The sequence below is a fragment of the Engraulis encrasicolus genome, chromosome 13, assembly GCF_034702125.1.
Source record: "Engraulis encrasicolus isolate BLACKSEA-1 chromosome 13, IST_EnEncr_1.0, whole genome shotgun sequence".
In the NCBI taxonomy this organism is placed as follows: domain Eukaryota; kingdom Metazoa; phylum Chordata; class Actinopteri; order Clupeiformes; family Engraulidae; genus Engraulis; species Engraulis encrasicolus.
The window spans coordinates 54997714-55050213 of record NC_085869.1 but is presented as its reverse complement, the minus strand read 5'-3'; the positions used below and the strand labels follow the sequence as shown (position 1 = coordinate 55050213).

The 52500-nt window shown below is 43.9% G+C and overlaps 1 protein-coding gene and 2 long non-coding RNA genes across 4 annotated transcripts; 1 reads left to right on the top strand and 2 right to left on the bottom strand.

The window, feature by feature from the left end:
- Positions 1 to 11620: 11620 nt before the first annotated feature.
- Positions 11621 to 22728, bottom strand: LOC134461887 (uncharacterized). The gene is made up of 7 exons (XR_010037444.1): positions 22325 to 22728; positions 13792 to 13852; positions 13491 to 13595; positions 12963 to 13041; positions 12749 to 12858; positions 12389 to 12493; positions 11621 to 11789 (listed from the first exon to the last, which is right to left on the bottom strand). It is a non-coding gene; the product is annotated as an uncharacterized LOC134461887 (long non-coding RNA).
- LOC134461407 (uncharacterized) lies at positions 16967 to 20059 on the top strand. 2 transcript variants are annotated; one of them, XR_010037276.1, is made up of 6 exons: positions 16967 to 17123; positions 17635 to 17717; positions 18132 to 18230; positions 18784 to 18886; positions 18982 to 19077; positions 19883 to 20059. It is a non-coding gene; the product is annotated as an uncharacterized LOC134461407 (long non-coding RNA). The 2 variants fall into 2 exon arrangements; XR_010037275.1 differs by lacking the exon at positions 18982 to 19077 and having other exon boundaries at positions 16969 to 17123.
- Positions 22729 to 34779: 12051 nt separating the features above from the next.
- ackr3a (atypical chemokine receptor 3a) lies at positions 34780 to 41437 on the bottom strand. The gene is made up of 2 exons (XM_063214728.1): positions 41296 to 41437; positions 34780 to 36307 (listed from the first exon to the last, which is right to left on the bottom strand). The coding sequence occupies exon 2, from the start codon at positions 36237 to 36239 to the stop codon at positions 35055 to 35057; it is 1185 nt and encodes a 394-aa protein (XP_063070798.1). The 5' UTR covers positions 36240 to 36307; positions 41296 to 41437; the 3' UTR covers positions 34780 to 35054.
- Positions 41438 to 52500: the final 11063 nt, after the last annotated feature.

Sequence of the window (52500 nt, the reverse complement as noted above, 5' to 3'; positions counted from 1 at the left end):
GGGGAGCGAGAGGCAGGGAAGGATCGGCAAATGACCCGGGCCGGAATCGAACCTGGGTCGCTGGCGTAGTAACCCAGTGCCATACCGTTAGGCCACGGCAGGGCCAAACTGCATTTTTTTTACCATGCAGATTCTGACCTGTCCTGAGAATGCCTTACGGTAGGGACACATAGACGCAAATTTGGCCAAGCGAAGCAAACTTCGCCATTCATTCCAATGAGGGAGGCGAAGAGAAGCGAAAGCAATCGAACAGGAGCGAAAATTATTAAACCAAGTTTAATATTATGCAAATGAGGAGCGAATTTCAATCAAATCAAAGCCAATCAAATCAACAACATAGCTGTTCCATTCCATTTGATTTGCCGCGACGACCTGATGATGGTTGAGCTGTGAGAACGGAACACTGAATTTCGCCTCTCTTCGCCTCGCTCGTTTCGCCTGCTATGTGTCCCTAGCGTTAAGAAATTGATCCACTTCCTTTTTTTGTAATCCCCATTAAGTAACAAACAAAGTAACTACATAAAGTGAGAAACCAATGAAGACGAAAATGAAACATAACCTCCATCACTTTTTGTGTAATCCCACTAACCAGCAAAAAAACAAACTAGCCTACTGTAAATAACAAAGCCATGAATGCAGATGAAAACATGACCTCATTGGCAGAGGTAATAATAAACACACAAGGAAGCAATTATTGAGCTTAAAGAAAAACCCAAAAAAACAATTCAGGCGCATCAAGGAAGAGGCTGTCATCATCCTGTGGAAGGATTAAAGATGGAAGAACTCACTGTGAGGAAGCTGAGACACAGGGTGGATTTCATCATAATATTAAGAAGTGCAGCTCGAATAGTTTAAGTCCGTCAAGATGGTTCTTGTTTTTACTCATGGCAGACAGGCAGGAAAGACTGGAAATTGCATGGGGGTCGGGTGTTCTGCAACCACCACAGCACTATTACGGTATTGAACTTGAAAGGGGTTGAAATTCAGTTGCTCCTCGATCCCAAATTTAGATTGGACGTCATCTAATAGAACAAAAAAACTGAGGACAACACCTCTCCTCAAGATGTGGTGATATGTGAGCATGTGGTAATTCTGACTGTCCAAAGGATGTAGAGTTTAATAACATCCGCTTCACTCACTTTCATGCTGACAATATGTTCATATGTTAGGGTCAGACCCAGCAAACCTTAACCTCCTCCTTTTTACCTACTCTGTTCTATTTGATACAATTGCCACCACTGACTTGTATTTCCCACGGGAGTTTATTATTCATTTATTTCATTTATTTTATGACGAACTAAGTGATTGTCCACCAAATCGCAGCCGACTTTACGGGGGTGATTAAAGGCTTGATGACATGTGAGTTCTGCTGAGCGTTGCCGTGTGAACCGCACGAGCTCTGACATCAGCGTCTAATGTCTGTACTGTACTGTACTGTACTGTAGGCCCATGATGCGTGCAGGCCACCCGCTCCACACAAGCACGGCCAAGGATGTGTCACAAGTAATACACTAAACCTAACAGCCCCTCGCCACATTCTGCATGGGCTGTCTCTCGACAAAAAAAGACACACCAGGGAAATGGAGTTTCTGTGTGAGGTTCCAAGCTGAACTGTGCTGGAGGCACAGGCAAAGAGAGAAGGGGGGGGGGGAGAGAGAGAGAGGGAGGCATGTTTGACATTCATGTCTCCACACTGCCTATTGTCTTCTCTTGCGTTGTTTCCTGATTGCTTCATTTAATAGCATCCAAACGGTCCAAACCAGTTCCACTTGAATGGATGAATGGTACTCCCCCCTTCACTAAAGGCATCCCTTTACACATCATCGTTTTTTCATTCTTTCTGCTGAATCTGAATCCAGATATCTTTTCTCGAAGGCACAGCTCTGGTTCATTAGGAGGACCCATCTGATATTGAGGTCGTAAATCAGTTCAACTCCGCCAGAAACATCCGGGTCTGTCCTGCCTGATACATCCGCAGCATGAGTCAACTTCTAAAAGTGGAATGTTTGGACAATGAAAGTTGTGAAGAATTATGGGCTTCATAGAATCAAAGATTTTCTGAGTTGTCCCTATACTGTAGAACGTCTTGGATAGAATCTAATATGAAATTTTAGAATCTTACATTGTTATAGAGTTGAAGAAATTAATTAATAGAATGTTCAGACACCTGTCCTGTTCTGGCAGATGCCTTTGCAATATTAACCCATTTACACAGAGTCTCTGTCATAACCTTAATGTGACAAAAACGGTAATGCTCAAGTCTTGATTTGTCACGTGAGGCACTCTGTAATGTCATGGCAATGCTGCTATGATGTAGTTGAGAGTTTTCAGCAAAGAGGGAACGGGCCCAGCGGTGCACCCATCTGCACATGTGCGTCTTCCTCACAGTCATTTATACACACATATGCTGTATATTTGTCATGATTATGGATGGCAGCAATGACTGTGGCATGCATGGATTTTTTTTGGCTCGGTTAATTTCAAGCTTCCTCCATCAGCACCGCTGGAGTTCAGCTGCAGTTCAGGCTGCAGTGTATTAGTGCACGTCTGTCTTAATTGAGACTTATCTAGTCGCGATAATGGCGTGACCGAGCCGGTGTGTGCGAGCCAGTGTGGGCATGCCAACACCACTAGAAAGAAAACTCAAAACAAAGGTGAAAATATGTGCAGGCTGGTAGGCAGGCGGGCAGGGAAGAGAAGGAAGAGATAACCAAGACAAATGGTTCAGCAGTGGGGCCTGGCCAAGCTGAAGTACAACGGTGGACCCTGTTCAGGTCTTGAATGCAATTGAACATTTCAGACAACATTGTCATCTATTCATTCATGCAGCATGCGCCCATGTTTTCATGCACGCTGAAAACAAAATTCAATAAACTATTGAATGTGGGCTGATGATTCAATAGACTTGCACAAGTGTTTTCTGTGCCTAGAAATGGTTTCCTGATTAAAACCCTGCAAATGCCCAAGTCAAAATAGCTTTGCACAAAAGTATGCGGCTTGTGTCCTTTTCTTTTTACCTTCTAAGTTACATAGCCTACTAAATCTTTCACCTGTGTAGTAGGCCTATTGTAGATGAGCCGTGATTTCTGCTCGACTCCATTACCTTCAACTGCGACAGTGAAAGGAAAGAAACCAAAAAGGACATTAGAGCTCACCGCCATTTAAGCGCTCTATACGTGTGCTGAATGATGGGAGAAAACCACGGCAGTCAAAAGAAGAGACCGACCGATCCGGTCTCCATTTCAAGAAACTTTCCCATTGTGTTCCCACTGCCGCCGACGACACTGCCTGCCGACCGAGTGTCATAATATAATAGCCTGTGCTTTTCTCTCGTTTTTTTTCGGCAGGCAATCACTGACCTATAAATCAACCGTTGACACAATGGAAATCTGATCCCCCAACCCCCTTCCCTCCATGCACCACCCCACTCCACCCCACCCCACCCGACGCACCATCAGTGTTGCTGGTGAGACTGAAGCCCATGGTGGCAACTGTACCTGGGGTGAGAGCAGGGCCGGATTAAGATGCCCTGGGGCCCCTAGGCTACAGGTTGCTGTGGGCCCTCCCCGGAGGACAAATTTCGTGACAAATTTACAAAGGCAGTGTCATAATTACGAGTTAGGAATTAAGTCTAACATGTCTACCAACTTTACTTAATTAACACAACAGATGCCTTTTATTGGATCTTCTCACAATTCTGCAATTTTTCACTTTTGGCCAGTCAGGGTCCCCCTCCCTGACAGGTGGGGGGGCCCCTCGGCTGCAACCATATCTCGCCTGTGCGTTAATACGTCCCTGGGTGAGAGAGAGACGGCCGGCTGGTGTCCTGTTGATATGGCCTGTCTGTCGAGCTGAGCTACAAAAGCCGCCATACAAAGCGCTACCGTAGCGCCCTAGGGGATTGGGTTAAGGCTATGTTAGTAGCTGGCTACTGGTAGCTCATCTCGACAGAATAGTCGTGTCGGGACATTCAAGCAAGATCGCCAAAAAAAAGAGAGAAAGGGTGGAGGCCCGGCAGGGGAGTTTCACCTCAAGAGGGTTTGTGTTTGTGCGCTCCGCTCCGCTCCTTCTCCTCTCTTTCCCCCCCTCCCTCCTCCCTTCTTCCCTTCCACCCTCCTTCTCTTCCCTCTCCTCCACAAAACTGGCATTTGTTTTTATTGACGCCACAGTACACAGTATGACATTTCACCCTCTCCTTTCTCTGCTGCTCTCTCTCCTCCTTTTGAGGAGGTTTCACTCCCCTGGGCTTACTAGGACAAGACTCATTCTATAAATAGTCAGTTTCTGTCAATTAGCCACACTGTTGGTCTTTCCTTTCTGAGATTAGAGTAAAATGTATACCTAGGTATATACAATACATTTTTCCTTTTAACTAAATGTAAGGGAGCTGTAAAAGAAAAAAAACAGAAAAGTTCCAGCCACACCTTTGACAGAATGTTTCAAATGAGTCATTAGATCCATGGGGGCCACACCCAATACAAGGGGTACATTTATATACGTACATACTCTCCTGCACCAAAGCTTTACCATAGGTCATTGATATTAAGAGCATGTGTTGAAATGTTCGAGTTGTTTTTGCTTCTGACTATTCATTGGAAATATACAGTAGGGCGGGACATGCCTACACAAATAATACAAAACACTTGAATTAAAGTTCAAGTATCTTATTTGTGTAGGCATGTCCCGCCATGCTGTAGGCCTATACAGACAGTATACAGTACATACAGGCTTGCAGACATACACACTATATGTTGTGCATGAAGAAGGCCTATATATACTGTACATATAGGACAAATGTAAACGTATCCATACATATACTGTGCACATACATTATTCATCTACACATATGGTACAGTGTCGACAGCCAGACAAGGAGAGAAAAAGCAACCTGTCTCACTTGTGGAGCTTTGAAATACAGAGCAGTGTTATCACACACATCCATTACACATGTGGAATGTCTGCACAGCGAAAAGGGGGCGTGGGGGTGGGGCTGTGATGAATCATCTGATAAGGCTTTGTCATGATAGCCTCCTGTATGAAATACCGTGAGAGCATTGTCTTTCTATCTACTGAGAAGAGTTTTCCATTGCTAGCTGCAGCCGTTAGCATTAATCACTCCACCACAAATCACACTGGAGCACCACTTACTGTACTGTACCTTCTTCTTCCCCCTCTTAACGAGCACCCCTTGAACTCTCTCACTCCTTACATGTTTCTGAATGTATTTGTTTTGATTGTCAAGTGAACATTGATTTGACACACTTGTACTGTGCTGTAATCTAGCAGGGCTAACAGTACTCTTGAAAAACGAACACTGCTGAAATGAAAGAATGCTGAAATGTCAACATGCCTTGTCATGTGAACTGTACCATACCGTCCTTGTCTTTTTCCCCCTCCTCCAGGAGAACGGTAATTGAATTTCTTCGTTCCTCAGCCATGATTGCGAATATCCCTTCGATGATTTGAACCAGGGAGAGGCCCGTTCAAGTCACTGGCTGTCACTATACGTTCTCTCACGGTATGTAGAGATGGACAGATTCTAGGCTTCAACTTCAGACAATTGTTAGATTGCCTGCAACTTACAGTACAACACATCATTTTTGTGATTAAATGTCACCACGCCTGACAATGTGTGTGTGTGTGTGTGTGTGTGTGTGTGTGTGTGTGTGTGTGTGTGTGTGTGTGTGTGCGTGTGTGCGTGTGTGTGTGTGTGTACATGCGTGCGTGCGTGCATCGATGCATGTGTGTGTGTACGTGTGTGTGTACGTCCGTGCGTGCGTGCATGTGTGTGTGCATGTGTGTGTGCATGTGTGTGTGCATGTGTGTGTGCATGTGTGTGTGTGTGATAGATCTTTCCAGTTTAATGCAAGTTCCAGCATCTTTTTTTAAACAGAGAATGCAAACTGCATTATTTAAATTGAATTTACGCTTATCAGACATCTCTGGACAAAAGCCCCCAGAGGAAAAAAAAGCAAGGCAGCTCCTCAGGAACTAAGTTAAGCATAAAAGGGCCTCATTTGGATAACCCCTCAACTAAATCACAGAATACAAAATGAGATCATCCTCTCCCATCTGTTCTTGGCCGCGGTGTGTGATTACACTTACAGAGTATCTTCATTTCCATCGAGTGAGTTAATGTATATGAAGTGTCTGGATAAGCGTGCACAGGGCTGGGTCAACCTTTTATCCCAATTACATTTGGGTTCGAGGCTAATCTAAAACTAATCTTGTGTCAGCACTTAACCTCATTCTCCTTTGTTAGCGTTGATTTTTTTTCTAAAAGCCCCTCTTAACATTTGCAACATTTTCCGCATGTTGGCTATGCCGAGATACTGTAGAGCCCAAAGCCCTATAGGCCTTATTTCACAGTGACGAAGCTATTTTAAGGGAGCGAATGGGTTAGCCGGTCACAGAGTTATGAATAGGATTGTATGCTTAACAATATAACGCTGTTGACAATAAAGGATACTGCTGCACTTAAGGAGATACTCGTTAACTGTGCCGTACGGTTAACTCCCACTCTTCAACGCTGATTAACACAAAGGGGTCTGGCACGAGTGACCTGCTGCGCTCAATCAGGGATAAGATCTCTCTATGTTGTCCTCTATACTTTTATTTATGATATGCTGCTTATGGTGGATAATTGAATTTAGTTTTCACAGCCTTGCAGTGTTGTACATCTAAATGTGTGTGTGTGTTTTTAAAAAAATATATATGTTTAGGGCTTTTTTTGTCAGGACAGTGGAGGAGAGACAGGGAATATGTGGGGAGAGAGAGATAGGGAAGTATCGGCAAATGACCCAGGCCGGGCTCCTTTAACAACATCTCACTGTACTTTGTATTGTGCTACTATCACCATCCCTTCTTGAACTCTGCATAACCCACCGCATCCAGACCACCCCCCCCCATCCCACACCCACCCACTCACCCACTTTATTTTAATTTAAGGGCAGTCATTGGTAAGCGGTTAGGGCGTCAGACTTGTATCCCAAAGGTTGACGGTTCGACTCCCGACTCGCCAGGTTGGTGGGGGGAGTAATTAACCAGTGCTCTCCCCCATCCTCCCCCATGACTGAGGTACCCTGAGAATGGTACCGTCCCGTCGCACTGCTCCCTTGGGTGCTGTGGAGTGCTGTGTCACAATGGCAATGTGAGTTGGAGTTTCTCAGTTGGGCTTTCTTTTCTTCTCTTTTAATTTCCCTGTTCCAGTCTTACAAAGTATACCACAGCATGTCAACAGTATGTACTTCCACTGTGTAGGGCTCGGGTTAGGGTTAGGTATGCAACTTCAGAATATTACATGTGGGTACACGTAGATACACTAAAAGGGCAAACGTACAGCCAAGTGTTTCACTTCTAAAACCACTCTACTGGCCCTTCCACTCCTGGCCTGCCACTGCCCACCATCTACTCAGCCTGCCCCAAACAAGACCCGCCTCCCATACGGACCTGGCCCTAATTAACGAACAAGGACATCTGGACCTCAGAGGAGCAGCAAACAGGGTAGTAGTAACTAACAGGCTAGATACTGCCTAGGGGCCCCCTGATTGACCAAGAGTGAAAAATTGCAGAATTGTGAAGATGCAATATTGAAAAAAAAACATCTGTTGTGTTGGACGCAGTTAGTAGACATGTTGTCCTTAACTCAGTCAGACAGAAGTCTGTAGCTTAGGGGCCCCAGGTTATTTTAATCCGGCCCTGGCAGGAGGGCCCATGTTGTAACAGAGAGAGAGAGAGAGAGACGGGGGGAGAAAGAGAGAGAGAGAGAGACGGGGGGAGAAAGAGCTCCTCCGTGATGCACGAGTTTAATTAGTCGACTGCCTTTGAAGCGGAATGGTGGGTTGTCTCGCAGTAAATGTTGTCCTCTTCATCAGCGTAAGACTTGGCCATCATTATCATTCGATACACTTGTCTGCCCCAAAAAAGGACTTATAAGAGCAACTCAGCAGAGGAGTGCTTTTAGGAGACAGTGAAACTGGTCAGCTGTTCTGGGCCCAGTGAGAGGTTGTGGATGAATTCGGTGCTAATTACCGGTACATTGTATGAACTGAGACTATGGGGGGGCTTTCAGAAGACTTTATCCTGGGCCCGACAAGCTGTTAGTGACCCTGCTGCTGAGAGCTGTGATGAATATGGCAGCAGTGTAAGGAGAAGAAGGAAGGCCAGGAACATGCTGTGTGCCTTAAATTACGCATGCAACCGCGTGCCAATGGAGTGCACATACAGTACTTGTTTCGGGACGACCGGAGGACTTCGCACGATTCTGGAGGTATCATCTAGGGGACAGATAGCCAACGGGGTTTTGATGAATGTTTCCATCATTGTTTGACTCTACCACAACCTCAACATGGAAGTGCAGAAGATTGTCAATATTGTACCGTATGCACACATCTGTTTACCTTGTGACAGATGTTTTCCTGCGCGCAAAATTGACACAAAACATGCATGCAGCAAGCATGCTCCGGAACCAAATAGTTCATGTCTCCGATATTCTCAGTTTGCATGCAAAAGCAAAATCAGAGTTTTAAAATCCCCATGTTTGAATTGTTAGAATCATTTTAAGATGATACATTTCTGTTTGTGTGCAAATGAAAGCCCCATGTCTGCGTAAATGGAATCCCTTTACAGCTACAGGGTCAATGCTACCAAAAGAGGAGATAGAAGCCCAGAGGAATGTGGGAATTTCGAGTTGTTGTTTCTGTACCAGCACAGTATAAAGCCTTTAAAGTCAGAGGGATTATATCCCTGCACACAGTGCTGCTAGAGCCATCGCTACTGGTACAGTTAACCTGACCTGTCAAACAAGGCTGAAACAACATGATACGCTTGTATGTAGGCCTATAGTGTTTGTATGTATGTATGTTTGTATGTATGTTTGTAATTATATATTTATACATCAATGTATTTATTTTTTGTTTTTAGTCTGTTACAACACATTGAGCTGCATTTCTTGTATGATTTGTGCTGTACAAATTAAGTTATTATTATTATTATTATTATTATTATTATTATTATTATTATTATTATTATTATTATTGTCATTGTTATTAGGAAGGAAGGAATGTGTATTCCTCTTAAAGTTTAACTAGGACAATAAAAAAAGGCATGAGTGACATTTACAGTAGGTCAAAATTGAGACATGTACTCTACACTGTATCTCATGAGAGCTATTTGTGAGTTCAGAGACATACGGCAGGAATAACGAGTGTATTCGGCAATAAAAGCAAATCTAAGCCATTTTTAGTTGTTTTGGTGCGTCTGTAAAGTTGTTGAAATGCCCCTTACAGCTTTTTGACCCAATAGTGGCAGCGCACAATGGAGCCAATAGAGCACATGTGTCTCTCGTGTGGCATTTCCCTCATCTGCACAGTCACAGCACGAAAAGGGGGATTTGTGACAATGAACTCGTCCCTAATCGTCCACGGACTTGCCTAACTTTCGTCTGATTTTGAGCGCTTGAGAGAATCAAAACTAACAATTTTGATGACACCTAAATCGCCCGGAAGCGAATCGCGAGCCGCGAACAGGTCTCACAGCAGGGTGTTAATGGCCCAACGATTACCACATGAAAGGCAATGACAGCCAGCCCGGAAGCGATGGTGCAAATCATAGGAGATTTCAGGAAGGCGACTCGGAAGCGTCCAATCACGTTCGAGGAATGAATCCCCGGTCCAACCAGAGGCTTTGTTGTGATTTGTTTAATGGCGGCCATCGCTTCATCGCAGTCGGGAAAAAAAAAACTACGCCGAAAAAGACAAATATAAGACCTTTCTATGCAATTATTGCACTATTAAACAGATTAAAGTTAGACACCGTTTAATGTAACCGGTTGGAATTTAAATCTGCGTTGTGTTGTAGTTGGAATAAAGATGACTCCGAGACAGGTGAAGATTGATACAATGTTTTAGTGATGGTTCTGTTGGATTACCACACAGTACAATTATCACCCTGGGGCTTGGGGCTGCACTCCCACTCCTCTTCCCACAGCATACAGAGTCAGGGGTTTACAATAAACACATTTAACAGTAACTAAATATAGTTTTTAAAAAAAAACTTATTAGAGAGAAAAGATATTAAATCGCTGGGTTATGGATTACAGGGGCTACTACCATAGCCTGTCTTCCCATTGACCCTAGTGTGCCCTGCTAGCTAGCTTAGCAAAACTCCGCTAGCATAAACAAGAAATTAGCTAAGCTGCAGGGTCACAATACCATTTCAAGACGCAAAAATACCTAAACAATCGAAAATAAACACACACACGTGTTACTTATTTGCTTGTGATAATTGCTTTTAGTTATTAATAATCCCGTTGGAAGTTTGTAGTCGTCGTGCTCGCTGTGGTTGAAACAGGACACCAACAAAGCCTGGGATTGGACCAGGGTTTTCCGCGAACATTCAGCGAACGTGATTGGACAATATTCATGCGCCTTCCTGAAATCTCCTACGATTTGCACCATCGCAGCCCGGAACGCGGACTAGCCTTGCTCTTATTGGACGAAAAAGACACGTGACTCAAAGTAAAAGAGCTGCGCTATTGGTTAGCAGCTACGACCTTCTATTGGTCACGTTGGATTAATTTATGCAGACCGTATACAGTAGGTCCGTATAATTATGCAAAAATTATTATTAATAATATACCTAGGTTGATTTTACTTTGTATATTCACATCATTATATTCACATCATTATAGGCTGCACTGTGATGGGGCTTTAGCATGCATGATGTGAATTTATTGATAAAATGAAAATGAATGAAATGAAAATGATTTTATTAAAAACGCTTTTAATATCACACCAAACAATGTACACACACTTTGACAAGAACCATGCAACTACACACATACCCTGCAGACAATATACTATATATGCAGTGATGTACACAGCACTCATGTCACAAATGTACAACTAGGAAACATTTCAAGTTAAGTTTGGGCAGGCTGTCATCATGCTTTAGCGTACGTATCGCACGCTAGTGCATGGTGCGACGCATTTTGAATTCAATGCTCCTCAACGCAACGGTAAAGCGCTTTCATGCACTTTTGACTAGTGATGAGGTTTGCGCAGTTTTCCCGCCGTGTCGGCGATTTTGTTTTGTCACAGCGCATTTCTGTTACTAAACGCAAATATGTTTTGCTGTGCCCTAACCAAAACCACCCCTAAACCTAACCTGTCAGTGAAGTAAAGTTTCTGCTGCTTTACTTTTGCCAAGAACAGCGAGATTAGGCGAATTTCTACCTAAATTGTGCCTAAACCAAAACCATCCCTAAACCTAACCTGTCAGAGGGCGTTGTGGAGCACGACTTAACTTGAAAATGCGTATTGGACACACGCGATAGTGAGTTCAAATCAGCGTGTCAGATACGCTTAGCCTATGCATGATGTTTGGGAAGGGCACAATTCATAAAACTCAGAAACATACAATGCTTTTTCAAAAAAGGGTTCTATGTTCCCTGCTGCATCCAAGTAGACTGCTGCCAAATTTCTAAGAGCAGGTTGTTGTTACATCTGACAGGTTAGGTTTAAGGATAGTTTTAGTCAGGGCACATACAAAAATGGATTTTAGTAAAAGTTGTCAATTCATAGTAAATATGTGGTAAATATGAAAGTAAGAGGAAAAATACTACAGGTACTGCCTTTTAATACAGACTATACAGGTATGTACAACATTATAAACATTGCTGTTGATTTCATGTTCTTCAGACGCCAATCATGCCAGCAGGGTCTACTGAAGGTCTCTGGTCACTGCGTCCTCGTCATACTGCAACAGGCACTCAGTCTCACTTCTGGGAGCTGTAGAAACAACAAATAAATTAATACTTCACCATGCACCTCATATTGACATAGCAAATATATCAATAAGCAAGTCATATTGAGCCCAACAGGGATAATCTCCTATTTCAGTCTTCTATGGTCTCATGCACTATGTCTCCCTGCCAGGATATGTAGGATGTAAGAAAATAAATCAAAACATAGCAATGCACAGCATTGAGAACTTATCTATAAAGTAGCACAAGTCATATTGCCAATGTAGGCCAGGGGTGGGGAACCTATGTCTTGAGGGCCGTTTGCGACCCTTGAGGCCGTTTTATCTGGTCCCCGATATAATTTTAATGTTATTCAGCTTCCACATAAAATATGACATATTTTGTAAAGGAACCTTAGAAAATACATTTGCAATACAATTAAGTTATATTCAGGGAAGCTGAAGAAGGTGGTGTTTGTTTAAATGTGGCTGCCTTCAATATAGGTCTAAAGTGAAGGGGAAAATCCTGGTTTGTGTTCATAGTACGGCCCTTGGAGAACTTTTACGGCCCCTCGGGTGAATTTGAATTGGCCCTTCGAATGAGAAAGGTTCCCCACCACTGACGTAGCCTATAGGTTAAGCTTACCCTCTTTCACTCTTCTGTGGTGAGACTGTGCCCATTTTGGGTTGACCTCCACACGCGTCTGTAGCACAGCACACAGGATTGCAGGACACAGCATCCTGCAGGACACTACAGAAAAAAAACAACAAAAAAAACAAGGGGAATGAATAAATTACCTGACCAGTTATTAAACAAATGAAAATTGATGTGCCAGAGCTGTGGTAAAAGTAACCTTGGGTCCAAATCATCTAGGCCTAGGGTGTGTGTGTGTGTGTGTGTGTGTGTGTGTGTGTGTGTGTGTGTGTGTGTGGTAAATCCAGTGTTCACATTATTCAGATATGAGAATTAATTAATTCATTCATTTTAACTGACATTAGTACATACCCATATCAGTGCCATTTCACCCTGCCAAGACACTGGACCTGGGTCTATTGGAGCTCTCTGCTCAGGGTGTCCTCGTTATACTGCAGCAGGCACTGTTGTTTCTATAGTTCCTAGAAGCGAGACAAATAAATAAATACTTTGCCATGCACCTCATATTGACATAGCAAATATGTCAATAAGCAAGACCTATTGAGCCCAACAGGGATAATCTTACACTATATCAGTTTTCTGTGGTCTCTTGTAAGATTGGCCCATCACCATTCTGCAGGACACTACCGTCTCCCTGCCAGGATCTGTAGGATGTAAGAAAATAAATCAAAACATAGCAATGCACAGCATTGATTACTTATCTATAAAGTAGCACAAGTCATATTGACAATGTAGGCCAGGGGTGGGGAACCTATGTCTCTAGGGCCGTTTGCGACCCTTGAGGCAGTTTTATCTGGCCCCCCGATATAATTTTAATGCTATTCAGCTTCACATGAAATATGACATATTTTGTAAAGGAATCTTAGAAAATACATTTGCAATACAATTAAGTTATATTCAGGGAACCTGAAGAAGGTGGCATTTGTTTAAATGTGGCTGCCTTCAATATAGGCCTAAAGTGAAAGGGAAAATCCTGGTTTGTGTTCATAGTACGGCCCTTGGAGGACTTTTACGGCCCCTCGGATGAATTTGAAGCGGCCCTTCGAATGAGAAACGTTCCCCGACCCTGACGTAGGCTATAGGTTAAGCTTACCCTCTTTCACTCTTCTGTGGTGAGACTGTGCCCATTTTGGGTTGACCTCCACACGCGTCTGTAGCACAGCACACAGGATTGCAGGACACAGCATCCTGCAGGACACTTCAAAAAACAAGGGGAACGAATAAATGACCTGTCCAGTTCTATAAAAAAGAATACCCTGAAAAAGAACACCCTGTTGTTTCTACAGCTCCTAGAAGCGAGACAAATAAATTAAATATTTTGCCATGCACCTCATATTGACATAGCAAATGTATCAATGAGCAAGTCATATTGGTCACAAAGAAGTTAATCTTACATTCTTTCAGTCTTCTATGGCGAGTTAGGCCTTTGTCTTCGCCATATTATGAGACAGCAGCCTGTGAAAACATGGTAAATAGAATAACCCATTAACCTTGGGTCCTAATATAATACATGGACATAAACTAGCCTACATTATTTAGACAAGGTCAGTAGACCTCCACGTGAAACAATAAGAAAAAGTGACCATACATAATTTCAATTTCTTGAAGAGGCCATCTACACTTATTTGTGCAACAAGTGCTGTTTTGAGGACCCATACTTGTAAAGGACAGGTTGCCTGTTGCAAATGGCAGGGTATTTCACATTGATTTCGGGGTGGCGTGCTCAACTTGACCACTCTGGTCGACATTGAGCTCGCGCTGATACATTGGGCTCGCGTTACTGAGAGCTGCCGCCAGAACTACTCACGGTTAGCTTTCATAATATAGAACGCAACAAGGAAGAATCGGTCGGTTTGGTGAAAGGGCAATGCGTTTCAAGGGATGTTAGCTACTCGATACATAGTAGTGACGCTACGACCAAGCTACTAGAGAATGTAATTAAACTAGTCGCTTCGCTACTGCCCAGCACTGAAAACCAACATACCCAGACGGCACACCACCAGTCTTTCCAACGTCGCCTAGATGCATTTTTGCCGCTGTAAAATACATTGGCAAGGCGTCTAAGCGTTAGTTCATCAGCGAAATGCCGAGTAGAGTCTGTCTGCGTCCTGCAAGACAGGGGCGTGTCTTGAGAAGGCGTGTCTCGAGCGGTCTGAAGGCGTGTCTCGAGCGGTCTGAAAAATGGATTACACCACAGCCCTTTGAAGCCCGTTGGAGCCATTGAAACCCATTCAAAACTTCATTTTTTCGATCTGACACAGAATATTTTTAATTTAGACCTAAAGACACACCATGGGTCCTGTTTAAAAGTTGAGAACCTCAGCTTTCCATAACTGAAAGCGGTATTTTCCTAGCAGCTACCAATCCGAAGGTAGCCTACTTTAAGTGCGGAATTACTTTTCTAAAGATAGCGTTTTGTTTCCTTGGAAACGGACGCGGTTTATGTGTTACGCACACGCTATTTGACTCGGTTTTGCACTATTATGGATGCATTTCTAATCTTGACATGTTAATGGACAATCTATGCGAATTTCATAATGTGTTTTTATGTGATATGGGAGTAAATGTGTTTACATCCCGTCTGGGATTTGTTGAAATAGCTGGCCCGCTAGTTAGCTAGCAAGTGCTAGCTCTACACTACATCATGTGTCAAAAGTGGGAAGATTTGCCGACACTCAAGGCTGTGGATATAATGAACTGGTCTGTGAATGTTTTCAAAATGTTTTGCTTTGACAAATTGCTGATATTAAACATCCAAATCCTGGTGTTTCTTTGTGTATGTTTGGGCCATTGAGACAGATCGATTGTAATATCTATTTACTTGCTAGCTAACTAGCGGACTAGCTAACAAATCCCAGACGGGCGTACTGTTAACACATTTTACTCCCATGTTCCATAAAAACGCATTTTGAAACTCGCACAGATTGTTCATTAGAATGTCAAGATTAGAAATGCATCCATAATAATGCAAAACCGAGTCAAATGACATACATTGTTTTATCGCTTCGTCAGTCTGTCTGGCTTCATCTCTGTTCCGTTTCCAAGGAAACAAAACGCTATCTTTAGAAAAGTAACCCCGCACTTAAAGTAGGCTACCTTCGGATTGGTAGATGCTGTCGGTACCTTACCTGTCTTACCTTACCTGTTCCTTCTGCCTTATCTGTCGCTTTGGGGTCCTAGCTGCGTTGCCCTGGTAACAACTGTAAACAAACGGCTGCAGTTAACTGCTCCGCTCCCTGACAGGATTTTTCATTCATTCGTGCCAATGAAACAGGAGGCCTCGATTCGTGCAGAAGATAAGGTACGTAACTGAGATATATATGTAAGAAAACTATTTAACCTCATAGACTAACCTTGTATACGGTACATTCTAACAATATATTTCTAAAGTTTTTAGTCATTCCCGTTCATTTGAAGCGTAATTCCCCCCTTAAGGTCAGATTAGACTTCAGCAACTGCGAGCGTGAAAAGTCGCGTGGGAGTGGCCACGAACCAATTTTGTATTCATGCATCTGCGAGCTCTGCGAGGTCCGAGGTCTCGTTGCCAGCCACATTTGAAATTGCGCGATTAGGCTACTTTCACTACATTGTAAGCACTGCGGTCATTATTAAGCAATGTTGCTTTCTATCCCGGTTAGCTAGGTATTTTCACACAAATTGCAAAGGCAATGCAGTGGTATCATTATTTGACATACCCAGTCTGTTTTCACGAGCAGAAAATGCAAGCATGTAAAGACAGTTGGTTCTGCCGATGTGTGTTTACATTCGGTGGAGGAACGGTAGTAAAACCGCAGGCATTGTGCCACGAGTGTTCAACTGATGCATTGTTTGTTACTTAGCTTAGCTTCGTGTATTTACACACATTTACACACAAGGCATTAATAAAGTTTTTAACAGAATACAGCTCTGCTCTCGCAAATTACTGGCATTGCGCTGCCACAAGAACAGAACAAGGAAGTAGCGAGACGACCAATCATAGTGCCTTTTTGTCTGCGTACTCCGCGTCCGTCCGACGGATAGTTAGAATTTTTTCGAGGCGCTAGACGACGGGCGCAGAGCCTCTGAGAGGGGGGCGTGGACTCGCATAGACAGAAAACGGACGGACGCAGATTCTATGCGAGCGAAGCATAAATCTAGCTTTACTGTGGCTAGTTTGGATGAGATGACTTGACCCTAGCTAGCATAACATAAATGGCAGCTAGCTCTACACTATTTCGGGCATTCGCTAACAATCAGTGTTCAGATAACTAGCGCAAACGTGCCGAGATATCTTGTTTATTATCAAAAAAACGCTTGTGTTGTGCCATGGCTTATATGGTGATGACGTTTGAGATTGTAAATTTACGGGCCACAGATGTGTCTATGGTAAGGCCGACCTGACGAGATAGCTGCCTACTGAGGTTTGATTGGATATGGACATTGTTTATTTCAGAAGGAAAATGTTTGGAGTGGAATTGTTTGGAAGACAATCTTGGGACAATTTTGCTCTTTGGGTCTTTGTGCCAACCATGCCAGCTATCGTAGGGTGCTCTGGGAACTTCTTAGATCTGTTAACTGTATCACTTACTGAAATAAGCATTTTGTTTACATAAAATCCCTTGTCATTTCACCACTAGGTTTGAAACCCAGACAGCACGAAGCATCTTGCCGACGTCAAAATCAGATCAACAGACAGGGACATCAGCCTTCTCTTGGGAATAGGCCAGATATGCCATAACAAGAAATGGTAAGTCTATCACTACATAAGATCCATAACAAAATACTCCTAGTTAAATCTTAAATGTGACCTGGTGGCATTATTGCGTGAATGCTTATGTTGCACACTCAATGAATAAGGTCCTCAAGTGTGTTGAGTTTTGCTGAGTTCGTTGTTTATTTACATTTTCCTCAGCATAACTGTACAGCTGACACTGCTGCCTTCTGTATCATAACAAAGCCTGTCACTTCCACGTTTCGTTCTTTATGTGACCGAAGTCACTGGCTACTGCACCATAGAGGGTCTCTGCACTCATTGCTGGTCCTATGATGTCATCTATTGGCGAGAACGTGCAACAGCATAATTAAACTAAAAGACAACTTCTGACAGGACAACAAAAAGACAGGGAGTGAGAATAAGGGAATAACAAAAAGACAAAAATGGGGGGGTCCACTACACTTGCATACCTGATTGTGATGCTGTCACTCATTTTCTAGTCTATATCTTGGACTGAAAAAGGATTACATTATTATGTTTTCAGGTGTTTTGCCCCTGCGGTTGTGAAGAGGATGCTGTGGAGGTGGCAGCATGAACGTGTCACACAGACATTGGCTAAACTACTCGGTAGGTACAACGAAATAAAAGAAACCACCCCCTCAACCCTGTTTATGCTGCACTGTACCTATTATAACCAGTTTTTATATAGACCATTATTTGAAATACTATGAGAGCCTTTCTGTTAGGATACTGTACAGCAGGGATGGGCAACTGGAGGCTCGGGCGCCACATGCAGCCCAACTTCTCACTTTTTAAAAAAAGAAAAAGGACAGTTTTTAACCCCCTATAAATCAATAGTGTAAGCATTCAGGTATAAATAAAGAAAAAGTGAAGTATCCTGTACATTCTCTCAAGTGCGTGGTGATGTGGCCCACTGATTGTGGTAATTAAAAATGTTGGCCCACCTTATAATGAAAGTTGCCCACCCCTGCTGTACAGCCTACAGTGATACTGAGACTTATTCCTGTCTTTATTTGCCAGGCTTCTACACTTGCCCTCAGAGTTCACATATGGTGACGTGCACAGGTGTCCAGTCAGGTTCAGACTGATGCTGGTAACAAGAGGAGAACATGCTAATTGGTAACTGAGATCCCTGCTTAACAAAAATCCACACAGCACAACAAGTAAGCCTAGTTTGTGGTATCAAATGTAAAATGGAAGTTTCATCAAAAAGTTGTAGAACACATCTGAATAAATTGCAGGCCATCAAAGTTGTGAATGGGCAGGGAAAACACAACCAGTAGGCTTATGAATTACTTTGACTCAGCACAGCAGAGCAGATGCGATGCTACCATTCCTTGGGAATATGACACAGAGGTCTTAATTGTGGAAAAAATAAATGTCAAAACGTCTATGATTCCCAAAGTCCACATGGGGTATATTCTACAAGAGGAGTATTATATTAAAATTCAGATGAGACACAACAGATACAGCTTACTTTCTTGTAGACTGAAGACAGAGGCCACTTAGATAAACTACTCTACACACACCCAGAGTGAACCCAGAAGCACAATAATAAGCCTGCAACTGGGGTGTGTTGTAACACTCATAACTGCATTACCACAAAATGTAATGCAAGACTGTAATCTAATAGTTTTGTACTGCAATGTCGCCTTGGATTTTGTCTGTTCAGATGCTGTGTTGCTGCCAGTCCACGGATGTACACGAATGGCTCACCTGGAGGAGGAGGGCGGTCAACGACATTACTCAAGTATTGACAACAAATGTGCTCTACGGTAGGTTGGTTATTACAACCCATATACAGTCCCTGGCAAAAAGTATGGAATCACCTTTCGTGGAGGACGTTCATTCAGTCGTTTTTATTTTTTAGAAATATGATGGATCACAGACCCGACTCAGAACTGAACTCATTTCAGCTGGCGGCTAACTGGTCTCATAGGAGTCCATGTTAACTGCTAGCTCGGAGGTAAAATTTACACTGCCGTTCTCAGAGAACGGTTGAAAGTACAGGAGAAAGGTAAAAGTCAGTTATTTAACTCAAGGGGATGTGTAATATGAGCTTATTTCCAAAAATGGGACAGTATCACTTTTAAATGGTCAATGGCAAGGTCCCAAGATGTTCTGTCACTGTAATCAGAGACATTTGAAGCCAAATTGATAAAGGATACCGTTTTTTCTCATTAATACTATTACTCCGAGGCTGTACGTTGTTCCAAAATCCAGAAAAAGTTTTTGAAGTGCTTGTTTGTGTGTTTGTTTTTCATGATTCCATATTTTTTTCCTCAGAGCTGAGTCATTCCATATTTTTTTTCCCTATGCATGCTCTAAAAAAGTAACTCTTACTTACTAATGGAATTACTTTTCATGATTTCTTTTGGTGTTTCTTAAGGCCAGACAGTTGCCCTTTGAAATGAGTTCAGTTCTGAGTCAGGTCTGTGATCCATCATATTTCTAAAAAATAAAAATGACTGAATGAACATCCTCCACGACAGGTGATTCCATACTTTTTGCCAGGGGCGGTAAAAACCTAACTTGCTCAGCCTCTGAGGCACATAAAAACATGAAAGTAGTTGCATTTAAAAGCCAAGACCATCATCTTGCATGAGAATGGACAGGAGTCTGCATATTGGAATGCACCCATGTCACTTTAGGCGCCTTGGACAATGCATCGTGTATGCAGCATCAGGCTAAAATGGGTTAATAACACACACACACACGCACGCACGCACGCACGCACTCTCCTCTAATCTTCTCTCTTTGCCAAACTTTAGATGACATTTCCAGCATGTCCAACTCATCAGCATCAGGGGAGATTCGGTGGAGGTGGTGCACCATCCAGGACCAGTCATGGGCCACCAAAACCTCTGCAAAATCTACACTTCTTGTGAACCCTGTAGAAGACACTACAACCACAAAACTGCTAATAAACCATCACATACTGCGTCACATCATGGTTCTCCATGTGTTACTGCACCCTCGGCACAAGTTCTTTGCTAGATTGCCATCTGGCAGATGCATCAGGACAGGAATGTAGCTACTATTTGTGATTATCTTCCCACACTCTTACTTGCTTTGCATGGCAGTGTGTCTCAATGTGTGTCAGAATGGAAGGTGTCGCACCATTGAAGTCAATGGGCAGTGGCATTGCATCAGGGTTATAGAAGCCCAGATATCCTTGATGCTTTGATGCCAGCTGTTTTTTTTTGTGATCTGGTCACCCACACTTCCCTCTTCATTGTCCCATAGATTTCCATACCACGCTTTGGTGCTTTGGTGGTATGGACATTCTAACTCACCAGAAGAAAAAAAAACCATTGAAAATGAATGGAAGGTTATGTCTGGTGATTTCTGGTAAATTAGAATGCCCATAACATCAAAGTGGCACTGGATTACTCAACCATTTGTCTCTTAAAAGATAGTTTCTGCCAATTTCAATATGCTGTTGTATAGCTCATGCTACCCTTGACTTGTCAGTAGGCTACCCGGTGATGATGGCATTCTTTTGACTCAGCTCTTTCTGAGATCTGAGCTATTCTAATGGGGGCAGACTTTGATTGTATTAAAAACCTTCTTAACATAGGCCTAATCCAAATACCATCCCAAAAGGTATCACTGTCTGTTTGCTAGTTGTCTGCTGATGTTGCATAACCTTTTGAATGTTATTGGGAATAAATGAAGATGTTTTTTTGAAATGTAAACAAACGCCTGCCCCCATTACAATGACATGGGTATGTGGAAGAGCTGTCCCTTACTCATGCACCTGTTTAACAAAATGTTATTTTTATTCAAGTAGGGGTATGCAGTGTATAATTTTTGTTTGTTTGTTTGTTTTTTTGTTGTTGTTTTTTAAAAAATATATAAATGGCACATTACTTAATACTGTAAGTTATTTCAGCTGATTTAAACTGGCATCTGGGAATTCCAAAATAAAGGTGAAATAAAACACTGGTGTCCCTGCAAGCTTCTACTTAGTTGCATTTTTAACGTTGTTATGTTATAGAGAATATAATTATTATATAATTGTTACCAGGTAAAAACGAAAAGCAAGTTAATGTAATCCAGTCACTTGCTCAGTCTGTCACAGTAGCAATATTCAGTCAATGAGTGCATTCCCTCGTATTTTGGCGTTTTGCGTGGTGTCTGTGGGGATCAAGGTAAGCAGATCGTGGAAATAGTAGGCTATAGATAGGTTATAGATGTAAAATAGTATACTGTATTAACTTACAGATGTAAAATATTTCGCGGCCAATATAAACTTAATGTACCGGTGGTCGTGTGTTACACAACGTGCTACATTAGCTTAGCAGTAAACATAGTAAATCAGGGGGTATAACAAGCCTGTGTCGAAATTCATTTCAGTACATTAAGATCGATGAATGCGACGCGATTTCAATGTTAATGTTCTGCTTCACGGTGTTTTGTTATTAAATAAAAACGAACAGTCTACCAGGAAAACTTAAAATACGATTGTTTATGAACAGGCGATAACCCGGACAGCCTCTAAAACATGGATCGTTCATTTCAGCCAATCAGGTGACAAGAGCGACAGATAAGGCAGAAGCGACAGGTAAGGTACCGACAGATGCTAGGAAAATGCCGTTTTCAGTTATGGAAAGCTGAGGTTCTCAGCTCTCATCAGCTGAGGTTCTCAGTATCTCATCATTATATGAAATACCGTTTAACAACTTTTATTCACTGTTTGAATTCGTATGGCGGCGCTAAATCCTGTTTCCTGCCACTACCGGTAGGCGTGTCTCGAGAGGGCGTGTCTCGAGTGAGAGGTGGGCGTGTCTTTAGTGGACGCAGGACGCAGCCGGACACTATTGGAAATGCCGGGCAGACGTGAAAAATGAGCAGTGGCCAGCATCTAGTTGATGAGCTAACGCAATAGCATGCTAACGGTAGCCTTTGTCTATCTTTAGGCAGGGGAAAGGCAACTGAGAACGAGCAATGTCAAACAATTTACCATCAACAAGTATAGTTAACATATTCACTGTTTCACCACAGCATTTTGTCATTACGATGCTCGCAAGTCATCAGAATTTCCTAGCGTACAGCAGCAACTAGTGTAGTCACATTGAGGGGACTTGAGCTACCAGCTATGTAAAGCGGCTGTGCCATAACTTAGCAATGGCGGATCTGTGTTCAGAGGAGCTATTCAATCGCTCTTGAGAACTGAAACTTTAAACCACAGTTGAGTAAAATGTACTTACATGTATATGAAGCCCATTTTCCGTTGGTATGTGAGGAACTTTCCCCCCATATCGCCAAGAAACTTGTAAACCACACAGACAACGCGTGGTTCTGTTCAATCAGGAAGGTGCTGTTGACCGCGGCTGATGGCTTCTTTCTTTGTGGCTTGTGTGTGGAATTCGCATTGTGCCAATTCGTTTTACTGCCACCTAAAGGCTTGGTGTAGAACTAATTTAACCAGAGACGGTCTATTTTCAACTAACTTGAACAATCCTTGCTTTAGTTCAGAATACCATTTAAAAACCAGAGTGGCCAAGCACATTGATGTTTTTCCTCAAAAGCAGCTGAGGAACCTTTTTAATTCGAAGGGTCACTTCAAAATGTATGTCCAAGAAAGATCATTCAGATGATTCTATTTTGATAGCGTAGGTTCATTTAAATGTTTATAGCACAGATCGAATTGTTTGATCAACTTAATTTCTGAGCTTATAGTATCATAATAAAATGTACTGGCAGCAAAGCTGTGGCTAGTAGAAATGTTTAATGCAGGGGTGGGGAACCTTTTTCATTCGAGGGGCCACTTCAAATTCCTACCATGGTCATAAAATCCTCCGGGGGCCGTACTATGAACACGAATCAGGATTTCCCCATAAAATTTAGGCCTATATAGACACCTTTAGGCCTATAGGCCTATAGACATATAGACATCTTTAAAGGTAGACACCTTTAAAACAGTCCCCACCTTTTCTAGGTCCCCTGAATATAGGCTAACTTAATTGCATTGGAAATGTAATTTCTAAGATTCCTGTGAAGTTGCAAAACATTAAAATGATATCAGGGGCCGGATAAAACGGCCTCAAGGGCCCTCGAGACATAGGTTCCCTACCCCTGGTTTAATGGTTAGTGATTCTGAAAAACACCACTGGGCAGCGTGAAAAAACATAGCCTACACACACACAGACACACACACACACATTTTAGTAAAAGGCCAAAAAATGCCCTAGGGCCCCCAACAATCCCGTTGCCTAGGGACCCCAAAATCCTAGAAACAGGCCTGCCGACCCCCCACTCCCTCCCACCCACCTGACCTCACCCCACCCCACCCCACTTGAAATTGACTGGGGCAGCTCCCGACCTGATCACTGGCATTTACATATTAAAGGCTCTTCTAAGAAGGGGATGGGAGGGGGGCATGGGGGAGCCGCAAATGCTGTGGCTTGAGGTATGAGGCAATTTAAGGTGCAAAACTCATCCACAAATTCCTCTTTTCATGCAGTGTGTGTGTGACCTCATTAAAGAGGACAGCATGTTTCCGTTTAATTTCCGCCGTTTCATCTGGAAATCCCATCCATAATTGAGCTGTATTAGTGTGGCTTTACACACTCACGTCAGATCCTCTCTTCCAGCCTTACCAAGACCAGACTTATAAGACAGACACTGTCTACACACTACCGTGATGGTCTGGGAATCCCGCTGTTGTGATGTACAACTCACATCCACTCTTCTCCTCCAACCTCACCAGGACTAGAACTAGACTCGCAACGCGTTGTGTACCACTAGGATGGGCCAGGGATTACCACAGTTGACATTTTTGAGTGGGTAGCTAACTTAGACACTCTCCTCTCCTTCAGCCACCAACTTGCGGCTAAATTTACTCCTCTCCTACAAATTCACCTTGTCAGACGCTGTGCAATAACACAATAGTTGGGGAATCCCATTCAGTGTCTGTCTCAGTCAGTGATTCTCAAAGTGTGGTCCGGGGACCACTGGTGGTCCACAACAAAGCTCAGGTGGTCCTCAAGGAGATATCTACTTTCCAAGACAAACTAGCAGTAGGCTATTTGTAACAGTATTACAAAGCTAGACATAGCTGAAGTCATATTTTCACCACAATAAGACAGGCTTGTAAATGTGAATAAAAAGGAAGTGATCTGCATCGAAATTGGCAGTGTCAAATTATCACCCCTCAACTGCCAATTCAGTTGACAGGTGGTCCCTGGACATTTTTGGGGCGACAAAGTGGTCCTTGGTCTGAAAAAGTTTGAGAAACACTGGTCTAAGTCATGCTCACTTGCTTCACCAGAACAAGACCAGACTCTCACAAGACAGACAGACACTGTGTACTACCAGGACGGTCTGGGAATCCTATAATTGGGATGCGCCCATGCTGTGCACTTACACCCACCCTCACCCCTCTCGTCCCCTTCAGTGTCAGAGACCGAGATGAGACTGTACGAGACAGACACCGCGCACATGCTGGATTAGCCACAACATTTAATTTGGGGATAAATATTTACGGCGTGCCGAGTCGAAAATAGCGTGCGCCCACTCTGGAGTGGCGAGGGAGGGTGATTAAGGCTGTTTAACTTCCTTTTTGCTCACACAGAGAGTTCAAAAAGACCAAGCGCTCTGTGGCGTACCGTACACAGACTCTCTCTCTCTCTCTCTCTCTCTCTCTTTCTCCTTCTCTCTCTCTCTCTCTCTCTCTCTCTCTTTCTCCTTCTCTCTCTCTCTCTCTCTCTCTCTCACACACACACACACACACACACACACACACACACACACACACACACACACACACACACACACACACACACACACACACACACACACACACACACACACACACTGTGACTGTGTTTTTGATTTGCACTCATCAGGAGAGCGGTCCGTGAGTGTAAGACAGGAGTGTGACAGCAAAAACAGATGAAACAAATTTACGGCCGCCACAGAGTCTTTGATATCGCCAGTCTGTTTTTAACCTCATTAAAATACCAGGACAGATCCTATTGTTCCTAGCTCTCACACACTCTGTGTGTGTGTGTGTGTGTGTGTGTGTGTGTGTGTGTGTGTGTGTGTGTGTGTGTGTGTGTGTGTGTGTGTGTGTGTGTGTGTGTGTGTGTGTTTGTGTTTGTGTGCTTGCTTGTGTGTGCATGAGAGACAGAGAGAGAGAAAGTTTACTTTTGTGTGTGTGTGTACGAAAGTGTGCGTGTGTGTGTGTCTATGTATGTTTGCGTTTGTAGACTCGCACAGTGTACAGGACTTGTTAAAATGGAGTCCCTTGAGCCCCATGTGCTTAGTGCGCATTTCGGGATGGCCCAAACAAACCCACTCTGTTTTGACAGGGCACACTCTAGTCTTCTGCATGGTCTGTTTACAGAGGGCAGGGAGATACACTTCAGACCGAGACGGGACCAGGTACAGAGCTGGACTTGACTGGCCATCTGGCATAGCGGCCATTTCCCGGTGGGCCCCGCACCCTCATGGGCCCCTATTTTCAGATTTTTTATTTATTTATTTATTTATTTATTTTACATTTTGGGGCCCACGAGGGCGCAGGGCCCACTGGTGAGTCAGTCCTGCGCTGCTAATTATGAGGGGGCCCTTTAACCCAAAAGTGCCCGGGTCCTATTTCTCCCCCAGACCAGCCCTGACCAGGTTGCTCAAATGCTCCCTGTCTTGTGTGGTGAATCCTTTTGACCACAGCATGTTCAGAATGTGTAGCGGTGGGCGAGGCTGTCTATTTACATTACGCAAAATCAGATTAAATTAAGCCCTTCGTTTGACCAGGAATAAAAAGCATGCTAAGATTTCAATCCCGTTTACCAGAAGAAAAAGAAAATGTGGACTATGATCAGTAAGTAAGCAAAAAGAAATTTACAAACGGGAAAAGTTAGGTCTATTAATGCAGTGCACAGAGACATAAACATGTGTGTCTGTCAGAATGAGCAGCTTTATCGAAATGAGCTACCAGTAGCCTTTTAACACATCCCCCATCCAGCCCTGCCGTGGCCTAACGGTAGGGCACAGGGCTTTTACGCTGGCAACCCGGGTTCGATTCCGGCCCAGGTCATTTGCCGATCCTTCCCTGTCTCTCTCTCCCCACTCGTTTCCTGTCTCTCCTCCACTGTCCTGTCAGAAATAAAAACAAAAAAGCCCTAAAAAAAAGCATATTCCCCACCCTAACCCTAACCACACTGACCAAGGAGTGGTTTACAGCTCAGCTCAATGGGTAGGCCATATCGTCAGGAAAAAGGCCATCAAATTCCTCACAAGAACCAAGGTCCAAGATGAAAATTTATTTGGATATCACGGTGAGGAGTCGTGGTGTGAGATTTTTTGTTTATTTCTGGCGATGGACTTGTGGAGTTGTGGTCTGACCTATAAAAAAAACACTTAAATTCTCATGATCATCAGTCATCATCATCATGATCATGAGTCATTCACACTTCAAACCTTCCTGAGGTGAGGCGAAAGTATTTGGCTATCACACATCCGTGTCTTAGTGGCGGTGTGAGGTGTTTATTTTTTTGCTATCGACTCAGTGAAGCGGAAAAAGAAAAACAAGTTATCTCTGTATGATGTCAACATCAGTCACTCAAACTTCAAACCCTCTTTAAGTGAGGAGAAAGTGTTTGCCTATCATACATCCGTGAGTTGCTGTAAACTCAGTAAGAAGCGGGGAAAGAAAAACAAATTAACTCCTCGGGATCGTAACATCACTCACTCTCACTTCAAATCTTCCAGAAAAAGACCCATCATTCCTGTGCGCGACCACCGAGACCTGTGTCGTTATCCATGCAGCAGGAGGCTGTTTAAAAGACTGTTTTTCATACACTGTAGGGAAAAGGGTCTGGACTGGAACCAAAAAATGGCCCTGGCATTTTTGGATTAGACCAGCCCCTCACATATACAGTAAGCCTACACTGGCCATTTTGAACGAAGAGAAGACACCGGAGCAGCACAGATGAGATTTTTTTTAATCAAGTGCACAACATATTAGGGACTAAGGTTTAGATGGGAAACCATCTTCATCAGAGGGAGTCCAGGTGAACTCTGATGAAGATGGTTTCCCATCGAAATGTCAGTCCCTAATATGTTGTGCACTTGACTAAAAAAGAGACGCATCTCATCTGTGCTGCTCCGGTGTCTTCTCTTCATTCAAGATCACCTGTTGATGCACCTGTTTCCCGTTGATGCACCAGATGAAAACAGAAGTATGTGGAACACATTTTTTCAGTACACTGGCCACTTTCATAGCCTATCCTGATTGACTCCATCCACTGTCGATATTGAACATGGACCAATGCATTGCCCGACGAAAAAAACAAACAAACAACCAAAAATAACAACAACATTGGCTCCTGAGGACTGATGGCCCGCCAGGAAAATGCCCTTTAGGTCGGATTACCAGTCCAGCCCCAAGTAGGGAACAGTCAAAGTCAAGATAAGAGGGAAGTGGAGGGAGGTGAGGCCCCCCCATGAAATTCAAACGAGGAGTCTCCACCGTCGGGGCATTGCAATACATTATTCTCCCTGATGATGAGGAGTGTGGAGTGCTTTGGAGAGCGGAGAGAGGAGGAGAACAAAACACTAATGACTGGGTTAAAACAACACGGTGTGAAGCGACTGCTCCTTCGCTGGGCCGTTTGAACAGCTGTGGGCTTTTCCTCCTGCCGCTCACCTCCTACCTTCCTCCAAAGGGCCCGGACACACAAGCACATGCGCACGCACGCACGCATGCACACACGCACACACGCACACACACACACACGCACGCACTGATGCACGCACGCACACACACATGCATACACTAGCACACAGACACACACACACATGTACGCGCACACGCACGCACACACACACACACACACACACACACACACACACACACACACACACACACACACACACATACACACACACACATGCACACACACACAAAAGTCAAGACGCATGCACACACACTAGCACACAGACACACACACGTACGCGCACACACCTACGCGTGCACAAACACACACACACACACACAAGCCAAGACACACACGCAATCACTAGCGCGCACACACACGCGCGCGCACGCACGCACACACACACTACACGTATGGTACCCCCTTGAAGAGAGAGAGCAATCACCTCCGAGGGGGCTCTGAGGTTGGCAATGGTCTTGAAAATGAGCTGGCGTGCAGTGACCCAGAGGGGGGTGCTTTCCGGCATGAGGAAGGCGTTGAGAGCATTTAAACACAATTTAGGGAGCGGAGCGGATCCGTGCCGGCTCCACCACCAACACCACCACCAGCGGCACGGCATAAATCAAAACAAGGTCTAGGCATGGCCTTCACCTTCACCCCACACACACACACACACACACACACACACACACACACACACACACACACACACACACACACACACACCACACACACACACACACACACACACACACACACACACACACACACACACACACACACACACACACACACACACACACACACACACACACTCCCTCTTGCTTCAGTCCAGACTGCAGGCCTCCTGACCCCAAACCACCACCCTCCTCCAACCACCACATGCCTCCCCAACCCATTTCTTGACTACCCTCAGCCACCCCCTATCCATGCCCCCCTCATCATCACCGCACCTCATCCAACCCTTCCTCCTCACCCCTCAATTCCCCACTCCCTTCCCTTCCCACCTCACCCCACCCTCAATTCTTACTGCTCCCCCACCACACACAAATCTCCACTCCACTACATCCCTCAGTCCACTGCACTATGCTCTTCCCACCCTTGATCCCACCCCACTACGTCCCACACCACCACACCTCACAAACACACACCCACACACACATGCACGCACACACACACATGCAAACACACACACACAGACACACTCCTCTCTCTCTCTCTCTCTCTCTCTCTCTCTCTCTCTCTCTCTCTCTCTCTCTCTCTCTCTCTCTCTCTCTCTCTCTCTCTCTCTCTCTCTCTCTCTCTCTCTCTCTCTCTCTCTCTCTCTCTCTTCCCTCTTGCCTGCATGCACCCCCACCCCAACCCTCCCCTCACCTCACCTCTCCTCGTAGGCCTTTGATGTGGACAAGTTCACATCTCCAGCGAGTCTTGAGCTCATGTGGAGATTTTAAAGAGGTATTGAGTATCATAAAAGGCCAGAAAAAGAGAGAGAGAGGGAAAGAGCATCTCATCCCCACTCTCTCTGTCTCTCTCTCATCATCTAACTCTCTCTCTCTCTCTCTCTCTCTCTCTCTCTCTTTCTCTCTCTCTCTCTCTCTCTCTCTCTCTCTCTCTCTCTCTCTCTCTCTCTCTCTCTCTCTCTCTCTCTCTCTCTGTCCAAATGTTGTCATTACGGCATCCAGCTCGGCCAGAATGTAATCAAAGGATAAATAGCCGAAGTTTGTTTAAGGCATAATCTCATATGTATAGGATTTCAAAAGAAAGTGGAAAGACACAGACAGACAGATAGAGAAACACGGAGATGGAGAGAGAGAGAGAGAGAGAGAGAGAGAGAGAGAGAGAGAGAGAGAGAGAGAGAGAGAGAGAGAGAGAGAGAGAGAGAGAGAGAGAGGAGGAAACACGTATCTGTAACGTCTACAACCTCCAGTCATTTCCTTGAGCGGTAACCTGTGCTAGTAGGTTATGGCATTTTTGGCGATAGCCACGATTATACATCATCATATTACATGTTGTTGTTGTTAAATGAGCCGTCGGTACGCTGACGGACACAGAGAGGGGCGGGCGCCTTTGTAGATGTAAATGCGATTCCTTCCTTACACTACAACAGCGGTATGATTTCCAGTTGGGAGTTCAAACGTTGGGCCGGCCATGTGCGGCACACGTGTTTTTGAAAGAAAAAGCCCTAAAGCACAGAATCCATCTCAGAGAGACCCGTCCGACCCACCGATCCGGCGCTAATTCTTCCGTCCCGGGAACACTATCTTAACAATTTGTATCAACAGCAATCTTTTTTTTCCCCTCCCAACTTTTAACTCTGGCAGTTTCTATCAAAACTTTCGATCTATTAGTCGAGTCTGTGTAATCGGAGAAAACTGCTCTTCTGATGTGGGACAGGTGGGGGGCTTTGCTTTCGCATTATAAGGGAGTCGGATTCTCCGGCTGTTTCGGCATTAAAATGCTACAACTCCCTTCCCGTTTTTGTAAATTTCTCTGTCAGGCCGTTTAACTTCAAACCGAAAACCTCGGCCTGAGTGATGCCAGCTGCTGCTGCTCCACCTTAGAGCTTCATACGGAGCCTGTTCTGCATGCGAGGGCGCATCTGCAATTAATTTTGGATGCACTGGAGCACACGGAATGCCTGATTGAATATGTTGGGAAGCCGGCCAACGGTAAAACCTTGTGTGACTGAACCAAAACATTAGCTCACTCACATGCTAGGAGGCTCCTCGCTCACTCACAGATGCAGACATGCACACACACACACACACACATGCACAGACTTGCTCCACACACACACACACACACACACACACACACACACACACACACACACACACACACACACACACACACACACACACACACACACATGCAGACTTGCACCACACACGCACACGCGCACACACGCCGTTTGTATTCTTTGTGTGATGCATATGCGAAATGAAAAAAAAAGCCTGCAAACCAGCAGAAGTGCATGCGTGTCTAAAGAGGAATGCATATATAAGCCATAATCATCAGACTGCAGTAAGTGGACATGTGCAAGAGGTTGTCAGAGTGTTTACAGCTATATCAGTGTATGTGTGTATAATATGACTGTTCTCAGGAGCTGCATTTACTTCAGTAGTATACGCCTTTTTTGGGAGGGTGTGTGTGTGTGTGTGTGTGGGGGGGGGGGTTGAGCCTTTATTCGACAGAATAGTGAAGAACAACAAGGGAGAGAGGAGGGTTGAGTGCAAGTGGGAGGGATGGAGTAGGGTTGAGAACAAGTGGGAGAGATAGGGCAGGGTTAGGAAAGGACCCAGACGGGACTCGAACCTGGCACCCCATGGACCTGTAGCCTTTAAAAGGTTGGGTGCATTAGTGCACTGCGCTTCAGCAATCTGTCTTCTGTCACTGGTAGCCAATGAGACAGTATAAACACTATCGAACTCCGGCGTCCAAGATATACAGAACGGTGCTGGTAGCAGATCAGATATCCCATTACACTATCAGTCTAATTTCACCTCCGTCGAGTTGTCTTATCGCCATTCTCATTCCCTGCATACCACAGAACGTACTTTGCACACCTAAGCCACTGATTTATTGTGGAAATCTAAACCTCTCATATTGTGATAATCTTTGAAGCATAGTTTCACTGTACAGTAGTCCAAGTTTCAAAAGTGTGTCTTGAGAGACACATCAAAAGCACTTTTTTCCATAAATCTTTTTTTTCCATTGTTATGCACAAAGAATATATCGGTTGTTCAAAGTTTGACTTTTGTTAGTTTGAGGAATGCCACTGGGTGCTGAAAAGTGCTTCTGTGGGGTATTGTGAAAGAGTGGAAGCAGTCAGCTTACTTGTGTTAATAAGGATTATCTGGGTTAATCGCCTAGAGAAACATTTGACCAAGATGGAAAAATACATAACAAATCCCCTTGAGCTGTGGCCCAGCCTTGGTATTTCAAGAATGACCAGACTGGCCATTCTGGCATTCAAACTTAACTGTGGTGGCCAGCATTTAAAACCAATGATTGCCTGAAACGGTACAATTTAAGTATCTTCAGAAATGATTTTCCCTCTGGTCAGTGGCTACGTTTACATGAGACATTTAATTTGGATTTAACTCCATTTAATTCTGAATAAAGCTTAATTCTGCTTTTAAAACGTCGTGTAAACACTTCTTAATTCGGAATTAAAGGAAATATCAAAGGAAACTGTTTAATTCTGAATTATTAATTCTGAATTAAAACCGCCATGTAAACATAGCAAGTGTCTCTTTAACCTATTTTAGCCTAAGCCATTTTTGGGAAAAGGTGCCCTCTCCCTATGAAAACCTAAATATCTCAGTCTCTGAAGCACATAAAATCATGAAATAAGTTGTATTTAAAAGCTAGAACCTTCATTTTGCACTAGAATGTGTTCATTCCGCTCTAACATACCGATCATTTTCATAAAACAGCACAAATCTGAAGAACCTTAATGCAGCGCATATGTCACTCCAGGACACTATGGGTTTAAGGACCAGTTCAGTCAATTTCAACATGCCATTGTAATGCTCACACTATCCTGGAGTTGTCAGTGTCTGAGGTTTTTTTTTTGTCTTCTTCAGCCTTTTCTGAGATCTTGGTCATTGTAATGGAGGCAGCGCTTTGTTTACATTTCAAAAAAACATTTTCATTTATTCCCAAAAACATCCGAAAGGTTACAACATCAGCAGACAACTAGCTAACAGCGGTACCTTTTGGGAAAATATTTAGAGTAGGCCTATGTTTTTTTTCTTTAAATGTAAACAAATGCTGCTCCCATTACGGAAAGGGCTTAGCCGAAAAATGTGACATCAGCGGGTACTAACAAGTCAAGGGTAGCATAAGCAATACAACAGCATATTGAAATTGACTGAACTGGTCCTTTAAGTATTAAAAATATGTAAATGAGCAATTGTTTTAGTAAACATAGTTCTGGCATCAATGTTTCAATGTAAAAAGTGATGTATGCTACCATTTCATGCTCAATTTACATGAAATGAGCCAAAAGTAGTCGGCCTCTGTAATGTATGATAAGCACATGCAGAAGTTACCTCATAATATCCGCTCTGGTCTCTGCTAAATTACTAACAATGGTTGGATAAATTAGCTCATTTCCTGCATGAATGAACCTATAGAATCTGTAATTCGATGAGAAAAATGACCTTGTCAAACTCAGGGGGTTATTTTTAGGTAAACTGTACATTTCCGCAATGTGGCGAAATGTTAACACTGGCCAACTATGGTCTAATCATTTGAGGCTAAGCAGGAAGTGCTATCAGCTGGCCTTGATTTGTTTTCCTGAGTGTTTCCTTGTGTTGCCGTTGTTATTCTCTAAATACGATGAACAAACAACTGATTAAAATGGCAAAAATGTGACACAACGCAATGTGAGAGTGAGTAATATGTTGTTGGTAGACGGCCATGAATCCAAGCCAAAACAGGAGTATTCTAATAAATAATAAAAAAAACTGAAGAAATGAATGAATTAATTAATGATGTGATGTGATGTGACTTTGTTTACGGTTTTACAACACAGCACTGGCTCTGAGGCAGTGTCCAAAAGTTAGCTTAGCTAATGATATCCATACCACATCAGGAGGCAAAGTTATATTCACACACACGAAGACTGACAAAACAAGACATCATTTGAGGCAGAGACAAACTTCAAAGCTTTTAAGCCTTTATGGCATTTTCATTTTAATTTGAAGTGACAAATCACACAGCCCTCTTGTCTGGTGGTGTAATTTCAAAGTACGTCCAAAAGAAATGTAAAAAGACGTGGCACTCAGAAGCATAACATAAATATTATTAAAAAAACAATTAAATTATATATAAAATCTAAAATATGTACATCTAAAAGCAACTGATAGATGCCGAGATAGTTCAAAGATGCATATTTTCTCATAACTTCAGTCTCCGCTGAAACCACACTTTAAGAATGAGTGGTGCACACACACACAAATAAACAACTCACGACCACATTCACATGCATACTCAATATACACAAAACAAAACAAAAAAATGTTTAGATGTGGATGATTTCCAGAATAATATTCCTTTCCTTTTTTTTCTCCTGATTTGTCCTTTTACATATAGCATGTGGCGTGGTTAGAGGTCTCAAGAGGAAAATTTACAAGTGAGAACAAAACACAGAGTGACGGTAAAGGACACAGACGGCTTGGCGTCACACATTTACATTCTGAAGACGTGAGGCCGAACGCTGATCGGCCATATTGAAAACATTGGAGACAGAGACGGCACAGTAAGTGCTTTTTGGATCCACAGCATGTGCAGTAGATAGGAACGCAGCCAAGTCTGCCCACAAGTGATAGCCTAGTAAACTAGCCCCACCCGCCAGCGGCCAAAATTATTTTCAATCTCACATTTAGTCTGGCTTGTCGGGCTACACAACTGACCATATTTGGTGAGATATGCTGACAATTTCTCAGCTATTACTTCCAGTAGCCACCTTTGACTTCACCGGTCCATTTACATATATATACAGTACATATATTTTTTTACACAATCATCAACATTCTATAGCAAGGCTCAAGGTTGACCTTGTGTGGTGAAGAAAAACAACTTTTCTTTCCTCTTAACAGAAGTTCAAAACAAAAGTCAATGTACAAGGTCAGAATTCTGAATATGAAAAAAAAGCTTTCAAATAAGTGCATCTGTGATGATTTTTCTTTTGCCTTTCTTCAAGGGCAACCAGTAACAGCAGTTTATAATTCCTACATGAATTATTGAGCATGTCTCTGAGATTTAAGACATGGCAAACTAGGCTCTGAGCCAAAGCAGCCCCCCTGAACTACAAGTGATATAGCAGCACCTTGTCCACACTGCAGTAGGGCCAAGGTGAGGGAGAACACACACACACACACACACACACACACACACACACACACACACACACACACACACACACACACACACACACAGACACACGCACACACACACACACACACACACACACACACACACACACACACACACAAACAAACACACACACTCCTCTCTCTCCCTATCTCTCTCTCTCTGTCTCTCTCTCTGACACACACACACGTGCGCATACACACACACACTCAAGCCACCAAACAATGCACGCCCCCAAGCCACCCCACCATCCCACCACACACCACGCTGGTGGAGTTGTTCATAAGCAGCATGATGTTACACACACACTTGAACACACAAGCACACACACAAACACACACACACACACACACACACACACACACACACAAACACACACACACACACACACGCCTCACAGCTGCTGTGCGGGCGGGTTGTTCTCCACCGCAGAGTACTCGCTGGTCTCCACGCCGTTGGAGTTGTCCATGAGCAGCGCGATGCCCGTGCGCGTGGAGTACTTGAAGATGAAGGCCTTCATCAGGTCGTAGCGGTAGTGCCGGTGGACGAAGCTGTACACCACGGGGTTGACGCAGCAGTGCAGCAGCGACAGGCACTGGGTGAGGTGCAGGCCCACGTACAGGGCGTTCTCCAGGCCGCACGTCAGCGGCACAAAGCCCAGCAGCACCAGCGCGTCCACCAGCAGCACGGCGTGGTACGGTGCCCAGCACACCAGGAAGACCACGATGTAGGTGAGGATGACCTTGCGGCTCAGCCGGCGCTCGTGGTCCCCGGCTGAAGAGGCGGACGGAGAGGAGGTGGAGGACAAGGAGGAGGAGGAGGGGGAGAGGGCTCTGGCCAGCAGGGCGTAGGAGACGGCGATGACGGGGAAGGGTATGAGGAAACCCAGCGCCACGAAGCTGAGCTGCACGGCGGCCATCCACTCCTGCTGGCTGCCGTCGGGGAACACGGGGCAGCAGTGGGTGACGTCAGGCGCGTGCGACGACCTCACCGCCCGCAGGAAGTACGTGTCGGGCACGGACGCCGCCAGCGCCAGGAGCCAGGCGCCTGCGCACACCAGCCGGCGCGCCAGCCTCCTGCGCCAGCACTGCGGGTCGCCGCCGCTGAGGTAGGTGACGGACAGGTAGCGGTCGACGCTCATGCAGGCCAGGAAGAAGATGCTGGCGAACAGGTTGACGCTGAAGACCAGGTGGGTGATCTTGCACAGCACCTGGCCAAACGGCCAATGCCCGTCCTGCCAGAGCGAAATCACCCAGAAAGGTATGGTAATGACCACGTACAGGTCCGCCACGGCCAGGTTCAAGATGTACAGGTGCGTCTCGTGTCGGGGGTGGTGGTGCCGCCGCTGCCGGTCGGAGCGCACGTTCACCCACACCACCAGTCCATTGGCCACCAGGCCCACGAGGAAGATGAAGACGTACAGGACGCACGTGGCCCTGAAGAGGGCCGCGCGGTCGAAGGCCAGCGGGCATATCTCCCAGGTGTGGCTGGTGTTGTGGAGGTAGTCCGACGTGAAGTTCAGACTCAGGTCCACGTCGTCGTACAGGGGGAAGAGGTCCGGTAAGCTTTCAAGGCTCATCGTGTGATCCCTCTCGACTCGAGCGTTATCTTGGTCTTGGTTGGCCTTGATCTCAACTCTAGACGGGGCTGTGGAGAATAATTTAAAAGAGTTGAAGTATGTTATAGAGAGAAAACGCACGTCAGTTTTTAGATTAATGGCTGATAATTCACATGGGGAGCACTGCATTCTACAGTTCATTACACCACACAATACACACAACCAGGGCTCTAAATTAACACACGCCAACCCGCCAAACACGGGTGAAAATTAATTTTGGCTAGTAGAAAAAAATACCTACCCGCCAATTTGGCCAGTAGCGCCCGAGTACAGTAAATTATGAACGGTAAACCGCTGCTATGACGAACGTGCGCACGTTAACTATGCAGAGCCCTTAAGGCGAGATTTCCTACATTACCCATGGACACTAGCGTCACGACGTAGCCTCCCACCATGCGCTTTCCAGTGCAGCAAGCGGCAACTCCATGCTGTTGCGCGCGCCAGCATTGAAAACATTTCAGACGACCAGCCTTCTGTCAGCTACTCTCACACTATTCTGACAGGCAGCTCTCCTCCTATGCTCTCGTCGATTTCGCTACAACCTTTTTTAACGTCACTACTGCTATTATTACTAGGCTGAACCTTGCTGTAACAGGCTGCCTTTTTGAAGCAGCGAGGCCCTGACCGTTTCAATAACATGACTAACGCAGATTATGCCTATGTGTTTTGTGCGAGTGATGAGAATGTGGCGGGGGTTAGAGCAAAGTTCTGTGTGTTGGTGAATGCTTGTAGTAATTGTAACCGTAATAATAGTGACGTTAAAAAAGGAGTGGTTGTGGAACGAAATAGCGACAAGGGCAGAGGAGGAGAGCTGACTGTCAGAGTAGTGTGAGTTCAGTTGTCTTCTGAAATGTTCCGAGTCCTGGCGCAACTAAGTTGGAAAGCCCACGCCATCGGAAAGAAAACAAATAACAAAAAAACAACCAACGACGAACCTGTGGAAGTAACAAAGGAATCGAAGATTCCCGTGATACTATTTACTTTTAGTTAAACTAGGCTTCTTGTCATTTTGTTGCGCATGGTAGATAAGAGAAGAGCTCCTCCTCTCTCCTCTCCTTTTCCTCTCATCACTTCTCCTTCCTTGGGGTGTGCGTATGTGAGGTTTTGGAGAGTTTGGCTGTGTGCTTGGTTACTGTATGTTAAAGGTCTGTTATGTGAGTGGCTTGTGTGATGTGATTCAGCTGTTTTCAGAGGAATTGAACAAAAACTAATCAAATTGATTAGGCCTAAGTAATGAAAGTTAAAAATAAAGCACAAGTTAAAAAATAATGAAAAAATATACAGCCTATAATAGGCCTATAGTATGCAGGCCTATATATAGTGTATATAGTGTAATTGTTGAACAAAATTACCATAATTAAAAAAAATAACTAGCCTAACACATAGTTTATTTTGGCGAGATTGAAAAAAAATGGCTAGTTGAACTTCTGTTTGGCTGGTAAGAAAAAATGTCCACTAGCCAAATTGGCTGGTGGTGGGAAAAGTTAATTTAGAGCCCTGCACACAACACAATAAAAAACTCAACTTAATTCAACACTAACTGTAGGTCAATGTAACAAACTGTGTAGAGTGTACTTGGTCCCAGAATACTCTCTAAGAGTTGAATTAACACTGTATTTTTACTGTGTATTGAACACACTGCACTATGCACCACACAGTGCACGTCAGATTATACAACACAACACTACACTACAAAATACACTACACACAACAATCTTCACTGTACACATAGTTCACAGTATAGTACACAGTACACTACACCACAGAAAACTGTACACTTTTCCCTGTGTACTACAGAAAACAACACATCACACTTCTCTACACACTATCACACAGTTCACTACACTACACTACAGAAAACGATGTAACACACTTTTCTACACAGTACAGTACACTCTACAGTACACTTCACTCACGGGTCACACTACACACTACAGTACGCCCTACACTACATTTCACACTAAACTACACTACACAGAGGAATACACAACACAACACACTTCTCTACACAGTACATTACACAGTTCACTACACGTCACACTACACTCTACTCCAATGTTACTTCTGTCTCTGAGGCAGAGATTGCTCCTTATGGGGAGAATCACACTGCTGACTGATAGGCTAGTTTGTTTGTATATTTCTGCAATTAAGAAGCACATTGCTGGGAAACTTGATGCGGCTTGAAAGATTTATAGTATTTCCACCCATTTCGTGCTGTGCTGCGTTGCATGCACAGAAACATCTACAAGACTTTGTGAGTTTCTTCTCCCCCACCTCCTCCTCTTCCTCCTCCTTCTCCTCCTGTTCCTCATCCTCCTCCTCATAAAAAACAGAAACCAAATTCAGGTCAGTCATGATGGCTGTCGATGATTAGGGATGAACATACTAAGATGGTTCAGATCTTGACCTGTCCTCCTCCTCTTCCTCACAAGAAAAGAAACCGAAGAGAGTGAGAGTTTGTCAGTGATTAAGGATGAACATGCTAAGACGATTCAACTCTTCTCCAAGTATTTTGCACAATCATGAAGGATACCTTGAAAACAAACACCTCCCAATTTGATAAGGACCTCAGAAAAGATAAAGACTTTCCATGGTGAACAAATTGTACAAGGTTATTTGCTTTTTAGGTGGTGGCATAGCCTTTAGTCGATAGTCACATGGTTCTTCTGACACTGGCTAATCCTCCATCCACCTTGACTAACAAATGTTCTGCAGGAAAGACTCTAACCTGCCCCCCCCCCCCCCCCCTCCTTCCTTTTGTTCACAATAAAAGAAACCAGAGTCAGGGCTGGCTGGCATGCCAGTTGTCAGTGATTAAGGATGAAACTGCTAAGATGGTCCAGCTCTTGACCTGTTCTGCATATCCGAGGTGGTCCCCTAGTAACTGTCTGGCTCCAGATTTCTGGGCCCTCTCGCTCAACTTTGGCTCCTGGCCCTTTCCCTTCTATTCCTCTCCTCTCCTCTCCTCTCTCCATTTCTCCTCTCTCTTTCCCTCTCCTTCTGCCATGGGTCATGCTTATACTAAAACAACAGCAATAGGTGCCAAAGAATTCCACATCATTCTGCTGTATTGCTGTCACCACGCACACACTGATAAAGGCCTCTCACTGAGGCTGTCAGCCTTTATGTGAACGTATGTGAGAGAGCGAGAGAGAGAGAGAGAGAGAGAGAGAGAGAGAGAGAGAGAGAGAGAGAAAGAGAGAGAGAGAGTCTGCGTGTGAGTGTCTCTGTGTGCGTGCGTATTTGACCTGAGTGTGCGCCTGTGTGCGTGAGTCTAACCTCTTGCGCCTTTTAAGAGACCTCTGAGAGAAAATAACCCCATAACTGTGGGCAGTGTGCTGGATGTCCGACACCTCCGGTCAGGCTGGCCATAACTTGTCACTGTCAGGTTACAAGCTCAGGGCGCACAGGGGGTGAGAGGTCACAGGATTTGGGAAAGTCGACACCCGAGGGAGCTCGAAGTGCCACTGGAACGTGACACAGTCCGACTACAGAACATAAGTGGGCTTTGGACGCATGCTCTCCCAAGTCAAAGTTAGGTCACTCGCATGACCACAAAAATGAGCGCAACAGAAAAACAACACAACATTCCTTTTAGACATCAGCAGCTGTGTGTCCGTCCTTCCATGCATGACAAATTACTCCAGAATGTATCAATATGTTGCGGAAAGAAAGTCTGTTTTTTAATGTTTATAAAAAACCAGACATCTTTTATTCCAAATGGACTACATATGTTGTATCATGCCAACTCTCAGTATTGCCCCATATGCAAACTGCATGCAGATTTAGTGAATATGTCGCATCTGCAAAGGACATAGATGTTGCTGAATTCAGCATCTCTGCTTCATTACCCACTGCTTGCCTACGGGCTCCACAAACCCCTGCAGTGATTAGTTAAGTAAACAAAAATCTGCTTGGTCTTAGAAAGATCTGAGAAGATTATACTAGTAACTAGACCATGTATCAATGTAATCCATGTCAGTAATCACTTTTCTGTTCAAAAAGTTTCCATGAATCCAACCAACAGAAAATTAGAGCCACAGGCTCATCATCCATCCTTTTTTTGGGTATGGAGGACAATGTGCTGAGAAATTGATGTAGCAGTGAAACATATAAGCATGCCTACATGTTTTCACCAGGCTTGCATGTTGTTTTTCTGTTGTTTATAGGCTAGCATCCCTAATGATTTGTGGATGTTTGTGAGGATGCCTGAGTTGTCTTACTGCAGTCTCTGCACCAGAACTAGGCTCCTCTTTATAGACAGCACAGGCTGGATATCATGCGAGATTGCGTGGGAATTCACTTTATTAGTGGCACATTGCTGGACTGGAGATGCAAATAACAAGGGCACTTTCTGCTTTGGGCGTAGGACAAAAAATGAATTCGTTGTCTTATTTTAAAAGAAAAGATCGAGGAATAGGCTACAATCCACACACTCAAAACGCACCAAGCAACAATTATATACATTAAGTTTTGTGAAGTAATTTGCTTTGAGAGCATAAAGAAAATTGTGCATGGATAGTGCGCGTTACTCAGTGTTTAAAACAGAAATGTTCAGTAGCTTGGCTGACCTGCGAATGCTTTATAAAGTTGTGTAGGTTTTTATCAGCGATGAGATTCGTTTACATAGGGCACGTCCTCCTTATTAGCTTCGCAGACTGTGAAAAAATGGAATGCAAAACACTTGGCAGGATAAACTGAGTCGGGACAGCCAATGCGCCCCAAATAGGCTACCGATGGTTCATTGCCATTCCCAAGATGTTGCAGACGCGCCAAATTATGTAAAACGCAAACCAATACAATGGTGTACAAAGTTCGATGGCTGTCCCAGGTGGAAATTCCGTACCTGTTTGGAAATGTTAAACGTCCATTTAGAAATAAATACATGCGGCACTCGAGCAAGCTGGTGTCCTTTCCCCCCCACAACATCCTGAACTGAAGTTACCAAAATATTTGTCTCTACAAACAAGCTTATATAAATTGTTATTTAAGATACAAAGGTAAGAGATAAGCCTACCAGATGAGTTCCAGGCAAACTGTAGGCTACTTGAGGGTCGGTCTCTCCTGGATGAGTTGACTGCGACCTCTAAATCCTCTCCGGGACTCTGCGTTGGTGGGATAGCGAAGGCGACTGTTCTAGTTCCACTCTCCACCCAATGTATTGGCTAGACTGCAGAGGTGCCGCTGCACACACTTGTTCATAAAGCCTCGCCTGCGACCAGGAACGCCTCCCGTGGCCGACCAGAGACACTTCCATTCAAGCCTCTTTCAGCAAGTACATAAAAGAAGAGAATGGTGTCTTTGATGATTCTGCGCAGGGCAGGCAGTGAACTCTCGCAGGAACGCGCATCCCAAAACGGTTCTTCTGCGTTTTTTGTTGTTATTGTTTTGTGTAAGTAAGTTACAGGGATTACATTAGCCTCACGCCCATCTTTAAACCACAACAAGCCACAAGTGAAACTCCGCATTACATGAAACCGGACCAGCCCTTAACCGTTCAACAGTAAAACGTCAACGGGCCAACGGCCTTTGCACGAGATGCTCGTGCTGCCTATAGCTACTGAAGTTCAAAGTGCCAATTAGCCAACGCCTGGAGAAGCCATCAAGCTTGCCTTTGTCCTCGAAACGCGACACATTAAACAAGTGTGCACATTTTGGTGTGCAGAGTGATGACTTAACCTTGCGCATAGGAAGTAAAGATCCAATTTGGATAGATTCCAACCTTTATGAATTGTTCAGATTTTTTTTCAGAGAGAACCACCCAGATTTTAATGTGTATCCCTAATTAGACCGTATATTATTGTGAAAAAGCGAATCATATTCAAGTCAGTTTGCTTGCTGTCCCTTTTCACCATTAAATGTTCTTCATAGGAATATGGAGGGAAATAGTATGCCTTTGAAAGATTTTTTAAGACCTTGCCAAAAGCAAATATTGGACACGGTAAGCCAACTTTTATTTAAGAAGTTATCATTTATTTTATAATCCATTATAAAAAGAAAAAAACAATTGCATCAAAGCGCAAAGACAAAACACTATGACCTCATTCTTTATTACCACAATGAGGGTGTATTACAGTTGCAACAGTGGTTCACAGATGTTCAATGAATAATAACTGGCCCAATAAAAAAATCTCCACAATTAATAAAATAACACCGGCTTCCACTAGGCCTACTTAAAAAAAAAGTTGAAAGAACAGGCTCAGCGCACACGGATGTCCATCCATTGTCCTGGCCTATCACATGGATCAGTGTGATCTCAAAGGCCCAAAGATCAACATCAATGCTGCCTTGAAACCCATGCCAGCACCTTTAAGGACCGTTCACATCCAGAGAGAGAGGGGGCGGGAGAGAGAGAGAGAGAGAGAGAGAGAGAGAGAGAGAGAGAGGGGGCGGGAGAGAGAGAGAGAGAGAGAGAGAGAGAGAGAGAGAGAGAGAGAGGTGCATTGAATTGCATGCTGGCCTAGATGGCGGGAGCAAAGGAGCACTGGGGTTGGGGTTGGGCTGGATAGAGGGATACACCTGCAGAACTTTGGGAAGCTTTTTTTCTGTATGAATGGGAAGTATTGTACTGTGTGTTCCCTCTATCTGGCCAACCCACGCATGCACACACACACACACACACACACACACACACACACACACACACACACACACACACACACACACACACACACACACACACACACACACACAGAGGCTCTCACACACGCATGCACGCACACATGCATACACGCACACACACACACACACACACACACACACACACACACACACACACACACACACACACACACACACACGCATGCACGCACACAAACACACACACTCAGAGAGAGAGAGAGGGGGAGAGAGAGAGAGAGTGACATTAAACAAATTTAATTTAGGATTCATTTATTGACAGAAGTCAAATACAGTATGTTCTCGGTGTGCCTTTACTTTTATAATACACACAAGCACACTCTATATAGAGGTAAATTAATTCCTTTTTCATTTATTGATACAAGTCAGATATTTTCAGCTCGCCTTGCACTTTTGCTTGGCAAATGACATGGCGCAGTCATGCTCAAAAACTAAGTGCAGTGTTTATGTATGATCATAAATGGATTGTGTCGTTTCTTTATGTGGTTTTTACGACGCGGTATGTTTGGTATTACAAATGATGGCCAACTTATTGTTCTCCCTTAAAATCCTTTATCAAGTACACATGTAACACCAAGTCCAGAGCACTCAAAAAGTATTAGCGTCTTTTCATGTTTTATTCATTTTGTGTCCTTCTCAAAGCTTAAAGTCAAGTAAATTAAACATTTCCCTCACTAACATGCGTTCAAAAAGTACATAAGTAACGTTTGAAAAAAGGGATTTAGTTGGATATTGAGATGGATACATAATAATGTGCTGCCTCTAAGGTTTCAGCTGCCAGGAGTCTTCATAATTGGTAAATGGAAGACCCTTGGAACAAGTAGGCCTGCAGCTGGCTGGCATACAGTTTTGCTAAGCGAAGCAAGCAGGGCCTTAGAGAGAGAGAGAGAGAGAGAGAGAGAGAGAGAGAGAGGGGGGGGGTGGTGAGGGTAGAGTGGAAAAGAAAAGAAACATAGAATTGTACAAGAAGACAGAGGACAGAGTGAGAATGCTTATAGAAATAGAGGGAAAGAGAGATGGTCAGAGAGATGGATAGAGAGAGAAAGGGAGGTCCATTGAGAAAGAGAGAAAAAGAGAAAAAGATAGAGTGGTGACCAGGAACATGACCATTACACTGGCCGAGTCCCAGTGGGGGCGGCAGAAGTTTCAATCACAGCTACACAAAGACCCATTTCCCAAACCAGCTCAGCCTAATCACCGGACAGCTCACCAGACAGGTGCCTTGGCTGGTGGAAACCAGTGGAACTTGACTCAGTGCCAAAGTGTTGATTCTGAATGCCTCTGCTACCACCTTGAAAGGTCAGACATCTTGGTCAGTGTTGTCCTGAAAATGTTGTTATCAGTTGATCAAGTAATTTTTTTACAGAGTATTACCACACAATATTCTGAAAAAAATCCATCCACCAAGTTTCATTGGTGTGCGGTTCAGCACAACTTTTTACTTGAATTATGTTTTGGCCTTGCATCCCCTTTAATCTAGATGTGCGTAATATATATATATATATATATATATATATATTTTTTTTTTTTTTTTTTTTTTTTTTTTTTTTTGGGGGGGGGGGGGGTCTTTTTCAACTTTATTTGGTAGGACAGTCTGAGAGGTGGACAGGAATCGAATTGGGAAGCAGACGGGGAGGGGTCGGCAAAGGACCCGGGCCGAGAATCGAACTTGGGTCAGCCGTATGGCAGGCGAGTGCCCTACCGGTTGTCCACGGCAGGGCCATGTGTGTGATATTTGACTGGAGAGAAATGGATTGACTGATGCGCATGTATGGATGGACGTGGACTCACATACTGCTGGTCGAATGGAGAACGGTATGCCTCCAGCAATTTGGCATAGGTGGAGCTATATTGGCTGATCACCAGGATTCAGTGCACATGTAGAATGAAAACAGCAGGATTTTAAACTGCAAAATTGGGAGTGACAAGGTGGTCAAGGTGTAGAAAAGAACCATCCGACCCCCACACATCATTGTTGAAGTTAGAATCTTTTGTCTCTTCACAGCAACACATGCACAGTAAAAATGTCGTTTTAATTCTACACTTACAGAGCTGATTTCACACCTTCTAGATTTGGAGCGTGGTGGAAGTGTTGACTAACAGTAACAATACACAGTGCACACATACAGTATATTATTAGGTCATTATTAAAATGTACTGTATGTTATTTATACAAAGTTGATCACAAATATTGAGATAGATAAAGCAGGCCCCCTGATCACCTACATTGCAGCACCTCAACAAAGGACAGCTACCCACAGTTCTATTCATTTAGGCAAAAAAAAAACCAGATATGGGGCCATCTTGAATTCGTTTTTGCTGGCACCATGGCAGGCAGGACTGACTGTTGGGGACCCCTAGGTCTGTTTTGGTGGGCCCCTCAAGGCAATTACCTATAGTCTGCCTATTGAGGAAACCCTCTAAAAGAGAGCACAGTGGAGGCAGGAGGTTGGATGTATGTGTGTGTTTGTCAGGGGAAAGGACAAGGGTGACTCGTCAAGAGTTTGAGGGAAAGCTGAACTGAGTGGAGAAAATCCCAAAGCTAAGCCCTCAATGAAACTCTGCATGGTGCTGAGTTGTCAAAATGTCAGGAGTGATGAGCGGGCAGCTCATCTGTGTGTGTGTTTTTTTAAGAGAACGGTTAAGCTGTGAGCACACAGTGTAGTCATCAACATAAGGCAACACAACACATCTCACTCTGGGAAAGTCCTGTCGTGAGGGGTGCACAGACAGGGAACGGGAATTCCTCACATCGATTACTGGAGAGTCCACACAGTGTAGACAGAGGTGTATAAAGTAAACGTAGAAGTAAATTAACTTGAAAACATAAGTAAATGTCACTTAAAACACGATTAATACTTAAAACACAAGTAACTTAATACGAAAATTAATGTAGGCCGAAGTACAACACTGGTACGTTGTACATATTACAGGTGTTACATAAGTCATTCCACTGTACCTATTGGGTACCTAATGAGGTTTCTTAACTTTTATTTTACTTCTATTTCTACTAAAGTACACCTCTGCTGTTAGACATTTTCAGCAAACGACACAACACAGAAAGTGTCTGGACAATGGCTGGCCACCAGTAGCCTGACCAGTCCTCTGGGGATATGGAGGAAATCCCCACATTCAGGTGTGGCCTACCGTAGCTGTAATCTCCGCCAAAGGCGCTTAACTAAGTAAACTGTAGATGTGTAAGTTAGTGTGACTTCAGCTTTTCTCGTTGTGTGCGGGGAATAGCACAGACCAACTGGAAACCATATTTTTGCTTTGACATTATTACACACCTACTAGATTGATGAAGAATGAACATTATTATGTTATGTTCAATGCTCAAGGGTTATACCGCATCAACAACAAAAAAGCTGTGGATGCAATTGTATATTGGACACATTGTGGAAGTGTTTGAAATGTGGAAATCATTCAAACATTTTCACACTCTTATCAGCTCCGCTGTTACTACAAAGTTAGGTCCTACAGTTATCGTCTCATATCCTGTGTTCAGATTGAACACATTTGACCACACAGATTCCTTCTCCTTCTCTTCCGGTCACAGACAAACAGAGACACACATTCATACAGACATACACATACAAACAGAGAGAGAGAAAGAGAGAGAGAGAGAGAGAGAGAGAGAGAGAGAGAGAGAGAGAGAGAGAGAGAGAGAGAGAGAGAGAGAGAGAGAGAGAGAGTAGAGTATCATTTATTGACCCCAGGGGGAAAGGGAGAGAGAGAGAGAGAGAGAGAGAGAGAGAGAGAGAGAGAGAGACACAGACACAGACACAGACACACACACACACACACACACACACACACACACACACACACACACACACACACACACACACACACACACACACACACACACACACACGCGCACACACACACACAAACACACACACACACACACACACACACACACACACACAGTAGGTTTATTAAATTGGTTCAAATACCGCACCAGGGTAGCGATGCCTCAGCAAAATATTTTTGTTTGGACTTGGCTGCTTTTGCCAAGACAGCTGCAAGGGGGGAGGGGGGGGTCGTGAGCCAGGGGGAATCTGTGTGTGTGTGTGTGTGTGTGTGTGTGTGTGTGTGTGTGTGTGTGTGTGTGTGTGTGAGAGAGAGAGAGAGAGAAAGAGAGAGAGAGAGAGAGAGAGAGAGAGAGAGAGAGAGAGAGAGAGAGAGAGAGAGAGAGAGATAGAGGGCATTTCTGAGAATGAAGTTGTCTTAGGATGACATCCTGGGTCAAGGGGTCCTGCTCTCTGTCTGCCAAGTCCTGAAGTGTCAACAGGTCAGGTCCGTCATTCAGACAGCTTCATTTAAACCTCCTGAACCCCCTTCAGACTCCCTGTCAGACACACACTTCATGCCGATAGGTTTCCTCTGAAACGGTGAAAACAGAGTGCAAATATACACATACCGTATCAGTTCGGGGATAAAGACGTTTTTCCTGGACTCATTTCAACTGCGTGGCATGCCAGTGAAAGTATACGAGGATGTTTTTGCAAAGTGGCCGGCTTCATTAAAACAAATTTTATGGAGACTGCAAAGGAATGAATCGTGTCAAGGTTAATCTGTGTGGACTGAGCTGCCTTTGGACTGAACGGCAGCCAGTTTGTCTCACCTAAATATTTAGCCTTCCTTCAGGGTAGACTCGTCAGGCCGGACACTTCACCTCAGACCTGCCGCTAAAATTCAAGCTTTATTTAGATATCTCCATTTCATCCAATTCTGAAGTCAGCGATTTTTATTAATATAACCTATCCTTTTAAGGATCCTTTGGAACGATAAAGATTTTTTATACACAAATCCGCTTCCAAAGAGGAAATCATTTGGAATGCATACCTTGTTACAGTAAATGCTCCCATTTAGTGACGATGACATTCAGTTCACCTCGGGGAAACATAGCCTTCCTACAATAGCCCTGAGCAGGATAGACTTAGACTTATGTTTATTGATCCCATAAAGAGAAATTAAGAGTAAATTTAGGATACATTACTCGACATCAGAGGTGGAACGTAACTAAGTATTTTTACTTCGTTACTGTACTTAAGTAGTTTTTTCTGGAATTTGTACTTACTTGAGTAAAAATAAAAATGCAGACTTTTACTTTTACTCAAGTACATTTTTTGACAATTACTTGTACTTTCTACTCCTTACATTTCTAGGAGAAGACTTTGTTACTAGTTACATTTATCCTAGGTTTTCCTGTTGTGTTTCGTGGATATTTCAGTAGCCTCAGCTGCGGGCAGGGAGGTGGGACCAAGCCCCTCTTCCAAATTGACACCCAGATAGAAAATATACTTTTAAAAACATTAACAGGACTCCATAGTCATGTTCAAATGGAACCGAAAACCGTTGCAGACAATTTTTCCTATTGTATCAAGTAGGTAGACATGGAGAAAGACAGCCAGTGCGCGTGTAGGCCTACTTGTACTTTTGTACTGAAAAGTACATTTAAAAGTTAGTACTTAGGACTTTTACTTAAGTACGTTTTTGGTAAACAACTTTTACTTTCACTTGAGTAATTTTTTCGCAGGGTACTTCTACTTTTACTTAAGTACACAACTTCAGTACTTCTTCCACCTCTGCTCGACATAAAATTCGTATAAAAATATATTGAAACGCAGTTAAAAAATAAAATGGTAATGCCATGTATACATTAGTTACTCGGGCTGTGAACTCAGAGAATATTAGATGATCAACCTAATACAGTCAGAGTATAGGCTGTACAGCAGAAACCTTAAAATAAAGTGGAGATGGAAATCTAATTTTAATTCAGCCCCTGTGTAATCTGAAGAGGAATGTGCTGTTTGCTGCAAGTCAGGATTATAGCCAAGCATGGTGCAATTCGTCCCCTGGGGAGCGGTGGACACAGTTCACGGAGGACGAAAACTCTCCCCTCCATTGCCCCAGGATTGTCAAGTCCCCTCTGGAGCAGTTTCACTCAATAAGGGTGGATGAAGACACAGCATGCTTTTATTGATGAGTTTGCAGTTGTTAGCTCTATAGTTTAAACAAAGGCAATTCTAGCATCTCATCTTTAGGGACCTAGTGCTGACAGTGGTACCTGACATGAATGGCAAGCGTTCCAAGCCAATACACGGCGGTGCCGAAGCATGACTAAAAATACTCTCAACTCACCTATGGTTCTAAATCTCGACATCAAACGGTTTTCAGATGTTTTCTTGAAGACAATGTACCTTACTTGAATCATTTTCAAACCATTTTTTTTTCACTGAGAATATGAACACTCTCCTCCATTGCCAGAGGACTGTCAACCCCCCCTCGGAACCAGCTTCAGAAATGGTCTAAGGAGGTCTGGTTATGTTATCATCTGTCACCAAAATTGTAATGACCAAGTCTTTATCAGTTAAGGCTCTCAGTGATGTCTAGCAATGTTGTTATGATGTAGTTGAATCTTTTCAGCTATGAGTGAAAGCCAACGTATATCCCTGCATTTGAAATGTCTCATACAAATAAAAATGTCTTAGCTTACCTTAGCTTAGAGAAGGACCCAGATGAGCTTATGGTTGTTGTAGTCTCAGAGTTTCTCTCACAGCTCCTTTCCTCCCCCCCACAGACATAACATCAATATCATCTTGTTGTCATTGTCTTCTTTGAGTTCGTAAAACTCTCAGAGCTCTTCCCCCTCAGGCCCTGGTAATAACAGCACAGATGTCCCATAAATAGCGGCCATCTTGTGGCTGTCATACAAGCAGAGCCTGTTATAACCGTATTGTCACCAAAATTATAATAATGTCCTAATTTGTTACTTAGACTCTCCGCAATGTCATGGCAATTTTAGTTATAAAGTAGTTAAGGGTTTTCAGCAAACAGTGAGTTGGGGATCACTGGCGCTCCCATCTGAAATGGCTACACACACATTAAACATCGGACAAGGTGGGTGGCCGTCTCTCGAGGTCACCTCAGCGAAATTGTCCACCATATGTTTTCCACACGGCTATCATAAACCTTCTGAGTGGGTTGGTGTCGCAGTGAGAACACAGGATATAGATCCCATAGAGTACAAGCAGAGGCGATACTTGGGTAAGTTGGGGCCCCAAGCAAAAAATCAAAAGAAGGAACTGTCGGAAACAAATCTCTGTAGTTTAAAGCCTTAGCTGTTATTCACCATCTATAGGCTTGGGGGCCCCAAGCGACTGCCTGCCTAGCCTAGTGACAAGATGCGCCCCTGAGTACAAGTTAGGGAAGACAACAGTGAGGGGACAAAGTGGCCAGTTGTCCCGGGCCCAGGCTGAGGGAGGGACTCCAAAATGGGTCCTCATTGCATATTATGTATTGGGGGAGGGGGGCTTTTAGATGACTTTGTCCTGTACCCTTCCAAAGTTGCAGCGGCTCTGTGTACTGTACTGTAGAGTACAGTATGTGATGAATATGGAGGTGTCTGTGTGGGGAGGGTGATGGAGTGCTTGTTTGGACACGGGGGCTTTGGATTACGTGATTCTCATGAAGACGAAAGAGAGTTGAAGTGAGCTTTATGAGGTGTGCTGATGTGTTGGAGGAGTGACTTCCCCCAGGGCCCAGGGCCCTCCTGTATTGTTGGTGGGGGCCCTATTGTGACCATGGCAAACTGTTTGAGGGGCCCTATCAGTGTTTTGCCCTGGGGCCCTGTGCAATTGTTCTACCACTGACTTCACAGGTTGATGTGTATATCTGTATGTGTATATGCTCCCTTTGCTGTGAATCGGTTTCATGTTCAGTTCCCACCGCGGAGTTGCCACCTGATTTATGAAAGAAAATCACTCAAATGTGCTTTCTAGGTAGAATTGTATACGCCCTGCTACTCTTTGAACCTGTATTAGAAATTTGACAAAACTGAGAATTATTATGAATTGTATACCAATGTATTTTTTAATATGAATCATGTTAAACGTTCCTCAGTCCTCGTCCTGTGATCTGGATCTTTGACAAAACTGAGAATGTAATAAATTGTGTACAATAGCTTACATTTCGCAAAGTTAATTTAACACATCGCAAATAGTTCAATTTAACACTCTTTTAGTTGGTCTTATTCTCTGAGTGTTGAATGTAACACTGCACCATGTTCTGTGTATACCACCAGTATTTCTATTATGAATCATGTTGAGCGGTCCTCAGTCCTTGTTATATACGATCTGGCCGTTCTCTCCCTGCTGTTTCTGCTACTATTATGGAGCTGAGACGTGTGAGGCTGGATGAGGCTTCCAGCAACGCAAAATTACAGATGGGAGTTCCAGACATACTGTCAACATCCTCTGGAGAGAACTCAGTAGCGATGCTCTTTGAAAAAGAAAAAAAAGGAGAAAAAAAAACACAAGACTGAAATAAAATTATAATCCGCATCTTTAAATCTTTATAGCCTCATGAATCTTTTCTTGTAAATAGTTCCATTCTCTCCACTCACTCTCTTGCACTCTCAATTTTTTTCAAATCTCCCCGCTTTCCATTCGTCAGTTTGTTTCCCAGCTGTTCCTCTTATAGTGTTACAAACTCTCCCCAGCTGATTGGTCCGAGCACAGCAAGTGAACCATGTTTGGATTCCGTGTGAGAGAGAAAAGAGAGGAAACGATATACTCTGTTTTGTCTGATGAAAAACTCGACAAGCTTACATGCAGGTTGAATTTGTTGGCACTGACCGGCTGTGACATTTCAGATAACACAACATGCCTGGCTCTGAATAGGGCTTTCTCTTTGTGGACTTTGAATGCTTCTGTACAGCAAAAAAAAAAAATCTATACAGTACCTGTCAGGAGCATCAGCGCTGGCTGTTGTGTGTGTGTGAGTGTGTGTGTGAGAGAGAGAGACTCCAGTGTCCAGGAAGCTTTATTGAGCGAGGTTGCTGTGTGTATTGAGAGGTTAGTGTATGCGGGTGGGGCTTTCATGCTCTTCCTCTCAGCTTACAGGTACTGGGCGAAAAGAAAGAAAGAAAGAAAGAAAGACAGCGCTACCTTTTTCGTTCAGTCACCCCCTCTCTGTTTGTGTGCTTGTCAGCGCCACAAAACCAGTTTTGTGTGTGGGCACGAGATACAGTTGTAACCCACCTTTTCCTGTTAGGTGAATGCTGGAAGTGCCGTGCTGGCTTAGTTGGACTGTAACAATGTGCTCTATGCACCACAGTTTAGAAATATGCTGCGTAGACAAGAATGAGGTTTTGGTGTTTTAAAAATAAAATTCAGACTACTTTTTACATTTGTTTCGTGTTTTTCAGCCTCTGTAAAACATGAACAAGAGCATGAAGTACACGAAACAGGACTCGATGCATGAAATGCAGAAGAATATTGCGGAACGTCTGGGAAGTGCTAGCAAATCAAGTTTGACATATGGGATGGCTGGACAGTAGAGTGGATGGTACAAAATTATTCGAGATGACAGTTGAACCCCTTTGAAGGGCTGCCTGTGTCCCATCTCATAACTAAACAGTACTTGGCAACCATTTTTTCATTTTTAATTCACTTTTGAACTCATTGCGAACACTCCTCAGCTAAAACTGTTACACTGGAGATAAAGCAGTAGCCGTCCTCATGTGGTGTTGTTGCCCTGTGTGTGTGTGTGTGTGTGTGTGTGTGTGTGTGTG

Bases quoted from the DNA above. Each gene is read 5' to 3' on its own strand.
- ackr3a (XM_063214728.1), bottom strand. From the start codon at position 36,239: ATGAGCCTTGAAAGCTTACCGGACCTCTTCCCCCTGTACGACGACGTG.